Below are 72,089 nucleotides of genomic sequence, written 5' to 3' on the forward strand. Positions count from 1 at the left end.
GAACAAGTTTGTATAGGTATTTCAAAGATGCCCAGAACTGAGCTAAACTTGGTATGTGTCCAACTCCTAGAAATAACTTCATGCCCCATCTCCCTTACTTCCAGCTAGTAAGGATCACATAATTCCTAACAAAGTTTTGACACAGATTCCCAATTCGGGCATTCAGAACATATAGCACGTTGCTGTAAGCAAGCACATTCTCATTCAAAGATGCAAGTTACTATGTAGGAACAAGTTTGTATAGGTATTTCAAAGATGCCCAGAACTGAGCTAAACTTGGTATGTGTCCAACTCCTAGAAATAACTTCATGCCCCATCTCCCTTACTTCCAGCTAGTAAGGATCACATAATTCCTAACAAAGTTTTGACACAGATTCCCAATTCGGGTATTCAGAACATATAGCACGTTGCTGTAAGCAGGCACATTCTCATTCAAAGTTGCAAGTTACTATGTAGGAACAAGTTTGTATAGGTATTTCAAAGATGCCCAGAACTGAGCTAAACTTGGTATGTGTCCAACTCCTAGAAATAACTTCATGCCCCATCTCCCTTACTTCCAGCTAGCAAGGATCACATAATTCCTAACAAAGTTTTGACACAGATTCCCAATTCGGGCATTCAGAACATATAGCACGTTGCTGTAAGCAGGCACATTTTCATTCAAAGTTGCAAGTTACTATTTAGGAACAAGTTTGTATAGGTATTTCAAAGATGCCCAGAACTGAGCTAAACTTGGTATGTGTCCAACTCCTAGAAATAACTTCATGCCCCATCTCCCTTACTTCCAGCTAGTAAGGATCACATAATTCCTAACAAAGTTTTGACACAGATTCCCAATTCGGGCATTCAGAACATGTAGCACGTTGCTGTAAGCAAGCACATTCTCATTCAAAGTTGCAAGATACTATGTAGGAATAAGTTTATATTGGTATTTCAAAGATGCCCAGAACTGAGCTAAACTGGTATGTGTCCAACTCCTAGAAATAACTTCATGCCCCATCTCCATTACTTCCAGCTAGTAAGGATCACATAATTCCTAACAATGTTTTCACACAGATTCCCTATTCGGGCATTCAGAACATATAGCACGTTGCTGTAAGCAAGCACATTTTCATTCAAAGTTGCAAGTTACTATGTAGGAACAAGTTTGTATAGGTATTTCAAAGATGCCCAGAACTGAGCTAAACTTGGTATGTGTCCAACTCCTAGAAATAACTTCATGCCCCATCTCCCTTACTTCCAGCTAGTAAGGATCACATAATTCCTAACAAAGTTTTGACACAGATTCCCTATTCGGGCATTCAGAACATATAGCACGTTGCTGTAAGCAAGCAGATTCCCATTCAAAGATGCAAGTTACTATGTAGGAACAAGTTTGTATAGGTATTTCAAAGATGCCCAGAACTGAGCTAAACTTGGTATGTGTCCAACTCCTAGAAATAACTTCATGCCCCTTCTCCCTTACTTCCAGCTAGTAAGGATCACATAATTCCTAACAAAGTTTTGACACAGATTCCCAATTCGGGCATTCAGAACATATAGCACGTTGCTGTAAGCAAGCACATTCTCATTCAAAGTTGCAAGTTACTATGTAGGAACAAGTTTGTATAGGTATTTCAAAGATGCCCAGAACTGAGCTAAACTTGGTATGTGTCCAACTCCTAGAAATAACTTCATGCCCCATCTCCCTTACTTCCAGCTAGTAAGGATCACATAATTCCTAACAAAGTTTTGACACAGATTCCCAATTCGGGCATTCAGAACATATAGCACGTTGCTGTAAGCAAGCACATTCTCATTCAAAGTTGCAAGTTACTATGTAGGAACAAGTTTGTATAGGTATTTCAAAGATGCTGATAACTGAGCTAAACTTGGTATGTGTCCAACTCCTAGAAATAACTTCATGCCCCATCTCCCTTACTTCCAGCTAGTAAGGATCACATAATTCCTAACAAAGTTTTGACACAGATTCCCAATTCGGGCATTCAGAACATATAGCACGTTGCTGTAAGCAAGCACATTCTCATTCAAAGACGCAAGTTACTAGGTAGGAACAAGTTTGTATAGGTATTTCAAAGATGCCCAGAACTGAGCTAAACTTGGTATGTGTCCAACTCCTAGAAATAACTTCATGCCCCATCTCCCTTACTTCCAGCTAGTAAGGATCACATAATTCCTAACAAAGTTTTGACACAGATTGCCAATTCGGGCATTCAGAACATATAGCACGTTGCTGTAAGCAAGCACATTCTCATTCAAAGATGCAAGTTACTAGGTAGGAACAAGTTTGTATAGGTATTTCAAAGATGCCCAGAACTGAGCTAAACTTGCTATGTGTCCAACTCCTAGAAATAACTTCATGCCCCATCTCCCTTACTTCCAGCTAGTAAGGATCACATAATTCCTAACAAAGTTTTGACACAGATTGCCAATTCGGTCATTCAGAACATATAGCACGTTGCTGTAAGCAAGCACATTCTCATTCAAAGATGCAAGTTACTATGTAGGAACAAGTTTGTATAGGTATTTCAAAGATGCCCAGAACTGAGCTAAACTTGCTATGTGTCCAACTCCTAGAAATAACTTCATGCTCCATCTCCCTTACTTCCAGCTAGTAAGGATCACATAATTCCTAACAAAGTTTTGACACAGATTCCCAATTCGGGCATTCAGAACATATAGCACGTTGCTGTAAGCAAGCACATTCTCATTCAAAGATGCAAGTTACTATGTAGGAACAAGTTTGTATAGGTATTTCAAAGATGCCCAGAACTGAGCTAAACTTGGTATGTGTCCAACTCCTAGAAATAACTTCATGCCCCATCTCCCTTACTTCCAGCTAGTAAGGATCACATAATTCCTAACAAAGTTTTGACACAGATTCCCAATTCGGGCATTCAGAACATATAGCACGTTGCTGTAAGCAAGCACATTCTCATTCAAAGTTGCAAGTTACTATGTAGGAACAAGTTTGTATAGGTATTTCAAAGATGCCCAGAACTGAGCTAAACTTGGTATGTGTCCAACTCCTAGAAATAACTTCATGCCCCATCTCCCTTACTTCCAGCTAGCAAGGATCACATAATTCCTAACAAAGTTTTGACACAGATTCCCAATTCGGGCATTCAGAACATATAGCACGTTGCTGTAAGCAAGCACATTCTCATTCAATGTTGCAAGTTACTATGTAGGAACAAGTTTGTATAGGTATTTCAAAGATGCCCAGAACTGAGCTAAACTTGGTATGTGTCCAACTCCTAGAAATAACTTCATGCCCCATCTCCCTTACTTCCAGCTAGTAAGGATCACATAATTCCTAACAAAGTTTTGACACAGATTCCCAATTCGGGCATTCAGAACATATAGCACGTTGCTGTAAGCAAGCAGATTCTCATTCAAAGATGCAAGTTACTAGGTAGGAACAAGTTTGTATAGGTATTTCAAAGATGCCCAGAACTGAGCTAAACTTGGTATGTGTCCAACTCCTAGAAATAACTTCATGCCCCATCTCCCTTACTTCCAGCTAGTAAGGATCACATAATTCCTAACAAAGTTTTGACACAGATTCCCAATTCGGGCATTCAGAACATATAGCACGTTGCTGTAAGCAAGCACATTCTCATTCAAAGTTGCAAGTTACTATGTAGGAATAAGTTTGTATAGGTATTTCAAAGATGCCCAGAACTGAGCTAAAATTGGTATGTGTCCAACTCCTAGAAATAACTTCATGCCCCATCTCCCTTACTTCCAGCTAGTAAGGATCACATAAATCCTAACAAAGATTTGACACAGATTGCCAATTCGGGCATTCAGAACATATAGCACGTTGCTGTAAGCAAGCACATTCTCATTCAAAGTTGCAAGTTACTGTGTAGGAACAAGTTTGTATAGGTATTTCAAAGATGCCCAGAACTGAGCTAAACTTGCTATGTGTCCAACTCCTAGAAATAACTTCATGCCCCATCTCCCTTACTTCCAGCTAGTAAGGATCACATAAATCCTAACAAAGATTTGACACAGATTGCCAATTCGGGCATTCAGAACATATAGCACGTTGCTGTAAGCAAGCACATTCTCATTCAAAGTTGCAAGTTACTATGTAGGAACAAGTTTGTATAGGTATTTCAAAGATGCCCAGAACTGAGCTAAACTTGTTATGTGTCCAACTCCTAGAAATAACTTCATGCCCCATCTCCCTTACTTCCAGCTAGTAAGGATCACATAATTCCTAACAAAGTTTTGACACAGATTCCCAATTCGGGCATTCAGAACATATAGCACGTTGCTGTAAGCAAGCAGATTCCCATTCAAAGATGCAAGTTACTATGTAGGAACAAGTTTGTATAGGTATTTCAAAGATGCCCAGAACTGAGCTAAACTTGCTATGTGTCCAACTCCTAGAAATAACTTCATGCCCCATCTCCCTTACTTCCAGCTAGTAAGGATCACATTATTCCTAACAAAGTTTTGACACAGATTCCCTATTCGGGCATTCAGAACATATAGCACGTTGCTGCAAGCAAGCACATTCTCATTCAAAGATGCAAGTTACTATGTAGGAACAAGTTTGTATAGGTATTTCAAAGATGCCCAGAACTGAGCTAAACTTGGTATGTGTCCAACTCCTAGAAATAACTTCATGCCCCATCTCCCTTACTTCCAGCTAGTAAGGATCACATAATTCCTAACAAAGTTTTGACACAGATTCCCAATTCGGGCATTCAGAACATATAGCACGTTGCTGTAAGCAAGCACATTCTCATTCAAAGTGGCAAGTTACTATGTAGGAACAAGTTTGTATAGGTATTTCAAAGATGCCCAGAACTGAGCTAAACTTGCTATGTGTCCAACTCCTAGAAATAACTTCATGCCCCATCTCCCTTACTTCCAGCTAGTAAGGATCACATAATTCCTAACAAAGTTTTGACACAGATTCCCAATTCGGGCATTCAGAACATATAGCACGTTGCTGTAAGCAAGCAGATTCTCATTCAAAGATGCAAGTTACTAGGTAGGAACAAGTTTGTACAGGTATTTCAAAGATGCCCAGAACTGAGCTAAACTTGGTATGTGTCCAACTCCTAGAAATAACTTCATGCCCCATCTCCCTTACTTCCAGCTAGTAAGGATCACATAATTCCTAACAATGTTTTGACACAGATTCCCAATTCGGGCATTCAGAACATATAGCACGTTGCTGTAAGCAAGCACATTCTCATTCAAAGTTGCAAGTTACTATGTAGGAATAAGTTTGTATAGGTATTTCAAAGATGCCCAGAACTGAGCTAAACTTGGTATGTGTCCAACTCCTAGAAATAACTTCATGCCCCATCTCCCTTACTTCCAGCTAGTAAGGATCACATAAATCCTAACAAAGATTTGACACAGATTGCCAATTCGGGCATTCAGAACATATAGCACGTTGCTGTAAGCAAGCAGATTCCCATTCAAAGATGCAAGTTACTATGTAGGAACAAGTTTGTATAGGTATTTCAAAGATGCCCAGAACTGAGCTAAACTTGGTATGTGTCCAACTCCTAGAAATAACTTCATGCCCCATCTCCCTTACTTCCAGCTAGTAAGGATCACATAATTCCTAACAAAGTTTTGACACAGATTCCCAATTCGGGCATTCAGAACATATAGCACGTTGCTGTAAGCAAGCAGATTCCCATTCAAAGATGCAAGTTACTATGTAGGAACAAGTTTGTATAGGTATTTCAAAGATGCCCAGATCTGAGCTAAACTTGCTATGTGTCCAACTCCTAGAAATAACTTCATGCCCCATCTCCCTTACTTCCAGCTAGTAAGGATCACATAATTCCTAACAAAGTTTTGACACAGATTCCCAATTTGGGCATTCAGAACATATAGCACGTTGCTGTAAGCAAGCACATTCTCATTCAAAGATGCAAGTTACTATGTAGGAACAAGTTTGTATAGGTATTTCAAAGATGCCCAGAACTGAGCTAAACTTGCTATGTGTCCAACTCCTAGAAATAACTTCATGCTCCATCTCCCTTACTTCCAGCTAGTAAGGATCACATAATTCCTAACAAAGTTTTGACACAGATTCCCAATTCGGGCATTCAGAACATATAGCACGTTGCTGTAAGCAAGCACATTTTCATTCAAAGTTGCAAGTTACTATGTAGGAACAAGTTTGTATAGGTATTTCAAAGATGCCCAGAACTGAGCTAAACTTGGTATGTGTCCAACTCCTAGAAATAACTTCATGCCCCATCTCCCTTACTTCCAGCTAGCAAGTATCACATAATTCCTAACAAAGTTTTGACACAGATTCCCAATTCGGGCATTCAGAACATATAGCACGTTGCTGTAAGCAGGCACATTTTCATTCAAAGTTGCAAGTTACTATGTAGGAACAAGTTTGTATAGGTATTTCAAAGATGCCCAGAACTGAGCTAAACTTGGTATGTGTCCAACTCCTAGAAATAACTTCATGCCCCATCTCCCTTACTTCCAGCTAGTAAGGATCACATAATTCCTAACAAAGTTTTGACACAGATTCCCAATTCGGGCATTCAGAACATGTAGCACGTTGCTGTAAGCAAGCACATTCTCATTCAAAGTTGCAAGATACTATGTAGGAATAAGTTTATATTGGTATTTCAAAGATGCCCAGAACTGAGCTAAACTGGTATGTGTCCAACTCCTAGAAATAACTTCATGCCCCATCTCCCTTACTTCCAGCTAGTAAGGATCACATAATTCCTAACAATGTTTTCACACAGATTCCCTATTCGGGCATTCAGAACATATAGCACGTTGCTGTAAGCAAGCAGATTCCCATTCAAAGATGCAAGTTACTATGTAGGAACAAGTTTGTATAGGTATTTCAAAGATGCCCAGAACTGAGCTAAACTTGGTATGTGTCCAACTCCTAGAAATAACTTCATGCCCCTTCTCCCTTACTTCCAGCTAGTAAGGATCACATAATTCCTAACAAAGTTTTGACACAGATTCCCAATTCGGGCATTCAGAACATATAGCACGTTGCTGTAAGCAAGCACATTCTCATTCAAAGTTGCAAGTTACTATGTAGGAACAAGTTTGTATAGGTATTTCAAAGATGCCCAGAACTGAGCTAAACTTGGTATGTGTCCAACTCCTAGAAATAACTTCATGCCCCATCTCCCTTACTTCCAGCTAGTAAGGATCACATAATTCCTAACAAAGTTTTGACACAGATTCCCAATTCGGGCATTCAGAACATATAGCACGTTGCTGTAAGCAAGCACATTCTCATTCAAAGTTGCAAGTTACTATGTAGGAACAAGTTTGTATAGGTATTTCAAAGATGCTGATAACTGAGCTAAACTTGGTATGTGTCTAACTCCTAGAAATAACTTCATGCCCCATCTCCCTTACTTCCAGCTAGTAAGGATCACATAATTCCTAACAAAGTTTTGACACAGATTCCCAATTCGGGGATTCAGAACATATAGCACGTTGCTGTAAGCAAGCACATTCTCATTCAAAGACGCAAGTTACTAGGTAGGAACAAGTTTGTATAGGTATTTCAAAGATGCCCAGAACTGAGCTAAACTTGGTATGTGTCCAACTCCTAGAAATAACTTCATGCCCCATCTCCCTTACTTCCAGCTAGTAAGGATCACATAATTCCTAACAAAGTTTTGACACAGATTGCCAATTCGGGCATTCAGAACATATAGCACGTTGCTGTAAGCAAGCACATTCTCATTCAAAGATGCAAGTTACTAGGTAGGAACAAGTTTGTATAGGTATTTCAAAGATGCCCAGAACTGAGCTAAACTTGCTATGTGTCCAACTCCTAGAAATAACTTCATGCCCCATCTCCCTTACTTCCAGCTAGTAAGGATCACATAATTCCTAACAAAGTTTTGACACAGATTGCCAATTCGGGCATTCAGAACATATAGCACGTTGCTGTAAGCAAGCACATTCTCATTCAAAGATGCAAGTTACTATGTAGGAACAAGTTTGTATAGGTATTTCAAAGATGCCCAGAACTGAGCTAAACTTGCTATGTGTCCAACTCCTAGAAATAACTTCATGCTCCATCTCCCTTACTTCCAGCTAGTAAGGATCACATAATTCCTAACAAAGTTTTGACAGAGATTCCCAATTCGGGCATTCAGAACATATAGCACGTTGCTGTAAGCAAGCACATTCTCATTCAAAGATGCAAGTTACTATGTAGGAACAAGTTTGTATAGGTATTTCAAAGATGCCCAGAACTGAGCTAAACTTGGTATGTGTCCAACTCCTAGAAATAACTTCATGCCCCATCTCCCTTACTTCCAGCTAGTAAGGATCACATAATTCCTAACAAAGTTTTGACACAGATTCCCAATTCGGGCATTCAGAACATATAGCACGTTGCTGTAAGCAAGCAGATTCCCATTCAAAGATGCAAGTTACTATGTAGGAACAAGTTTGTATAGGTATTTCAAAGATGCCCAGAACTGAGCTAAACTTGCTATGTGTCCAACTCCTAGAAATAACTTCATGCCCCATCTCCCTTACTTCCAGCTAGTAAGGATCACATTATTCCTAACAAAGTTTTGACACAGATTCCCTATTCGGGCATTCAGAACATATAGCACGTTGCTGCAAGCAAGCACATTCTCATTCAAAGATGCAAGTTACTATGTAGGAACAAGTTTGTATAGGTATTTCAAAGATGCCCAGAACTGAGCTAAACTTGGTATGTGTCCAACTCCTAGAAATAACTTCATGCCCCATCTCCCTTACTTCCAGCTAGTAAGGATCACATAATTCCTAACAAAGTTTTGACACAGATTCCCAATTCGGGCATTCAGAACATATAGCACGTTGCTGTAAGCAAGCACATTCTCATTCAAAGTGGCAAGTTACTATGTAGGAACAAGTTTGTATAGGTATTTCAAAGATGCCCAGAACTGAGCTAAACTTGCTATGTGTCCAACTCCTAGAAATAACTTCATGCCCCATCTCCCTTACTTCCAGCTAGTAAGGATCACATAATTCCTAACAAAGTTTTGACACAGATTCCCAATTCGGGCATTCAGAACATATAGCACGTTGCTGTAAGCAAGCAGATTCTCATTCAAAGATGCAAGTTACTAGGTAGGAACAAGTTTGTACAGGTATTTCAAAGATGCCCAGAACTGAGCTAAACTTGGTATGTGTCCAACTCCTAGAAATAACTTCATGCCCCATCTCCCTTACTTCCAGCTAGTAAGGATCACATAATTCCTAACAATGTTTTGACACAGATTCCCAATTCGGGCATTCAGAACATATAGCACGTTGCTGTAAGCAAGCACATTCTCATTCAAAGTTGCAAGTTACTATGTAGGAATAAGTTTGTATAGGTATTTCAAAGATGCCCAGAACTGAGCTAAACTTGGTATGTGTCCAACTCCTAGAAATAACTTCATGCCCCATCTCCCTTACTTCCAGCTAGTAAGGATCACATAAATCCTAACAAAGATTTGACACAGATTGCCAATTCGGGCATTCAGAACATATAGCACGTTGCTGTAAGCAAGCAGATTCCCATTCAAAGATGCAAGTTACTATGTAGGAACAAGTTTGTATAGGTATTTCAAAGATGCCCAGAACTGAGCTAAACTTGGTATGTGTCCAACTCCTAGAAATAACTTCATGCCCCATCTCCCTTACTTCCAGCTAGTAAGGATCACATAATTCCTAACAAAGTTTTGACACAGATTCCCAATTCGGGCATTCAGAACATATAGCACGTTGCTGTAAGCAAGCAGATTCCCATTCAAAGATGCAAGTTACTATGTAGGAACAAGTTTGTATAGGTATTTCAAAGATGCCCAGATCTGAGCTAAACTTGCTATGTGTCCAACTCCTAGAAATAACTTCATGCCCCATCTCCCTTACTTCCAGCTAGTAAGGATCACATAATTCCTAACAAAGTTTTGACACAGATTCCCAATTTGGGCATTCAGAACATATAGCACGTTGCTGTAAGCAAGCACATTCTCATTCAAAGATGCAAGTTACTATGTAGGAACAAGTTTGTATAGGTATTTCAAAGATGCCCAGAACTGAGCTAAACTTGCTATGTGTCCAACTCCTAGAAATAACTTCATGCCCCATCTCCCTTACTTCCAGCTAGTAAGGATCACATAATTCCTAACAATGTTTTCACACAGATTCCCTATTCGGGCATTCAGAACATATAGCACGTTGCTGTAAGCAAGCAGATTCCCATTCAAAGATGCAAGTTACTATGTAGGAACAAGTTTGTATAGGTATTTCAAAGATGCCCAGAACTGAGCTAAACTTGGTATGTGTCCAACTCCTAGAAATAACTTCATGCCCCTTCTCCCTTACTTCCAGCTAGTAAGGATCACATAATTCCTAACAAAGTTTTGACACAGATTCCCAATTCGGGCATTCAGAACATATAGCACGTTGCTGTAAGCAAGCACATTCTCATTCAAAGTTGCAAGTTACTATGTAGGAACAAGTTTGTATAGGTATTTCAAAGATGCCCAGAACTGAGCTAAACTTGGTATGTGTCCAACTCCTAGAAATAACTTCATGCCCCATCTCCCTTACTTCCAGCTAGTAAGGATCACATAATTCCTAACAAAGTTTTGACACAGATTCCCAATTCGGGCATTCAGAACATATAGCACGTTGCTGTAAGCAAGCACATTCTCATTCAAAGTTGCAAGTTACTATGTAGGAACAAGTTTGTATAGGTATTTCAAAGATGCTGATAACTGAGCTAAACTTGGTATGTGTCCAACTCCTAGAAATAACTTCATGCCCCATCTCCCTTACTTCCAGCTAGTAAGGATCACATAATTCCTGACAAAGTTTTGACACAGATTCCCAATTCGGGCATTCAGAACATATAGCACGTTGCTGTAAGCAAGCACATTCTCATTCAAAGACGCAAGTTACTAGGTAGGAACAAGTTTGTATAGGTATTTCAAAGATGCCCAGAACTGAGCTAAACTTGGTATGTGTCCAACTCCTAGAAATAACTTCATGCCCAATCTCCCTTACTTCCAGCTAGTAAGGATCACATAATTCCTAACAAAGTTTTGACACAGATTGCCAATTCGGGCATTCAGAACATATAGCACGTTGCAGTAAGCAAGCACATTCTCATTCAAAGATGCAAGTTACTAGGTAGGAACAAGTTTGTATAGGTATTTCAAAGATGCCCAGAACTGAGCTAAACTTGCTATGTGTCCAACTCCTAGAAATAACTTCATGCCCCATCTCCCTTACTTCCAGCTAGTAAGGATCACATAATTCCTAACAAAGTTTTGACACAGATTGCCAATTCGGGCATTCAGAACATATAGCACGTTGCTGTAAGCAAGCACATTCTCATTCAAAGATGCAAGTTACTATGTAGGAACAAGTTTGTATAGGTATTTCAAAGATGCCCAGAACTGAGCTAAACTTGCTATGTGTCCAACTCCTAGAAATAACTTCATGCTCCATCTCCCTTACTTCCAGCTAGTAAGGATCACATAATTCCTAACAAAGTTTTGACACAGATTCCCAATTCGGGCATTCAGAACATATAGCACGTTGCTGTAAGCAAGCACATTCTCATTCAAAGATGCAAGTTACTATGTAGGAACAAGTTTGTATAGGTATTTCAAAGATGCCCAGAACTGAGCTAAACTTGGTATGTGTCCAACTCCTAGAAATAACTTCATGCCCCATCTCCCTTACTTCCAGCTAGTAAGGATCACATAATTCCTAACAAAGTTTTGACACAGATTCCCAATTCGGGCATTCAGAACATATAGCACGTTGCTGTAAGCAAGCAGATTCCCATTCAAAGATGCAAGTTACTATGTAGGAACAAGTTTGTATAGGTATTTCAAAGATGCCCAGAACTGAGCTAAACTTGCTATGTGTCCAACTCCTAGAAATAACTTCATGCCCCTTCTCCCTTACTTCCAGCTAGTAAGGATCACATAATTCCTAACAAAGTTTTGACACAGATTCCCAATTCGGGCATTCAGAACATATAGCACGTTGCTGTAAGCAAGCACATTCTCATTCAAAGTTGCAAGTTACTATGTAGGAACAAGTTTGTATAGGTATTTCAAAGATGCCCAGAACTGAGCTAAACTTGGTATGTGTCCAACTCCTAGAAATAACTTCATGCCCCATCTCCCTTACTTCCAGCTAGTAAGGATCACATAATTCCTAACAAAGTTTTGACACAGATTCCCAATTCGGGCATTCAGAACATATAGCACGTTGCTGTAAGCAAGCACATTCTCATTCAAAGTTGCAAGTTACTATGTAGGAACAAGTTTGTATAGGTATTTCAAAGATGCTGATAACTGAGCTAAACTTGGTATGTGTCTAACTCCTAGAAATAACTTCATGCCCCATCTCCCTTACTTCCAGCTAGTAAGGATCACATAATTCCTAACAAAGTTTTGACACAGATTCCCAATTCGGGGATTCAGAACATATAGCACGTTGCTGTAAGCAAGCACATTCTCATTCAAAGACGCAAGTTACTAGGTAGGAACAAGTTTGTATAGGTATTTCAAAGATGCCCAGAACTGAGCTAAACTTGGTATGTGTCCAACTCCTAGAAATAACTTCATGCCCCATCTCCCTTACTTCCAGCTAGTAAGGATCACATAATTCCTAACAAAGTTTTGACACAGATTGCCAATTCGGGCATTCAGAACATATAGCACGTTGCTGTAAGCAAGCACATTCTCATTCAAAGATGCAAGTTACTAGGTAGGAACAAGTTTGTATAGGTATTTCAAAGATGCCCAGCACTGAGCTAAACTTGCTATGTGTCCAACTCCTAGAAATAACTTCATGCCCCATCTCCCTTACTTCCAGCTAGTAAGGATCACATAATTCCTAACAAAGTTTTGACACAGATTGCCAATTCGGGCATTCAGAACATATAGCACGTTGCTGTAAGCAAGCACATTCTCATTCAAAGATGCAAGTTACTATGTAGGAACAAGTTTGTATAGGTATTTCAAAGATGCCCAGAACTGAGCTAAACTTGCTATGTGTCCAACTCCTAGAAATAACTTCATGCTCCATCTCCCTTACTTCCAGCTAGTAAGGATCACATAATTCCTAACAAAGTTTTGACAGAGATTCCCAATTCGGGCATTCAGAACATATAGCACGTTGCTGTAAGCAAGCACATTCTCATTCAAAGATGCAAGTTACTATGTAGGAACAAGTTTGTATAGGTATTTCAAAGATGCCCAGAACTGAGCTAAACTTGGTATGTGTCCAACTCCTAGAAATAACTTCATGCCCCATCTCCCTTACTTCCAGCTAGTAAGGATCACATAATTCCTAACAAAGTTTTGACACAGATTCCCAATTCGGGCATTCAGAACATATAGCACGTTGCTGTAAGCAAGCAGATTCCCATTCAAAGATGCAAGTTACTATGTAGGAACAAGTTTGTATAGGTATTTCAAAGATGCCCAGAACTGAGCTAAACTTGCTATGTGTCCAACTCCTAGAAATAACTTCATGCCCCATCTCCCTTACTTCCAGCTAGTAAGGATCACATTATTCCTAACAAAGTTTTGACACAGATTACCTATTCGGGCATTCAGAACATATAGCACGTTGCTGCAAGCAAGCACATTCTCATTCAAAGATGCAAGTTACTATGTAGGAACAAGTTTGTATAGGTATTTCAAAGATGCCCAGAACTGAGCTAAACTTGGTATGTGTCCAACTCCTAGAAATAACTTCATGCCCCATCTCCCTTACTTCCAGCTAGTAAGGATCACATAATTCCTAACAAAGTTTTGACACAGATTCCCAATTCGGGCATTCAGAACATATAGCACGTTGCTGTAAGCAAGCACATTCTCATTCAAAGTGGCAAGTTACTATGTAGGAACAAGTTTGTATAGGTATTTCAAAGATGCCCAGAACTGAGCTAAACTTGCTATGTGTCCAACTCCTAGAAATAACTTCATGCCCCATCTCCCTTACTTCCAGCTAGTAAGGATCACATAATTCCTAACAAAGTTTTGACACAGATTCCCAATTCGGGCATTCAGAACATATAGCACGTTGCTGTAAGCAAGCAGATTCTCATTCAAAGATGCAAGTTACTAGGTAGGAACAAGTTTGTACAGGTATTTCAAAGATGCCCAGAACTGAGCTAAACTTGGTATGTGTCCAACTCCTAGAAATAACTTCATGCCCCATCTCCCTTACTTCCAGCTAGTAAGGATCACATAATTCCTAACAATGTTTTGACACAGATTCCCAATTCGGGCATTCAGAACATATAGCACGTTGCTGTAAGCAAGCACATTCTCATTCAAAGTTGCAAGTTACTATGTAGGAATAAGTTTGTATAGGTATTTCAAAGATGCCCAGAACTGAGCTAAACTTGGTATGTGTCCAACTCCTAGAAATAACTTCATGCCCCATCTCCCTTACTTCCAGCTAGTAAGGATCACATAAATCCTAACAAAGATTTGACACAGATTGCCAATTCGGGCATTCAGAACATATAGCACGTTGCTGTAAGCAAGCAGATTCCCATTCAAAGATGCAAGTTACTATGTAGGAACAAGTTTGTATAGGTATTTCAAAGATGCCCAGAACTGAGCTAAACTTGGTATGTGTCCAACTCCTAGAAATAACTTCATGCCCCATCTCCCTTACTTCCAGCTAGTAAGGATCACATAATTCCTAACAAAGTTTTGACACAGATTCCCAATTCGGGCATTCAGAACATATAGCACGTTGCTGTAAGCAAGCAGATTCCCATTCAAAGATGCAAGTTACTATGTAGGAACAAGTTTGTATAGGTATTTCAAAGATGCCCAGATCTGAGCTAAACTTGCTATGTGTCCAACTCCTAGAAATAACTTCATGCCCCATCTCCCTTACTTCCAGCTAGTAAGGATCACATAATTCCTAACAAAGTTTTGACACAGATTCCCAATTTGGGCATTCAGAACATATAGCACGTTGCTGTAAGCAAGCACATTCTCATTCAAAGATGCAAGTTACTATGTAGGAACAAGTTTGTATAGGTATTTCAAAGATGCCCAGAACTGAGCTAAACTTGCTATGTGTCCAACTCCTAGAAATAACTTCATGCCCCATCTCCCTTACTTCCAGCTAGTAAGGATCACATAATTCCTAACAATGTTTTCACACAGATTCCCTATTCGGGCATTCAGAACATATAGCACGTTGCTGTAAGCAAGCAGATTCCCATTCAAAGATGCAAGTTACTATGTAGGAACAAGTTTGTATAGGTATTTCAAAGATGCCCAGAACTGAGCTAAACTTGGTATGTGTCCAACTCCTAGAAATAACTTCATGCCCCTTCTCCCTTACTTCCAGCTAGTAAGGATCACATAATTCCTAACAAAGTTTTGACACAGATTCCCAATTCGGGCATTCAGAACATATAGCACGTTGCTGTAAGCAAGCACATTCTCATTCAAAGTTGCAAGTTACTATGTAGGAACAAGTTTGTATAGGTATTTCAAAGATGCCCAGAACTGAGCTAAACTTGGTATGTGTCCAACTCCTAGAAATAACTTCATGCCCCATCTCCCTTACTTCCAGCTAGTAAGGATCACATAATTCCTAACAAAGTTTTGACACAGATTCCCAATTCGGGCATTCAGAACATATAGCACGTTGCTGTAAGCAAGCACATTCTCATTCAAAGTTGCAAGTTACTATGTAGGAACAAGTTTGTATAGGTATTTCAAAGATGCTGATAACTGAGCTAAACTTGGTATGTGTCCAACTCCTAGAAATAACTTCATGCCCCATCTCCCTTACTTCCAGCTAGTAAGGATCACATAATTCCTAACAAAGTTTTGACACAGATTCCCAATTCGGGCATTCAGAACATATAGCACGTTGCTGTAAGCAAGCACATTCTCATTCAAAGACGCAAGTTACTAGGTAGGAACAAGTTTGTATAGGTATTTCAAAGATGCCCAGAACTGAGCTAAACTTGGTATGTGTCCAACTCCTAGAAATAACTTCATGCCCCATCTCCCTTACTTCCAGCTAGTAAGGATCACATAATTCCTAACAAAGTTTTGACACAGATTGCCAATTCGGGCATTCAGAACATATAGCACGTTGCTGTAAGCAAGCACATTCTCATTCAAAGATGCAAGTTACTAGGTAGGAACAAGTTTGTATAGGTATTTCAAAGATGCCCAGAACTGAGCTAAACTTGCTATGTGTCCAACTCCTAGAAATAACTTCATGCCCCATCTCCCTTACTTCCAGCTAGTAAGGATCACATAATTCCTAACAAAGTTTTGACACAGATTGCCAATTCGGGCATTCAGAACATATAGCACGTTGCTGTAAGCAAGCACATTCTCATTCAAAGATGCAAGTTACTATGTAGGAACAAGTTTGTATAGGTATTTCAAAGATGCCCAGAACTGAGCTAAACTTGCTATGTGTCCAACTCCTAGAAATAACTTCATGCTCCATCTCCCTTACTTCCAGCTAGTAAGGATCACATAATTCCTAACAAAGTTTTGACACAGATTCCCAATTCGGGCATTCAGAACATATAGCACGTTGCTGTAAGCAAGCACATTCTCATTCAAAGATGCAAGTTACTATGTAGGAACAAGTTTGTATAGGTATTTCAAAGATGCCCAGAACTGAGCTAAACTTGGTATGTGTCCAACTCCTAGAAATAACTTCATGCCCCATCTCCCTTACTTCCAGCTAGTAAGGATCACATAATTCCTAACAAAGTTTTGACACAGATTCCCAATTCGGGCATTCAGAACATATAGCACGTTGCTGTAAGCAAGCACATTCTCATTCAAAGTTGCAAGTTACTATGTAGGAACAAGTTTGTATAGGTATTTCAAAGATGCCCAGAACTGAGCTAAACTTGGTATGTGTCCAACTCCTAGAAATAACTTCATGCCCCATCTCCCTTACTTCCAGCTAGCAAGGATCACATAATTCCTAACAAAGTTTTGACACAGATTCCCAATTCGGGCATTCAGAACATATAGCACTTTGCTGTAAGCAAGCACATTCTCATTCAATGTTGCAAGTTACTATGTAGGAACAAGTTTGTATAGGTATTTCAAAGATGCCCAGAACTGAGCTAAACTTGGTATGTGTCCAACTCCTAGAAATAACTTCATGCCCCATCTCCCTTACTTCCAGCTAGTAAGGATCACATAATTCCTAACAAAGTTTTGACACAGATTCCCTATTCGGGCATTCAGAACATATAGCACGTTGCTGCAAGCAAGCACATTCTCATTCAAAGATGCAAGTTACTATGTAGGAACAAGTTTGTATAGGTATTTCAAAGATGCCCAGAACTGAGCTAAACTTGGTATGTGTCCAACTCCTAGAAATAACTTCATGCCCCATCTCCCTTACTTCCAGCTAGTAAGGATCACATAATTCCTAACAAAGTTTTGACACAGATTCCCAATTCGGGCATTCAGAACATATAGCACGTTGCTGTAAGCAAGCACATTCTCATTCAAAGATGCAAGTTACTATGTAGGAATAAGTTTGTATAGGTATTTCAAAGATGCCCAGAACTGAGCTAAACTTGGTATGTGTCCAACTCCTAGAAATAACTTCATGCCCCATCTCCCTTACTTCCAGCTAGTAAGGATCACATAAATCCTAACAAAGATTTGACACAGATTGCCAATTCGGGCATTCAGAACATATAGCACGTTGCTGTAAGCAAGCACATTCTCATTCAAAGTTGCAAGTTACTGTGTAGGAACAAGTTTGTATAGGTATTTCAAAGATGCCCAGAACTGAGCTAAACTTGGTATGTGTCCAACTCCTAGAAATAACTTCATGCCCCATCTCCCTTACTTCCAGCTAGTAAGGATCACATAATTCCTAACAAAGTTTTGACACAGATTCCCAATTCGGCCATTCAGAACATATAGCACGTTGCTGTAAGCAAGCAGATTCTCATTCAAAGATGCAAGTTACTAGGTAGGAACAAGTTTGTATAGGTATTTCAAAGATGCCCAGAACTGAGCTAAACTTGGTATGTGTCCAACTCCTAGAAATAACTTCATGCCCCATCTCCCTTACTTCCAGCTAGTAAGGATCACATAATTCCTAACAATGTTTTGACACAGATTCCCAATTCGGGCATTCAGAACATATAGCACGTTGCTGTAAGCAAGCACATTTTCATTCAAAGTTGCAAGTTACTATGTAGGAATAAGTTTGTATAGGTATTTCAAAGATGCCCAGAACTGAGCTAAACTTGGTATGTGTCCAACTCCTAGAAATAACTTCATGCCCCATCTCCCTTACTTCCAGCTAGTAAGGATCACATAAATCCTAACAAAGATTTGACACAGATTGCCAATTCGGGCATTCAGAACATATAGCACGTTGCTGTAAGCAAGCACATTCTCATTCAAAGTTGCAAGTTACTATGTAGGAACAAGTTTGTATAGGTATTTCAAAGATGCCCAGAACTGAGCTAAACTTGTTATGTGTCCAACTCCTAGAAATAACTTCATGCCCCATCTCCCTTACTTCCAGCTAGTAAGGATCACATAATTCCTAACAAAGTTTTGACACAGATTCCCAATTCGGGCATTCAGAACATATAGCACGTTGCTGTAAGCAAGCAGATTCCCATTCAAAGATGCAAGTTACTATGTAGGAACAAGTTTGTATAGGTATTTCAAAGATGCCCAGAACTGAGCTAAACTTGCTATGTGTCCAACTCCTAGAAATAACTTCATGCCCCATCTCCCTTACTTCCAGCTAGTAAGGATCACATAATTCCTAACAAAGTTTTGACACAGATTCCCTATTCGGGCATTCAGAACATATAGCACGTTGCTGCAAGCAAGCACATTCTCATTCAAAGATGCAAGTTACTATGTAGGAACAAGTTTGTATAGGTATTTCAAAGATGCCCAGAACTGAGCTAAACTTGGTATGTGTCCAACTCCTAGAAATAACTTCATGCCCCATCTCCCTTACTTCCAGCTAGTAAGGATCACATAATTCCTAACAAAGTTTTGACACAGATTCCCAATTCGGGCATTCAGAACATATAGCACGTTGCTGTAAGCAAGCACATTCTCATTCAAAGTGGCAAGTTACTATGTAGGAACAAGTTTGTATAGGTATTTCAAAGATGCCCAGAACTGAGCTAAACTTGCTATGTGTCCAACTCCTAGAAATAACTTCATGCCCCATCTCCCTTACTTCCAGCTAGTAAGGATCACATAATTCCTAACAAAGTTTTGACACAGATTCCCAATTCGGGCATTCAGAACATATAGCAAGTTGCTGTAAGCAAGCAGATTCTCATTCAAAGATGCAAGTTACTAGGTAGGAACAAGTTTGTACAGGTATTTCAAAGATGCCCAGAACTGAGCTAAACTTGGTATGTGTCCAACTCCTAGAAATAACTTCATGCCCCATCTCCCTTACTTCCAGCTAGTAAGGATCACATAATTCCTAACAATGTTTTGACACAGATTCCCAATTCGGGCATTCAGAACATATAGCACGTTGCTGTAAGCAAGCACATTCTCATTCAAAGTTGCAAGTTACTATGTAGGAATAAGTTTGTATAGGTATTTCAAAGATGCCCAGAACTGAGCTAAACTTGGTATGTGTCCAACTCCTAGAAATAACTTCATGCCCCATCTCCCTTACTTCCAGCTAGTAAGGATCACATAAATCCTAACAAAGATTTGACACAGATTGCCAATTCGGGCATTCAGAACATATAGCACGTTGCTGTAAGCAAGCACATTCTCATTCAAAGTTGCAAGTTACTATGTAGGAACAAGTTTGTATAGGTATTTCAAAGATGCCCAGAACTGAGCTAAACTTGGTATGTGTCCAACTCCTAGAAATAACTTCATGCCCCATCTCCCTTACTTCCAGCTAGTAAGGATCACATAATTCCTAACAAAGTTTTGACACAGATTCCCAATTCGGGCATTCAGAACATATAGCACGTTGCTGTAAGCAAGCAGATTCCCATTCAAAGATGCAAGTTACTATGTAGGAACAAGTTTGTATAGGTATTTCAAAGATGCCCAGATCTGAGCTAAACTTGCTATGTGTCCAACTCCTAGAAATAACTTCATGCCCCATCTCCCTTACTTCCAGCTAGTAAGGATCACATAATTCCTAACAAAGTTTTGACACAGATTCCCAATTTGGGCATTCAGAACATATAGCACGTTGCTGTAAGCAAGCACATTCTCATTCAAAGATGCAAGTTACTATGTAGGAACAAGTTTGTATAGGTATTTCAAAGATGCCCAGAACTGAGCTAAACTTGCTATGTGTCCAATCCTAGAAATAACTTCATGCTCCATCTCCCTTACTTCCAGCTAGTAAGGATCACATAATTCCTAACAAAGTTTTGACACAGATTCCCAATTCGGGCATTCAGAACATATAGCACGTTGCTGTAAGCAAGCACATTTTCATTCAAAGTTGCAAGTTACTATGTAGGAACAAGTTTGTATAGGTATTTCAAAGATGCCCAGAACTGAGCTAAACTTGGTATGTGTCCAACTCCTAGAAATAACTTCATGTCCCATCTCCCTTACTTCCAGCTAGTAAGGATCACATAATTCCTAACAAAGTTTTGACACAGATTCCCAATTCGGGCATTCAGAACATATAGCACGTTGCTGTAAGCAAGCACATTTTCATTCAAAGTTGCAAGTTACTATGTAGGAACAAGTTTCTTTAGGTATTTCAAAGATGCCCAGAACTGAGCTAAACTTGGTATGTGTCCAACTCCTAGAAATAACTTCATGCCCCATCTCCCTTACTTCCAGCTAGCAAGGATCACATAATTCCTAACAAAGTTTTGACACAGATTCCCAATTCGGGCATTCAGAACATATAGCACGTTGCTGTAACCAGGCACATTTTCATTCAAAGTTGCAAGTTACTATGTAGGAACAAGTTTGTATAGGTATTTCAAAGATGCCCAGAACTGAACTAAACTTGGTATGTGTCCAACTCATAGAAATAACTTCATGCCCCATCTCCCTTACTTCCAGCTAGTAAGGATCACATAATTCCTAACAAAGTTTTGACACAGATTCCCAATTCGGGCATTCAGAACATGTAGCACGTTGCTGTAAGCAAGCACATTCTCATTCAAAGTTGCAAGATACTATGTAGGAATAAGTTTGTATTGGTATTTCAAAGATGCCCAGAACTGAGCTAAACTGGTATGTGTCCAACTCCTAGAAATAACTTCATGCCCCATCTCCCTTACTTCCAGCTAGTAAGGATCACATAATTCCTAAAAATGTTTTCACACAGATTCCCAATTCGGGCATTCAGAACATATAGCACGTTGCTGTAAGCAAGCACATTTTCATTCAAAGTTGCAAGTTACTATGTAGGAACAAGTTTGTATAGGTATTTCAAAGATGCCCAGAACTGAGCTAAACTTGGTATGTGTCCAACTCCTAGAAATAACTTCATGCCCCTTCTCCCTTACTTCCAGCTAGTAAGGATCACATAATTCCTAACAAAGTTTTGACACAGATTCCCTATTCGGGCATTCAGAACATATAGCACGTTGCTGTAAGCAAGCAGATTCCCATTCAAAGATGCAAGTTACTATGTAGGAACAAGTTTGTATAGGTATTTCAAAGATGCCCAGAACTGAGCTAAACTTGCTATGTGTCCAACTCCTAGAAATAACTTCATGCCCCATCTCCCTTACTTCCAGCTAGTAAGGATCAAATAATTCCTAACAAAGTTTTGACACAGATTCCCAATTCGGGCATTCAGAACATATAGCACGTTGCTGTAAGCAAGCAAATTCTCATTCAAAGATGCAAGTTACTATGTAGGAACAAGTTTGTATAGGTATTTCAAAGATGCCCAGAACTGAGCTAAACTTGGTATGTGTCCAACTCCTAGAAATAACTTCATGCCCCATCTCCCTTACTTCCAGCTAGTAAGGATCACATAATTCCTAACAAAGTTTTGACACAGATTCCCAATTCGGGCATTCAGAACATATAGCACGTTGCTGTAAGCAAGCACATTCTCATTCAAAGTTGCAAGTTACTATGTAGGAACAAGTTTGTATAGGTATTTCAAAGATGCCCAGAACTGAGCTAAACTTGGTATGTGTCCAACTCCTAGAAATAACTTCATGCCCCATCTCCCTTACTTCCAGCTAGTAAGGATCACATAATTCCTAACAAAGTTTTGACACAGATTCCCAATTCGGGCATTCAGAACATATAGCACGTTGCTGTAAGCAAGCAGATTCCCATTCAAAGATGCAAGTTACTATGTAGGAACAAGTTTGTATAGGTATTTCAAAGATGCCCAGATCTGAGCTAAACTTGCTATGTGTCCAACTCCTAGAAATAACTTCATGCCCCATCTCCCTTACTTCCAGCTAGTAAGGATCACATAATTCCTAACAAAGTTTTGACACAGATTCCCAATTTGGGCATTCAGAACATATAGCACGTTGCTGTAAGCAAGCACATTCTCATTCAAAGATGCAAGTTACTATGTAGGAACAAGTTTGTATAGGTATTTCAAAGATGCCCAGAACTGAGCTAAACTTGCTATGTGTCCAACTCCTAGAAATAACTTCATGCTCCATCTCCCTTACTTCCAGCTAGTAAGGATCACATAATTCCTAACAAAGTTTTGACACAGATTCCCAATTCGGGCATTCAGAACATATAGCACGTTGCTGTAAGCAAGCACATTTTCATTCAAAGTTGCAAGTTACTATGTAGGAACAAGTTTGTATAGGTATTTCAAAGATGCCCAGAACTGAGCTAAACTTGGTATGTGTCCAACTCCTAGAAATAACTTCATGTCCCATCTCCCTTACTTCCAGCTAGTAAGGATCACATAATTCCTAACAAAGTTTTGACACAGATTCCCAATTCGGGCATTCAGAACATATAGCACGTTGCTGTAAGCAAGCACATTTTCATTCAAAGTTGCAAGTTACTATGTAGGAACAAGTTTCTTTAGGTATTTCAAAGATGCCCAGAACTGAGCTAAACTTGGTATGTGTCCAACTCCTAGAAATAACTTCATGCCCCATCTCCCTTACTTCCAGCTAGCAAGGATCACATAATTCCTAACAAAGTTTTGACACAGATTCCCAATTCGGGCATTCAGAACATATAGCACGTTGCTGTAACCAGGCACATTTTCATTCAAAGTTGCAAGTTACTATGTAGGAACAAGTTTGTATAGGTATTTCAAAGATGCCCAGAACTGAACTAAACTTGGTATGTGTCCAACTCATAGAAATAACTTCATGCCCCATCTCCCTTACTTCCAGCTAGTAAGGATCACATAATTCCTAACAAAGTTTTGACACAGATTCCCAATTCGGGCATTCAGAACATGTAGCACGTTGCTGTAAGCAAGCACATTCTCATTCAAAGTTGCAAGATACTATGTAGGAATAAGTTTGTATTGGTATTTCAAAGATGCCCAGAACTGAGCTAAACTGGTATGTGTCCAACTCCTAGAAATAACTTCATGCCCCATCTCCCTTACTTCCAGCTAGTAAGGATCACATAATTCCTAAAAATGTTTTCACACAGATTCCCAATTCGGGCATTCAGAACATATAGCACGTTGCTGTAAGCAAGCACATTTTCATTCAAAGTTGCAAGTTACTATGTAGGAACAAGTTTGTATAGGTATTTCAAAGATGCCCAGAACTGAGCTAAACTTGGTATGTGTCCAACTCCTAGAAATAACTTCATGCCCCTTCTCCCTTACTTCCAGCTAGTAAGGATCACATAATTCCTAACAAAGTTTTGACACAGATTCCCTATTCGGGCATTCAGAACATATAGCACGTTGCTGTAAGCAAGCAGATTCCCATTCAAAGATGCAAGTTACTATGTAGGAACAAGTTTGTATAGGTATTTCAAAGATGCCCAGAACTGAGCTAAACTTGCTATGTGTCCAACTCCTAGAAATAACTTCATGCCCCATCTCCCTTACTTCCAGCTAGTAAGGATCAAATAATTCCTAACAAAGTTTTGACACAGATTCCCAATTCGGGCATTCAGAACATATAGCACGTTGCTGTAAGCAAGCACATTCTCATTCAAAGATGCAAGTTACTATGTAGGAACAAGTTTGTATAGGTATTTCAAAGATGCCCAGAACTGAGCTAAACTTGGTATGTGTCCAACTCCTAGAAATAACTTCATGCCCCATCTCCCTTACTTCCAGCTAGTAAGGATCACATAATTCCTAACAAAGTTTTGACACAGATTCCCAATTCGGGCATTCAGAACATATAGCACGTTGCTGTAAGCAAGCACATTCTCATTCAAAGATGCAAGTTACTAGGTAGGAACAAGTTTGTATAGGTATTTCAAAGATGCCCAGAACTGAGCTAAACTTGGTATGTGTCCAACACCTAGAAATAACTTCATGCCCCATCTCCCTTACTTCCAGCTAGTAAGGATCACATAATTCCTAACAAAGTTTTGACACAGATTGCCAATTCGGGCATTCAGAACATATAGCACGTTGCTGTAAGCAAGCACATTCTCATTCAAAGATGCAAGTTACTATGTAGGAACAAGTTTGTATAGGTATTTCAAAGATGCCCAGAACTGAGCTAAACTTGCTATGTGTCCAACTCCTAGAAAAAACTTCATGCCCCATCTCCCTTACTTCCAGCTAGTAAGGATCACATAATTCCTAACAAAGTTTTGACACAGATTCCCAATTCGGGCATTCAGAACATATAGCACGTTGCTGTAAGCAAGCACATTCTCATTCAAAGATGCAAGTTACTATGTAGGAACAAGTTTGTATAGGTATTTCAAAGATGCCCAGAACTGAGCTAAACTTGCTATGTGTCCAACTCCTAGAAAAAACTTCATGCCCCATCTCCCTTACTTCCAGCTAGTAAGGATCACATAATTCCTAACAAAGTTTTGACACAGATTCCCAATTCGGGCATTCAGAACATATAGCACGTTGCTGTAAGCAAGCAGATTCTCATTCAAAGTTGCAAGTTACTATGTAGGAACAAGTTTGTATAGGTATTTCAAAGATGCCCAGAACTGAGCTAAACTTGGTATGTGTCCAACTCCTAGAAATAACTTCATGCCTCATCTCCCTTACTTCCAGCTAGTAAGGATCACATAATTCCTAACAAAGTTTTGACACAGATTGCCAATTCGGGCATTCAGAACATATAGCACGTTGCTGTAAGCAAGCAGATTCTCATTCAAAGATGCAAGTTACTATGTAGGAACAAGTTTCTATAGGTATTTCAAAGATGCCCAGAACTGAGCTAAACTTGCTATGTGTCCAACTCCTAGAAATAACTTCATGCCCCATCTCCCTTACTTCCAGCTAGTAAGGATCACATAATTCCTAACAAAGTTTTGACACAGATTCCCAATTCGGGCATTCAGAACATAGAGCACGTTGCTGTAAGCAAGCACATTCTCATTCAAAGATGCAAGTTACTATGTAGGAACAAGTTTGTATAGGTATTTCAAAGATGCCCAGAACTGAGCTAAACTTGGTATGTGTCCAACTCCTAGAAATATCTTCATGCCCCATCTCCCTTACTTCCAGCTAGTAAGGATGACATAATTCCTAACAAAGTTTTGACACAGATTCCCAATTCGGGCATTCAGAACATATAGCACGTTGCTGTAAGCAAGCAGATTCTCATTCAAAGATGCAAGTTACTATGTAGGAACAAGTTTGTATAGGTATTTCAAAGATGCCCAGAACTGAGCTAAACTTGCTATGTGTCCAACTCCTAGAAATAACTTCATGCCCCATCTCCCTTACTTCCAGCTAGTAAGGATCACATAATTCCTAACAATGTTTTGACACAGATTCCCAATTCGGGCATTCAGAACATATAGCACGTTGCTGTAAGCAAGCAGATTCTCATTCAAAGATGCAAGTTACTATGTAGGAACAAGTTTCTATAGGTATTTCAAAGATGCCCAGAACTGAGCTAAACTTGCTATGTGTCCAACTCCTAGAAATAACTTCATGCCCCATCTCCCTTACTTCCAGCTAGTAAGGATCACATAATTCCTAACAAAGTTTTGACACAGATTCCCAATTCGGGCATTCAGAACATAGAGCACGTTGCTGTAAGCAAGCACATTCTCATTCAAAGATGCAAGTTACTATGTAGGAACAAGTTTGTATAGGTATTTCAAAGATGCCCAGAACTGAGCTAAACTTGGTATGTGTCCAACTCCTAGAAATATCTTCATGCCCCATCTCCCTTACTTCCAGCTAGTAAGGATGACATAATTCCTAACAAAGTTTTGACACAGATTCCCAATTCGGGCATTCAGAACATATAGCACGTTGCTGTAAGCAAGCAGATTCTCATTCAAAGATGCAAGTTACTATGTAGGAACAAGTTTGTATAGGTATTTCAAAGATGCCCAGAACTGAGCTAAACTTGCTATGTGTCCAACTCCTAGAAATAACTTCATGCCCCATCTCCCTTACTTCCAGCTAGTAAGGATCACATAATTCCTAACAATGTTTTGACACAGATTCCCAATTCGTGCATTCAGAACATATAGCACGTTGCTGTAAGCAAGCACATTCTCATTCAAAGATGCAAGTTACTATGTAGGAACAAGTTTGTATAGGTATTTCAAAGATGCCCAGAACTGAGCTAAACTTGGTATGTGTCCAACTCCTAGAAATAACTTCATGCTCCATCTCCCTTACTTCCAGCTAGTAAGGATCACATAATTCCTAACAAAGTTTTGACACAGATTCCCAATTCGGGCATTCAGAACATGTAGCACGTTGCTGTAAGCAAGCACATTCTCATTCAAAGTTGCAAGATACTATGTAGGAATAAGTTTGTATTGGTATTTCAAAGATGCCCAGAACTGAGCTAAACTGGTATGTGTCCAACTCCTAGAAATAACTTCATGCCCCATCTCCCTTACTTCCAGCTAGTAAGGATCACATAATTCCTAACAATGTTTTCACACAGATTCCCAATTCGGGCGTTCAGAACATATAGCACGTTGCTGTAAGCAAGCACATTTTCATTCAAAGTTGCAAGTTACTATGTAGGAACAAGTTTGTATAGGTATTTCAAAGATGCCCAGAACTGAGCTAAACTTGGTATGTGTCCAACTCCTAGAAATAACTTCATGCCCCATCTCCCTTACTTCCAGCTAGTAAGGATCACATAATTCCTAACAAAGTTTTGACACAGATTCCCAATTCGGGCATTCAGAACATATAGCACGTTGCTGTAAGCAAGCACATTTTCATTCAAAGTTGTAAGTTGCTATGTAGGAACAAGTTTGTATAGGTATTTCAAAGATGCCCAGAACTGAGCTAAACTTGGTATGTGTCCAACTCCTAGAAATAACTTCATGCCCCATCTCCCTTACTTCCAGCTAGTAACGATGACATAATTCCTAACAAAGTTTTGACACAGATTCCCAATTCCGGCATTCAGAACATATAGCACGTTGCTGTAAGCAAGCAGATTCTCATTCAAAGATGCAAGTTACTATGTAGGAACAAGTTTGTATAGGTATTTCAAAGATGCCCAGAACTGAGCTAAACTTGGTATGTGTCCAACTCCTAGAAATAACTTCATGCCCCATCTCCCTTACTTCCAGCTAGTAAGGATAACATAATTCCTAACAAAGTTTTGACACACATTCCCAATTCGGGCATTCAGAACATATAGCACGTTGCTGTAAGCAAGCACATTCTCATTCAAAGTTGCAAGTTACTATGTAGGAACAAGTTTGTATAGGTATTTCAAAGATGCCCAGAACTGAGCTAAACTTGGTATGTGTCCAACTCCTAGAAATAACTTCATGCCCCATCTCCCTTACTTCCAGCTAGTAAGGATCACATAATTCCTAACAGTTTTGACACAGATTCCCAATTCGGGCATTCAGAACATATAGCACGTTGCTGTAAGCAAGCAGATTCTCATTCAAAGATGCAAGTGACTATGTAGGAACAAGTTTGTATAGGTATTTCAAAGAGGCCCAGAACTGAGCTAAACTTGGTATGTGTCCAACTCCTAGAAATAACTTCATGCCCCATCTCCCTTACTTCCAGCTAGTAAGGATCACATAATTCCTAACAAAGTTTTGACACAGATTGCCAATTCGGGCATTCAGAACATATAGCACGTTGCTGTAAGCAAGCACATTCTCATTCAAAGATGCAAGTTACTATGTAGGAACAAGTTTGTATAGGTATTTCAAAGATGCCCAGAACTGAGCTAAACTTGCTATGTGTCCAACTCCTAGATATAACTTCATGCCCCATCTCCCTTACTTCCAGCTAGTAAGGATCACATAATTCCTAACAAAGTTTTGACACAGATTCCCAATTCGGGCATTCAGAACATATAGCACGTTGCTGTAAGCAAGCACATTCTCATTCAAAGTTGCAAGTTACTAGGTAGGAACAAGTTTGTATAGGTATTTCAAAGATGCCCAGAACTGAGCTAAACTTGGTATGTGTTCAACTCCTAGAAATAACTTCATGCCCCATCTCCCTTATTTCCAGCTACTAAGGATCACATAATTCCTAACAAAGTTTTGACACAGATTCCCAATTCGGGCATTCAGAACATATAGCACGTTGCTGTAAGCAAGCACATTCTCATTCAAAGATGCAAGTTACTATGTAGGAACAAGTTTGTATAGGTATTTCAAAGATGCCCAGAACTGAGCTAAACTTGGTATGTGTCCAACTCCTAGAAATAACTTCATGCCCCATCTCCCTTACTTCCAGCTAGTAAGGATCACATAATTCCTAACAAAGTTTTGACACAGATTCCCAATTCGGGCATTCAGAACATAGAGCACGTTGCTGTAAGCAAGCACATTCTCATTCAAAGATGCAAGTTACTATGTAGGAACAAGTTTGTATAGGTATTTCAAAGATGCCCAGAACTGAGCTAAACTTGGTATGTGTCCAACTCCTAGAAATAACTTCATGCCCCATCTCCCTTACTTCCAGCTAGTAAGGATCACATAATTCTTAACAAAGTTTTGACACAGATTCCCTATTCGGGCATTCAGAACATATAGCACGTTGCTGCAAGCAAGCACATTCTCATTCAAAGTTGCAACTTACTATGTAGGAACAAGTTTGTATAGGTATTTCAAAGATGCCCAGAACTGACCTAAACTTGGTATGTGTCCAACTCCTAGAAATAACTTCATGCCCCATCTCCCTTACTTCCAGCTAGTAAGGATCACATAATTCCTAACAAAGTTTTGACACAGATTCCCAATTCGGGCATTCAGAACATATAGCACGTTGCTGTAAGCAAGCAGATTCTCATTCAAAGATGCAAGTTACTATGTAGGAACAAGTTTGTATAGGTATTTCAAAGATGCCCAGAACTGAGCTAAACTTGCTATGTGTCCAACTCCTAGAAATAACTTCATGCCCCATCTCCCTTACTTCCAGCTAGTAAGGATCACATAATTCCTAACAAAGTTTTGACACAGATTCCCAATTCGGGCATTCAGAACATAGAGCACGTTGCTGTAAGCAAGCACATTCTCATTCAAAGATGCAAGTTACTATGTAGGAACAATTTTGTATAGGTATTTCAAAGATGCCCAGAACTGAGCTAAACTTGGTATGTGTCCAACTCCTAGAAATAACTTCATGCCCCATCTCCCTTACTTCCAGCTAGTAAGGATCACATAATTCCTAACAAAGTTTTGACACAGATTCCCAATTCGGGCATTCAGAACATATAGCACGTTGCTGTAAGCAAGCACATTCTCATTCAAAGTTGCAAGTTACTATGTAGGAACAAGTTTGTATAGGTATTTCAAAGATTCCCAGAACTGAGCTAAACTTGGTATGTGTCCAACTCCTAGAAATAACTTCATGCCCCATCTCCCTTACTTCCAGCTAGTAAGGATCACATAATTCCTAACAAAGTTTTGACACAGATTCCCAATTCGGGCATTCAGAACATATAGCACGTTGCTGTAAGCAAGCACATTCTCATTCAAAGATGAAAGTTACTATGTAGGAACAAGTTTGTATAGGTATTTCAAAGATGCCCAGAACTGAGCTAAACTTGCTATGTGTCCAACTCCTAGAAATAACTTCATGCCCCATCTCCCTTACTTCCAGCTAGTAAGGATCACATAATTCCTAACAAAGTTTTGACACAGATTCCCAATTCGGGCATTCAGAACATAGAGCACGTTGCTGTAAGCAAGCACATTCTCATTCAAAGATGCAAGTTACTATGTAGGAACAAGTTTGTATAGGTATTTCAAAGATGCCCAGAACTGAGCTAAACTTGGTATGTGTCCAACTCCTAGAAATATCTTCATGCCCCATCTCCCTTACTTCCAGCTAGTAACGATGACATAATTCCTAACAAAGTTTTGACACAGATTCCCAATTCCGGCATTCAGAACATATAGCACGTTGCTGTAAGCAAGCAGATTCTCATTCAAAGATGCAAGTTACTATGTAGGAACAAGTTTGTATAGGTATTTCAAAGATGCCCAGAACTGAGCTAAACATGCTATGTGTCCAACTCCTAGAAATAACTTCATGCCCCATCTCCCTTACTTCCAGCTAGTAAGGATCACATAATTCCTAACAAAGTTTTGACACAGATTCCCAATTCGGGCATTCAGAACATATAGCACGTTGCTGTAAGCAAGCAGATTCTCATTCAAAGATGCAAGTTACTATGTAGAAACAAGTTTGTATAGGTATTTCAAAGATGCCCAGAACTGAGCTAAACTTGGTATGTGTCCAACTCCTAGAAATAACTTCATGCCCCATCTCCTTTACTTCCAGCTAGTAAGGATCACATAATTCCTAACAAAGTTTTGACACGTATTCCCAATTCGGGCATTCAGAACATATAGCACGTTGCTGTAAGCAAGCAGATTCCCATTCAAAGATGCAAGTTACTATGTAGGAACAAGTTTGTATAGGTATTTCAAAGATGCCCAGAACTGAGCTAAACTTGCTATGTGTCCAACTCCTAGAAATAACTTCATGCCCCATCTCCCTTACTTCCAGCTTGTAAGGATCACATAATTCCTAACAAAGTTTTGACACACATTCCCAATTCGGGCATTCAGAACATATAGCACGTGGCTGTAAGCAAGCACATTTTCATTCAAAGTTGTAAGTTACTATGTAGGAACAAGTTTATATAGGTATTTCAAAGATGCCCAGAACTGAGCTAAACTTGGTATGTGTCCAACTCCTAGAAATAACTTCATGCCCCATCTCCCTTACTTCCAGCTAGTAAGGATCACATAATTCCTAACAAAGTTTTGACACAGATTCCCAATTCGGGCATTCAGAACATATAGCACGTTGCTGTAAGCAATCACATTTTCATTCAAAGTTGCAAGTTACTATGTAGGAACAAGTTTGTATAGGTATTTCAAAGATGCCCAGAACTGAGCTAAACTTGCTATGTGTCCAACTCCTAGAAATAACATCATGCCCCATCTCCCTTACTTCCAGCTAGTAAGGATCACATCATTCCTAACAGTTTTGGCACAGATTCCCAATTCGGGCATTCAGAACATATAGCACGTTGCTGTAAGCAAGCAGATTCTCATTCAAAGATGCAAGTTACTATGTAGGAACAAGTTTGTATAGGTATTTCAAAGATGCCCAGAACTGAGCTAAACTTGGTATGTGTCCAACTCCTAGAAATAACTTCATGCCCCATCTCCCTTACTTCCAGCTAGTAAGGATCACATAATTTCTAACAAAGTTTTGCCACAGATTCCCTATTCGGGCATTCAGAACATATAGCACGTTGCTGCAAGCAAGCACATTCTCATTCAAAGATGCAAGTTACTAGGTAGGAACAAGTTTTTATAGGTATTTCAAAGATGCCCAGAACGGAGCTAAACTTGGTATGTGTCCAACTCCAAGAAATAACTTCATGCTCCATCTCCCTTACTTCCAGCTAGTAAGGATCACATAATTCCTAACAAAGTTTTGACACAGATTCCCTATTCGGGCATTCAGAACATATAGCACGTTGCTGCAAGCAAGCACATTCTCATTCAAAGTTGCAAGTTACTATGTAGGAACAAGTTTGTATAGGTATTTCAAAAATGCCCAGAACTGAGCTAAACTTGGTATGTGTCCAACTCCTAGAAATAACTTCATGCCCCATCTCCCTTACTTCCAGCTAGTAAGGATCACATAATTCCTAACAAAGTTTTGACACAGATTGCCAATTCGGGCATTCAGAACATATAGCACGTTGCTGTAAGCAAGCACATTCTCATTCAAAGATGCAAGTTACTATTTAGGAACAAGTTTGTATAGGTATTTCAAAGATGCCCAGAACTGAGCTAAACTTGGTATGTGTCCAACTCCTAGAAATAACTTCATGCCCCATCTCCCTTACTTCCAGCTAGTAAGGATCACATTATTCCTAACAAAGTTTTGACACAGATTCCCAATTCGGGCATTCAGAACATATAGCACGTTGCTGTAAGCAAGCACATTCTCATTCAAAGTTGCAAGTTACTATGTAGGAACAAGTTTGTATAGGTATTTCAAAGATGCCCAGAACTGAGCTAAACTTGGTATGTGTCCAACTCCTAGAAATAACTTCATGCCCCATCTCCCTTACTTCCAGCTAGTAAGGATCACATAATTCCTAACAAAGTTTTGACACAGATTCCCAATTCGGGCATTCAGAACATATAGCACGTTGCTGTAAGCAAGCAGATTCCCATTCAAAGATGCAAGTTACTATGTAGGAACAAGTTTGTATAGGTATTTCAAAGATGCCCAGAACTGAGCTAAACTTGGTATGTGTCCAACTCCTAGAAATAACTTCATGCCCCATCTCCCTTACTTCCAGCTAGTAAGGATCACATAATTCCTAACAAAGTTTTGACACAGATTCCCAATTCGGGCATTCAGAACATATAGCACGTTGCTGTAAGCAAGCACATTCTCACTCAAAGATGCAAGTTACTATGTAGGAACAAGTTTGTATAGGTATTTCAAAGATGCCCAGAACTGAGCTAAACTTGCTATGTGTCCAACTCCTAGAAATAACTTCATGCTCCATCTCCCTTACTTCCAGCTAGTAAGGATCACATAAATCCTAACAAAGTTTTGACACAGATTCCCAATTCGTGCATTCAGAACATATAGCACGTTGCTGTAAGCAAGCACATTTTCATTCAAAGTTGCAAGTTACTATGTAGGAACAAGTTTGTATAGGTATTTCAAAGATGCCCAGAACTGAGCTAAACTTGGTATGTGTCCAACTCCTAGAAATAACTTCATGCCCCATCTCCCTTACTTCCAGCTAGTAAGGATCACATAATTCCTAACAAAGTTTTGACACAGATTCCCAATTCGGGCATTCAGAACATATAGCACGTTGCTGTAAGCAAGCAGATTTTCATTCAAAGTTGCAAGTTACTATGTAGGAACAAGTTTGTATAGGTATTTCAAAGATGCCCAGAACTGAGCTAAACTTGGTATGTGTCCAACTCCTAGAAATAACTTCATGCCCCATCTCCCTTACTTCCAGCTAGCAAGGATCACATAATTCCTAACAAAGTTTTCACACAGATTCCCAATTCGGGCATTCAGAACATATAGCACGTTGCTGTAAGCAAGCACATTCTCATTCAATGTTGCAAGTTACTATGTAGGAACAAGTTTGTATAGGTATTTCAAAGATGCCCAGAACTGAGCTAAACTTGGTATGTGTCCAACTCCTAGAAATAACTTCATGCCCCATCTCCCTTACTTCCAGCTAGTAAGGATCACATAATTCCTAACAAAGTTTTGACACAGATTCCCAATTCGGGCATTCAGAACATATAGCACGTTGCTGTAAGCAAGCACATTCTCATTCAAAGTTGCAAGTTACTATGTAGGAACAAGTTTGTATAGGTATTTCAAAGATTCCCAGAACTGAGCTAAACTTGGTATGTGTCCAACTCCTAGAAATAACTTCATGCCCCATCTCCCTTACTTCCAGCTAGTAAGGATCACATAATTCCTAACAAAGTTTTGACACAGATTCCCAATTCGGGCATTCAGAACATATAGCACGTTGCTGTAAGCAAGCACATTCTCATTCAAAGATGAAAGTTACTATGTAGGAACAAGTTTGTATAGGTATTTCAAAGATGCCCAGAACTGAGCTAAACTTGCTATGTGTCCAACTCCTAGAAATAACTTCATGCCCCATCTCCCTTACTTCCAGCTAGTAAGGATCACATAATTCCTAACAAAGTTTTGACACAGATTCCCAATTCGGGCATTCAGAACATAGAGCACGTTGCTGTAAGCAAGCACATTCTCATTCAAAGATGCAAGTTACTATGTAGGAACAAGTTTGTATAGGTATTTCAAAGATGCCCAGAACTGAGCTAAACTTGGTATGTGTCCAACTCCTAGAAATATCTTCATGCCCCATCTCCCTTACTTCCAGCTAGTAACGATGACATAATTCCTAACAAAGTTTTGACACAGATTCCCAATTCCGGCATTCAGAACATATAGCACGTTGCTGTAAGCAAGCAGATTCTCATTCAAAGATGCAAGTTACTATGTAGGAACAAGTTTGTATAGGTATTTCAAAGATGCCCAGAACTGAGCTAAACATGCTATGTGTCCAACTCCTAGAAATAACTTCATGCCCCATCTCCCTTACTTCCAGCTAGTAAGGATCACATAATTCCTAACAAAGTTTTGACACAGATTCCCAATTCGGGCATTCAGAACATATAGCACGTTGCTGTAAGCAAGCAGATTCTCATTCAAAGATGCAAGTTACTATGTAGAAACAAGTTTGTATAGGTATTTCAAAGATGCCCAGAACTGAGCTAAACTTGGTATGTGTCCAACTCCTAGAAATAACTTCATGCCCCATCTCCCTTACTTCCAGCTAGTAAGGATCACATAATTCCTAACAAAGTTTTGACACGTATTCCCAATTCGGGCATTCAGAACATATAGCACGTTGCTGTAAGCAAGCAGATTCCCATTCAAAGATGCAAGTTACTATGTAGGAACAAGTTTGTATAGGTATTTCAAAGATGCCCAGAACTGAGCTAAACTTGCTATGTGTCCAACTCCTAGAAATAACTTCATGCCCCATCTCCCTTACTTCCAGCTAGTAAGGATGACATAATTCCTAACAAAGTTTTGACACAGATTCCCAATTCGGGCATTCAGAACATATAGCACGTTGCTGTAAGCAAGCACATTCTCATTCAAAGATGCAAGTTACTATGTAGCAACAAGTTTGTATAGGTATTTCAAAGATGCCCAGAACTGAGCTAAACTTGGTATGTGTCCAACTCCTAGAAATAACTTCATGCTCCATCTCCCTTACTTCCAGCTAGTAAGGATGACATAATTCCTAACAAAGTTTTGACACACATTCCCAATTCGGGCATTCAGAACATATAGCACGTTGCTGTAAGCAAGCACATTTTCATTCAAAGTTGCAAGTTACTATGTAGGAACAAGTTTGTATAGGTATTTCAAAGATGCCCAGAACTCAGCTAAACTTGGTATGTGTCCAACTCCTAGAAATAACTTCATGCCCCATCTCCCTTACTTCCAGCTTGTAAGGATCACATAATTCCTAACAAAGTTTTGACACAGATTCCCAATTCGGGCATTCAGAACATATAGCACGTGGCTGTAAGCAAGCACATTTTCATTCAAAGTTGTAAGTTACTATGTAGGAACAAGTTTATATAGGTATTTCAAAGATGCCCAGAACTGAGCTAAACTTGCTATGTGTCCAACTCCTAGAAATAACTTCATGCCCCATCTCCCTTACTTCCAGCTAGTAAGGATCACATAATTCCTAACAAAGTTTTGACACAGATTCCCAATTCGGGCATTCAGAACATATAGCACGTTGCTGTAAGCAATCACATTTTCATTCAAAGTTGCAAGTTACTATGTAGGAACAAGTTTGTATAGGTATTTCAAAGATGCCCAGAACTGAGCTAAACTTGCTATGTGTCCAACTCCTAGAAATAACATCATGCCCCATCTCCCTTACTTCCAGCTAGTAAGGATCACATCATTCCTAACAGTTTTGGCACAGATTCCCAATTCGGGCATTCAGAACATATAGCACGTTGCTGTAAGCAAGCACATTCTCATTCAAAGATGCAAGTTACTATGTAGGAACAAGTTTGTATAGGTATTTCAAAGATGCCCAGAACTGAGCTAAACTTGGTATGTGTCCAACTCCTAGAAATAACTTCATGCCCCATCTCCCTTACTTCCAGCTAGTAAGGATCACATAATTTCTAACAAAGTTTTGCCACAGATTCCCTATTCGGGCATTCAGAACATATAGCACGTTGCTGCAAGCAAGCACATTCTCATTCAAAGATGCAAGTTACTAGGTAGGAACAAGTTTTTATAGGTATTTCAAAGATGCCCAGAACGGAGCTAAACTTGGTATGTGTCCAACTCCAAGAAATAACTTCATGCTCCATCTCCCTTACTTCCAGCTAGTAAGGATCACATAATTCCTAACAAAGTTTTGACACAGATTCCCTATTCGGGCATTCAGAACATATAGCACGTTGCTGCAAGCAAGCACATTCTCATTCAAAGTTGCAAGTTACTATGTAGGAACAAGTTTGTATAGGTATTTCAAAAATGCCCAGAACTGAGCTAAACTTGGTATGTGTCCAACTCCTAGAAATAACTTCATGCCCCATCTCCCTTACTTCCAGCTAGTAAGGATCACATAATTCCTAACAAAGTTTTGACACAGATTCCCTATTCGGGCATTCAGAACATATAGCACGTTGCTGTAAGCAAGCACATTCTCATTCAAAGATGCAAGTTACTATTTAGGAACAAGTTTGTATAGGTATTTCAAAGATGCCCAGAACTGAGCTAAACTTGGTATGTGTCCAACTCCTAGAAATAACTTCATGCCCCATCTCCCTTACTTCCAGCTAGTAAGGATCACATTATTCCTAACAAAGTTTTGACACAGATTCCCAATTCGGGCATTCAGAACATATAGCACGTTGCTGTAAGCAAGCACATTCTCATTCAAAGTTGCAAGTTACTATGTAGGAACAAGTTTGTATAGGTATTTCAAAGATGCCCAGAACTGAGCTAAACTTGGTATGTGTCCAACTCCTAGAAATAACTTCATGCCCCATCTCCCTTACTTCCAGCTAGTAAGGATCACATAATTCCTAACAAAGTTTTGACACAGATTCCCAATTCGGGCATTCAGAACATATAGCACGTTGCTGTAAGCAAGCAGATTCCCATTCAAAGATGCAAGTTACTATGTAGGAACAAGTTTGTATAGGTATTTCAAAGATGCCCAGAACTGAGCTAAACTTGGTATGTGTCCAACTCCTAGAAATAACTTCATGCCCCATCTCCCTTACTTCCAGCTAGTAAGGATCACATAATTCCTAACAAAGTTTTGACACAGATTCCCAATTCGGGCATTCAGAACATATAGCACGTTGCTGTAAGCAAGCACATTCTCACTCAAAGATGCAAGTTACTATGTAGGAACAAGTTTGTATAGGTATTTCAAAGATGCCCAGAACTGAGCTAAACTTGCTATGTGTCCAACTCCTAGAAATAACTTCATGCTCCATCTCCCTTACTTCCAGCTAGTAAGGATCACATAAATCCTAACAAAGTTTTGACACAGATTCCCAATTCGGGCATTCAGAACATATAGCACGTTGCTGTAGGCAAGCACATTTTCATTCAAAGTTGCAAGTTACTATGTAGGAACAAGTTTGTATAGGTATTTCAAAGATGCCCAGAACTGAGCTAAACTTGGTATGTGTCCAACTCCTAGAAATAACTTCATGCCCCATCTCCCTTACTTCCAGCTAGTAAGGATCACATAATTCCTAACAAAGTTTTGACACAGATTCCCAATTCGGGCATTCAGAACATATAGCACGTTGCTGTAAGCAAGCACATTTTCATTCAAAGTTGCAAGTTACTATGTAGGAACAAGTTTGTATAGGTATTTCAAAGATGCCCAGAACTGAGCTAAACTTGGTATGTGTCCAACTCCTAGAAATAACTTCATGCCCCATCTCCCTTACTTCCAGCTAGCAAGGATCACATAATTCCTAACAAAGTTTTCACACAGATTCCCAATTCGGGCATTCAGAACATATAGCACGTTGCTGTAAGCAAGCACATTCTCATTCAATGTTGCAAGTTACTATGTAGGAACAAGTTTGTATAGGTATTTCAAAGATGCCCAGAACTGAGCTAAACTTGGTATGTGTCCAACTCCTAGAAATAACTTCATGCCCCATCTCCCTTACTTCCAGCTAGTAAGGATCACATAATTCCTAACAAAGTTTTGACACAGATTCCCAATTCGGGCATTCAGAACATGTAGCACGTTGCTGTAAGCAAGCAGATTCTCATTCAAAGATGCAAGTTACTAGGTAGGAACAAGTTTGTATAGGTATTTCAAAGATGCCCAGAACTGAGCTAAACTTGGTATGTGTCCAACTCCTAGAAATAACATCATGCCCCATCTCCCTTACTTCCAGCTAGTAAGGATCACATAATTCCTAACAATGTTTTGACACAGATTCCCAATTCGGGCATTCAGAACATATAGCACGTTGCTGTAAGCAAGCACATTCTCATTCAAAGTTGCAAGTTACTATGTAGGAATAAGTTTGTATAGGTATTTCAAAGATGCCCAGAACTGAGCTAAACTTGGTATGTGTCCAACTCCTAGAAATAACTTCATGCCCCATCTCCCTTACTTCCAGCTAGTAAGGATCACATAAATCCTAACAAAGATTTGACACAGATTGCCAATTCGGGCATTCAGAACATATAGCACGTTGCTGTAAGCAAGCACATTCTCATTCAAAGTTGCAAGTTACTGTGTAGGAACAAGTTTGTATAGGTATTTCAAAGATGCCCAGAACTGAGCTAAACTTGGTATGTGTCCAACTCCTAGAAATAACTTCATGCCCCATCTCCCTTACTTCCAGCTAGTAAGGATCACATAATTCCTAACAAAGTTTTGACACAGATTCCCAATTCGGGCATTCAGAACATATAGCACGTTGCTGTAAGCAAGCAGATTCTCATTCAAAGATGCAAGTTACTAGGTAGGAACAAGTTTGTATAGGTATTTCAAAGATGCCCAGAACTGAGCTAAACTTGGTATGTGTCCAACTCCTAGAAATAACTTCATGCCCCATCTCCCTTACTTCCAGCTAGTAAGGATCACATAATTCCTAACAATGTTTTGACACAGATTCCCAATTCGGGCATTCAGAACATATAGCACGTTGCTGTAAGCAAGCACATTTTCATTCAAAGTTGCAAGTTACTATGTAGGAATAAGTTTGTATAGGTATTTCAAAGATGCCCAGAACTGAGCTAAACTTGGTATGTGTCCAACTCCTAGAAATAACTTCATGCCCCATCTCCCTTACTTCCAGCTAGTAAGGATCACATAAATCCTAACAAAGATTTGACACAGATTGCCAATTCGGGCATTCAGAACATATAGCACGTTGCTGTAAGCAAGCACATTCTCATTCAAAGTTGCAAGTTACTATGTAGGAACAAGTTTGTATAGGTATTTCAAAGATGCCCAGAACTGAGCTAAACTTGGTATGTGTCCAACTCCTAGAAATAACTTCATGCCCCATCTCCCTTACTTCCAGCTAGTAAGGATCACATAATTCCTAACAAAGTTTTGACACAGATTCCCAATTCGGGCATTCAGAACATATAGCACGTTGCTGTAAGCAAGCAGATTCCCATTCAAAGATGCAAGTTACTATGTAGGAACAAGTTTGTATAGGTATTTCAAAGATGCCCAGAACTGAGCTAAACTTGCTATGTGTCCAACTCCTAGAAATAACTTCATGCCCCATCTCCCTTACTTCCAGCTAGTAAGGATCACATAATTCCTAACAAAGTTTTGACACAGATTCCCTATTCGGGCATTCAGAACATATAGCACGTTGCTGCAAGCAAGCACATTCTCATTCAAAGATGCAAGTTACTATGTAGGAACAAGTTTGTATAGGTATTTCAAAGATGCCCAGAACTGAGCTAAACTTGGTATGTGTCCAACTCCTAGAAATAACTTCATGCCCCATCTCCCTTACTTCCAGCTAGTAAGGATCACATAATTCCTAACAAAGTTTTGACACAGATTCCCAATTCGGGCATTCAGAACATATAGCACGTTGCTGTAAGCAAGCACATTCTCATTCAAAGTGGCAAGTTACTATGTAGGAACAAGTTTGTATAGGTATTTCAAAGATGCCCAGAACTGAGCTAAACTTGGTATGTGTCCAACTCCTAGAAATAACTTCATGCCCCATCTCCCTTACTTCCAGCTAGTAAGGATCACATAATTCCTAACAAAGTTTTGACACAGATTCCCAATTCGGGCATTCAGAACATATAGCACGTTGCTGTAAGCAAGCAGATTCTCATTCAAAGATGCAAGTTACTAGGTAGGAACAAGTTTGTACAGGTATTTCAAAGATGCCCAGAACTGAGCTAAACTTGGTATGTGTCCAACTCCTAGAAATAACTTCATGCCCCATCTCCCTTACTTCCAGCTAGTAAGGATCACATAATTCCTAACAATGTTTTGACACAGATTCCCAATTCGGGCATTCAGAACATATAGCACGTTGCTGTAAGCAAGCACATTCTCATTCAAAGTTGCAAGTTACTATGTAGGAATAAGTTTGTATAGGTATTTCAAAGATGCCCAGAACTGAGCTAAACTTGGTATGTGTCCAACTCCTAGAAATAACTTCATGCCCCATCTCCCTTACTTCCAGCTAGTAAGGATCACATAAATCCTAACAAAGATTTGACACAGATTGCCAATTCGGGCATTCAGAACATATAGCACGTTGCTGTAAGCAAGCACATTCTCATTCAAAGTTGCAAGTTACTATGTAGGAACAAGTTTGTATAGGTATTTCAAAGATGCCCAGAACTGAGCTAAACTTGGTATGTGTCCAACTCCTAGAAATAACTTCATGCCCCATCTCCCTTACTTCCAGCTAGTAAGGATCACATAATTCCTAACAAAGTTTTGACACAGATTCCCAATTCGGGCATTCAGAACATATAGCACGTTGCTGTAAGCAAGCAGATTCCCATTCAAAGATGCAAGTTACTATGTAGGAACAAGTTTGTATAGGTATTTCAAAGATGCCCAGATCTGAGCTAAACTTGCTATGTGTCCAACTCCTAGAAATAACTTCATGCCCCATCTCCCTTACTTCCAGCTAGTAAGGATCACATAATTCCTAACAAAGTTTTGACACAGATTCCCAATTTGGGCATTCAGAACATATAGCACGTTGCTGTAAGCAAGCACATTCTCATTCAAAGATGCAAGTTACTATGTAGGAACAAGTTTGTATAGGTATTTCAAAGATGCCCAGAACTGAGCTAAACTTGCTATGTGTCCAACTCCTAGAAATAACTTCATGCTCCATCTCCCTTACTTCCAGCTAGTAAGGATCACATAATTCCTAACAAAGTTTTGACACAGATTCCCAATTCGGGCATTCAGAACATATAGCACGTTGCTGTAAGCAAGCACATTTTCATTCAAAGTTGCAAGTTACTATGTAGGAACAAGTTTGTATAGGTATTTCAAAGATGCCCAGAACTGAGCTAAACTTGGTATGTGTCCAACTCCTAGAAATAACTTCATGTCCCATCTCCCTTACTTCCAGCTAGTAAGGATCACATAATTCCTAACAAAGTTTTGACACAGATTCCCAATTCGGGCATTCAGAACATATAGCACGTTGCTGTAAGCAAGCACATTTTCATTCAAAGTTGCAAGTTACTATGTAGGAACAAGTTTCTTTAGGTATTTCAAAGATGCCCAGAACTGAGCTAAACTTGGTATGTGTCCAACTCCTAGAAATAACTTCATGCCCCATCTCCCTTACTTCCAGCTAGCAAGGATCACATAATTCCTAACAAAGTTTTGACACAGATTCCCAATTCGGGCATTCAGAACATATAGCACGTTGCTGTAACCAGGCACATTTTCATTCAAAGTTGCAAGTTACTATGTAGGAACATGTTTGTATAGGTATTTCAAAGATGCCCAGAACGGAGCTAAACTTGGTATGTGTCCAACTCCAAGAAATAACTTCATGCTCCATCTCCCTTACTTCCAGCTAGTAAGGATCACATAATTCCTAACAAAGTTTTGACACAGATTCCCAATTCGGGCATTCAGAACATGTAGCACGTTGCTGTAAGCAAGCACATTCTCATTCAAAGTTGCAAGATACTATGTAGGAATAAGTTTGTATTGGTATTTCAAAGATGCCCAGAACTGAGCTAAACTGGTATGTGTCCAACTCCTAGAAATAACTTCATGCCCCATCTCCCTTACTTCCAGCTAGTAAGGATCACATAATTCCTAACAATGTTTTCACACAGATTCCCAATTCGGGCATTCAGAACATATAGCACGTTGCTGTAAGCAAGCACATTTTCATTCAAAGTTGCAAGTTACTATGTAGGAACAAGTTTGTATAGGTATTTCAAAGATGCCCAGAACTGAGCTAAACTTGGTATGTGTCCAACTCCTAGAAATAACTTCATGCCCCTTCTCCCTTACTTCCAGCTAGTAAGGATCACATAATTCCTAACAAAGTTTTGACACAGATTCCCTATTCGGGCATTCAGAACATATAGCACGTTGCTGTAAGCAAGCAGATTCCCATTCAAAGATGCAAGTTACTATGTAGGAACAAGTTTGTATAGGTATTTCAAAGATGCCCAGAACTGAGCTAAACTTGCTATGTGTCCAACTCCTAGAAATAACTTCATGCCCCATCTCCCTTACTTCCAGCTAGTAAGGATCAAATAATTCCTAACAAAGTTTTGACACAGATTCCCAATTCGGGCATTCAGAACATATAGCACGTTGCTGTAAGCAAGCACATTCTCATTCAAAGATGCAAGTTACTATGTAGGAACAAGTTTGTATAGGTATTTCAAAGATGCCCAGAACTGAGCTAAACTTGGTATGTGTCCAACTCCTAGAAATAACTTCATGCCCCATCTCCCTTACTTCCAGCTAGTAAGGATCACATAATTCCTAACAAAGTTTTGACACAGATTCCCAATTCGGGCATTCAGAACATATAGCACGTTGCTGTAAGCAAGCACATTCTCATTCAAAGTTGCAAGTTACTATGTAGGAACAAGTTTGTATAGGTATTTCAAAGATGCTCATAACTGAGCTAAACTTGGTATGTGTCCAACTCCTAGAAATAACTTCATGCCCCATCTCCCTTACTTCCAGCTAGTAAGGATCACATAATTCCTAACAAAGTTTTGACACAGATTCCCAATTCGGGCATTCAGAACATATAGCACGTTGCTGTAAGCAAGCACATTCTCATTCAAAGATGCAAGTTACTAGGTAGGAAAAAGTTTGTATAGGTATTTCAAAGATGCCCAGAACTGAGCTAAACTTGGTATGTGTCCAACACCTAGAAATAACTTCATGCCCCATCTCCCTTACTTCCAGCTAGTAAGGATCACATAATTCCTAAAAAAGTTTTGACACAGATTGCCAATTCGGGCATTCAGAACATATAGCACGTTGCTGTAAGCAAGCACATTCTCATTCAAAGATGCAAGTTACTATGTAGGAACAAGTTTGTATAGGTATTTCAAAGATGCCCAGAACTGAGCTAAACTTGCTATGTGTCCAACTCCTAGAAAAAACTTCATGCCCCATCTCCCTTACTTCCAGCTAGTAAGGATCACATAATTCCTAACAAAGTTTTGACACAGATTCCCAATTCGGGCATTCAGAACATATAGCACGTTGCTGTAAGCAAGCACATTCTCATTCAAAGTTGCAAGTTACTATGTAGGAACAAGTTTGTATAGGTATTTCAAAGATGCCCAGAACTGAGCTAAACTTGGTATGTGTCCAACTCCTAGAAATAACTTCATGCCCCATCTCCCTTACTTCCAGCTAGTAAGGATCACATAATTCCTAACAGTTTTGACACAGATTCCCAATTCGGGCATTCAGAACATATAGCACGTTGCTGTAAGCAAGCACATTCTCATTCAAAGATGCAAGTTACTATGTAGGAACAAGTTTGTATAGGTATTTCAAAGATGCCCAGAACTGAGCTAAACTTGGTATGTGTCCAACTCCTAGAAATAACTTCATGCCCCATCTCCCTTACTTCCAGCTAGTAAGGATCACATAATTCCTAACAAAGTTTTGACACAGATTCCCAATTCGGGCATTCAGAACATATAGCACGTTGCTGTAAGCAAGCAGATTCTCATTCAAAGTTGCAAGTTACTATGTAGGAACAAGTTTGTATAGGTATTTCAAAGATGCCCAGAACTGAGCTAAACTTGGTATGTGTCCAACTCCTAGAAATAACTTCATGCCTCATCTCCCTTACTTCCAGCTAGTAAGGATCACATAATTCCTAACAAAGTTTTGACACAGATTGCCAATTCGGGCATTCAGAACATATAGCACGTTGCTGTAAGCAAGCAGATTCTCATTCAAAGATGCAAGTTACTATGTAGGAACAAGTTTCTATAGGTATTTCAAAGATGCCCAGAACTGAGCTAAACTTGCTATGTGTCCAACTCCTAGAAATAACTTCATGCCCCATCTCCCTTACTTCCAGCTAGTAAGGATCACATAATTCCTAACAAAGTTTTGACACAGATTCCCAATTCGGGCATTCAGAACATAGAGCACGTTGCTGTAAGCAAGCACATTCTCATTCAAAGATGCAAGTTACTATGTAGGAACAAGTTTGTATAGGTATTTCAAAGATGCCCAGAACTGAGCTAAATTGCTATGTGTCCAACTCCTAGAAATAACTTCATGCCCCATCTCCCTTACTTCCAGCTAGTAAGGATCACATAATTCCTAACAGTTTTGACACAGATTCCCAATTCGGGCATTCAGAACATATAGCATGTTGCTGTAAGCAAGCACATTCTCATTCAAAGATGCAAGTTACTATGTAGGAACAAGTTTCTTTAGGTATTTCAAAGATGCCCAGAACTGAGCTAAACTTGGTATGTGTCCAACTCCTAGAAATAACTTCATGCCCCATCTCCCTTACTTCCAGCTAGCAAGGATCACATAATTCCTAACAAAGTTTTGACACAGATTCCCAATTCGGGCATTCAGAACATATAGCACGTTGCTGTAACCAGGCACATTTTCATTCAAAGTTGCAAGTTACTATGTAGGAACATGTTTGTATAGGTATTTCAAAGATGCCCAGAACGGAGCTAAACTTGGTATGTGTCCAACTCCAAGAAATAACTTCATGCTCCATCTCCCTTACTTCCAGCTAGTAAGGATCACATAATTCCTAACAAAGTTTTGACACAGATTCCCAATTCGGTCATTCAGAACATGTAGCACGTTGCTGTAAGCAAGCACATTCTCATTCAAAGTTGCAAGATACTATGTAGGAATAAGTATGTATTGGTATTTCAAAGATGCCCAGAACTGAGCTAAACTGGTATGTGTCCAACTCCTAGAAATAACTTCATGCCCCATCTCCCTTACTTCCAGCTAGTAAGGATCACATAATTCCTAACAATGTTTTCACACAGATTCCCAATTCGGGCATTCAGAACATATAGCACGTTGCTGTAAGCAAGCACATTTTCATTCAAAGTTGCAAGTTACTATGTAGGAACAAGTTTGTATAGGTATTTCAAAGATGCCCAGAACTGAGCTAAACTTGGTATGTGTCCAACTCCTAGAAATAACTTCATGCCCCTTCTCCCTTACTTCCAGCTAGTAAGGATCACATAATTCCTAACAAAGTTTTGACACAGATTCCCTATTCGGGCATTCAGAACATATAGCACGTTGCTGTAAGCAAGCAGATTCCCATTCAAAGATGCAAGTTACTATGTAGGAACAAGTTTGTATAGGTATTTCAAAGATGCCCAGAACTGAGCTAAACTTGCTATGTGTCCAACTCCTAGAAATAACTTCATGCCCCATCTCCCTTACTTCCAGCTAGTAAGGATCAAATAATTCCTAACAAAGTTTTGACACAGATTCCCAATTCGGGCATTCAGAACATATAGCACGTTGCTGTAAGCAAGCACATTCTCATTCAAAGATGCAAGTTACTATGTAGGAACAAGTTTGTATAGGTATTTCAAAGATGCCCAGAACTGAGCTAAACTTGGTATGTGTCCAACTCCTAGAAATAACTTCATGCCCCATCTCCCTTACTTCCAGCTAGTAAGGATCACATAATTCCTAACAAAGTTTTGACACAGATTCCCAATTCGGGCATTCAGAACATATAGCACGTTGCTGTAAGCAAGCACATTCTCATTCAAAGTTGCAAGTTACTATGTAGGAACAAGTTTGTATAGGTATTTCAAAGATGCTCATAACTGAGCTAAACTTGGTATGTGTCCAACTCCTAGAAATAACTTCATGCCCCATCTCCCTTACTTCCAGCTAGTAAGGATCACATAATTCCTAACAAAGTTTTGACACAGATTCCCAATTCGGGCATTCAGAACATATAGCACGTTGCTGTAAGCAAGCACATTCTCATTCAAAGATGCAAGTTACTAGGTAGGAAAAAGTTTGTATAGGTATTTCAAAGATGCCCAGAACTGAGCTAAACTTGGTATGTGTCCAACACCTAGAAATAACTTCATGCCCCATCTCCCTTACTTCCAGCTAGTAAGGATCACATAATTCCTAAAAAAGTTTTGACACAGATTGCCAATTCGGGCATTCAGAACATATAGCACGTTGCTGTAAGCAAGCACATTCTCATTCAAAGATGCAAGTTACTATGTAGGAACAAGTTTGTATAGGTATTTCAAAGATGCCCAGAACTGAGCTAAACTTGCTATGTGTCCAACTCCTAGAAAAAACTTCATGCCCCATCTCCCTTACTTCCAGCTAGTAAGGATCACATAATTCCTAACAAAGTTTTGACACAGATTCCCAATTCGGGCATTCAGAACATATAGCACGTTGCTGTAAGCAAGCACATTCTCATTCAAAGTTGCAAGTTACTATGTAGGAACAAGTTTGTATAGGTATTTCAAAGATGCCCAGAACTGAGCTAAACTTGGTATGTGTCCAACTCCTAGAAATAACTTCATGCCCCATCTCCCTTACTTCCAGCTAGTAAGGATCACATAATTCCTAACAGTTTTGACACAGATTCCCAATTCGGGCATTCAGAACATATAGCACGTTGCTGTAAGCAAGCACATTCTCATTCAAAGATGCAAGTTACTATGTAGGAACAAGTTTGTATAGGTATTTCAAAGATGCCCAGAACTGAGCTAAACTTGGTATGTGTCCAACTCCTAGAAATAACTTCATGCCCCATCTCCCTTACTTCCAGCTAGTAAGGATCACATAATTCCTAACAAAGTTTTGACACAGATTCCCAATTCGGGCATTCAGAACATATAGCACGTTGCTGTAAGCAAGCAGATTCTCATTCAAAGTTGCAAGTTACTATGTAGGAACAAGTTTGTATAGGTATTTCAAAGATGCCCAGAACTGAGCTAAACTTGGTATGTGTCCAACTCCTAGAAATAACTTCATGCCTCATCTCCCTTACTTCCAGCTAGTAAGGATCACATAATTCCTAACAAAGTTTTGACACAGATTGCCAATTCGGGCATTCAGAACATATAGCACGTTGCTGTAAGCAAGCAGATTCTCATTCAAAGATGCAAGTTACTATGTAGGAACAAGTTTCTATAGGTATTTCAAAGATGCCCAGAACTGAGCTAAACTTGCTATGTGTCCAACTCCTAGAAATAACTTCATGCCCCATCTCCCTTACTTCCAGCTAGTAAGGATCACATAATTCCTAACAAAGTTTTGACACAGATTCCCAATTCGGGCATTCAGAACATAGAGCACGTTGCTGTAAGCAAGCACATTCTCATTCAAAGATGCAAGTTACTATGTAGGAACAAGTTTGTATAGGTATTTCAAAGATGCCCAGAACTGAGCTAAACTTGGTATGTGTCCAACTCCTAGAAATAACTTCATGCCCCATCTCCCTTACTTCCAGCTAGTAAGGATCACATAATTCCTAACAAAGTTTTGACACAGATTCCCAATTCGGGCATTCAGAACATAGAGCACGTTGCTGTAAGCAAGCACATTCTCATTCAAAGTTGCAAGTTACTATGTAGGAACAAGTTTGTATAGGTATTTCAAAGATGCTCATAACTGAGCTAAACTTGGTATGTGTCCAACTCCTAGAAATAACTTCATGCCCCATCTCCCTTACTTCCAGCTAGTAAGGATCACATAATTCCTAACAAAGTTTTGACACGGATTCCCAATTCGGGCATTCAGAACATATAGCACGTTGCTGTAAGCAAGCACATTCTCATTCAAAGATGCAAGTTACTAGGTAGGAACAAGTTTGTATAGGTATTTCAAAGATGCCCAGAACTGAGCTAAACTTGGTATGTGTCCAACACCTAGAAATAACTTCATGCCCCATCTCCCTTACTTCCAGCTAGTAAGGATCACATAATTCCTAAAAAAGTTTTGACACAGATTGCCAATTCGGGCATTCAGAACATATAGCACGTTGCTGTAAGCAAGCACATTCTCATTCAAAGATGCAAGTTACTATGTAGGAACAAGTTTGTATAGGTATTTCAAAGATGCCCAGAACTGAGCTAAACTTGCTATGTGTCCAACTCCTAGAAAAAACTTCATGCCCCATCTCCCTTACTTCCAGCTAGTAAGGATCACATAATTCCTAACAAAGTTTTGACACAGATTCCCAATTCGGGCATTCAGAACATATAGCACGTTGCTGTAAGCAAGCACATTCTCATTCAAAGTTGCAAGTTACTATGTAGGAACAAGTTTGTATAGGTATTTCAAAGATGCCCAGAACTGAGCTAAACTTGCTATGTGTCCAACTCCTAGAAATAACTTCATGCCCCATCTCCCTTACTTCCAGCTAGTAAGGATCACATAATTCCTAACAGTTTTGACACAGATTCCCAATTCGGGCATTCAGAACATATAGCATGTTGCTGTAAGCAAGCACATTCTCATTCAAAGATGCAAGTTACTATGTAGGAACAAGTTTGTATAGGTATTTCAAAGATGCCCAGAACTGAGCTAAACTTGGTATGTGTCCAACTCCTAGAAATAACTTCATGCCCCATCTCCCTTACTTCCAGCTAGTAAGGATCACATAATTCCTAACAAAGTTTTGACACAGATTCCAAATTCGGGCATTCAGAACATATAGCACGTTGCTGTAAGCAAGCAGATTCTCATTCAAAGTTGCAAGTTACTATGTAGGAACAAGTTTGTATAGGTATTTCAAAGATGCCCAGAACTGAGCTAAACTTGGTATGTGTCCAACTCCTAGAAATAACTTCATGCCTCATCTCCCTTACTTCCAGCTAGTAAGGATCACATAATTCCTAACAAAGTTTTGACACAGATTGCCAATTCGGGCATTCAGAACATATAGCACGTTGCTGTAAGCAAGCAGATTCTCATTCAAAGATGCAAGTTACTATGTAGGAACAAGTTTCTATAGGTATTTCAAAGATGCCCAGAACTGAGCTAAACTTGCTATGTGTCCAACTCCTAGAAATAACTTCATGCCCCATCTCCCTTACTTCCAGCTAGTAAGGATCACATAATTCCTAACAAAGTTTTGACACAGATTCCCAATTCGGGCATTCAGAACATAGAGCACGTTGCTGTAAGCAAGCACATTCTCATTCAAAGATGCAAGTTACTATGTAGGAACAAGTTTGTATAGGTATTTCAAAGATGCCCAGAACTGAGCTAAACTTGGTATGTGTCCAACTCCTAGAAATATCTTCATGCCCCATCTCCCTTACTTCCAGCTAGTAAGGATGACATAATTCCTAACAAAGTTTTGACACAGATTCCCAATTCGGGCATTCAGAACATATAGCACGTTGCTGTAAGCAAGCAGATTCTCATTCAAAGATGCAAGTTACTATGTAGGAACAAGTTTGTATAGGTATTTCAAAGATGCCCAGAACTGAGCTAAACTTGCTATGTGTCCAACTCCTAGAAATAACTTCATGCCCCATCTCCCTTACTTCCAGCTAGTAAGGATCACATAATTCCTAACAATGTTTTGACACAGATTCCCAATTCGGGCATTCAGAACATATAGCACGTTGCTGTAAGCAAGCACATTCTCATTCAAAGATGCAAGTTACTATGTAGGAACAAGTTTGTATAGGTATTTCAAAGATGCCCAGAACTGAGCTAAACTTGGTATGTGTCCAACTCCTAGAAATAACTTCATGCCCCATCTCCCTTACTTCCAGCTAGTAAGGATCACATAATTCCTAACAAAGTTTTGACACAGATTCCCAATTCGGGCATTCAGAACATATAGCACGTTGCTGTAAGCAAGCACATTTTCATTCAAAGTTGCAAGTTACTATGTAGGAACAAGTTTGTATAGGTATTTCAAAGATGCCCAGAACTGAGCTAAACTTGGTATGTGTCCAACTCCTAGAAATAACTTCATGCCCCATCTCCCTTACTTCCAGCTAGTAAGGATCACATAATTCCTAACAAAGTTTTGACACAGATTCCCAATTCGGGCATTCAGAACATATAGCACGTTGCTGTAAGCAAGCACATTTTCATTCAAAGTTGTAAGTTGCTATGTAGGAACAAGTTTGTATAGGTATTTCAAAGATGCCCAGAACTGAGCTAAACTTGGTATGTGTCCAACTCCTAGAAATAACTTCATGCCCCATCTCCCTTACTTCCAGCTAGTAAGGATCACATAATTCCTAACAAAGTTTTGACACAGATTCCCAATTCGGGCATTCAGAACATATAGCACGTTGCTGTAAGCAAGCACATTTTCATTCAAAGTTGCAAGTTGCTATGTAGGAACAAGTTTGTATAGGTATTTCAAAGATGCCCAGAACTGAGCTAAACTTGGTATGTGTCCAACTCCTAGAAATAACATCATGCCCCATCTCCCTTACTTCCAGCTAGTAAGGATCACATAATTCCTAACAGTTTTGACACAGATTCCCAATTCGGGCATTCAGAACATATAGCACGTTGCTGTAAGCAAGCAGATTCTCATTCAAAGATGCAAGTTACTATGTAGGAACAAGTTTGTATAGGTATTTCAAAGATGCCCAGAACTGAGCTAAACTTGGTATGTGTCCAACTCCTAGAAATAACTTCATGCCCCATCTCCCTTACTTCCAGCTAGTAAGGATCACATAATTCCTAACACAGTTTTGACACAGATTCCCTATTCGGGCATTCAGAACATATAGCACGTTGCTGTAAGCAAGCACATTCTCATTCAAAGATGCAAGTTACTATGTAGGAACAAGTTTGTATAGGTATTTGAAAGATGCCCAGAACTGAGCTAAACTTGCTATGTGTCCAACTCCTAGAAATAACTTCATGCCCCATCTCCCTTACTTCCAGCTAGTAAGGATCACATAATTCCTAACAAAGTTTTGACACAGATTCCCAATTCGGGCATTCAGAACATATAGCACGTTGCTGTAAGCAAGCACATTTTCATTCAAAGTTGCAAGTTACTATGTAGGAACAAGTTTGTATAGGTATTTCAAAGATGCCCAGAACTGAGCTAAACTTGGTATGTGTCCAACTCCTAGAAATAACTTCATGCCCCATCTCCCTTACTTCCAGCTAGTAAGGATCACATAATTCCTAACAAAGTTTTGACACAGATTCCCAATTCGGGCATTCAGAACATATAGCACGTTGCTGTAAGCAAGCACATTTTCATTCAAAGTTGCAAGTTACTATGTAGGAACAAGTTTGTATAGGTATTTCAAAGATGCCCAGAACTGAGCTAAACTTAATATGTGTCCAACTCCTAGAAATAACTTCATGCCCCATCTCCCTTACTTCCAGCTAGTTAGGATCACATAATTCCTAACAAAGTTTTGACACAGATTCCCAATTCGGGCATTCAGAACATATAGCACGTTGCTGTAAGCAAGCACATTCTCATTCAAAGATGCAAGTTACTATGTAGGAACAAGTTTGTATAGGTATTTCAAAGATGCCCAGAACTGAGCTAAACTTGGTATGTGTCCAACTCCTAGAAATAACTTCATGCCCCATCTCCCTTACTTCCAGCTAGCAAGGATCACATAATTCCTAACAAAGTTTTGACACAGATTCCCAATTCGGGCATTCAGAACATATAGCACGTTGCTGTAAGCAAGCACATTTTCATTCAAAGTTGCAAGTTACTATGTAGGAACAAGTTTGTATAGGTATTTCAAAGATGCCCAGAACTGAGCTAAACTTGGTATGTGTCCAACTCCTAGAAATAACTTCATGCCCCATCTCCCTTACTTCCAGCTAGCAAGGATCACATAATTCCTAACAAAGTTTTGACACAGATTCCCAATTCGGGCATTCAGAACATATAGCACGTTGCTGTAAGCAGGCGCATTTTCATTCAAAGTTGCAAGTTACTATGTAGGAACAAGTTTGTATAGGTATTTCAAAGATGCCCAGAACTGAGCTAAACTTGGTATGTGTCCAACCCTAGAAATAACTTCATGCCCCATCTCCCTTACTTCCAGCTAGTAAGGATCACATAATTCCTAACAAAGTTTTGACACAGATTGCCAATTCGGGCATTCAGAACATATAGCACGTTGCTGTAAGCAAGCACATTCTTATTCAAAGATGCAAGTTACTATGTAGGAACAAGTTTGTATAGGTATTTCAAAGATGCCCAGAACTGAGCTAAACTTGGTATGTGTCCAACTCCTAGATATAACTTCATGCCCCATCTCACTTACTTCCAGCTAGTAAGGATCACATAATTCCTAACAAAGTTTTGACACAGATTCCAAATTCGGGCATTCAGAACATATAGCACGTTGCTGCAAGCAAGCACATTCTCATTCAAAGATGCAAGTTACTACGTAGGAACAAGTTTGTATAGGTATTTCAAAGATGCCGAGAACTGAGCTAAACGTTGTATGTGTCCAACTCCTAGAAATAACTTCATGCCCCATCTCCCTTACTTCCAGCTAGTAAGGATCACATAATTCCTAACAAAGTTTTGACACAGATTCCCTATTCGGGCATTCAGAACATATAGCACGTTGCTGCAAGCAAGCACATTCTCATTCAAAGATGCAAGTTACTATGTAGGAACAAGTTTGTATAGGTAATTCAAAGATGCCCAGAACTGAGCTAAACTTGGTATGTCTCCAACTCCACGAAATAACTTCATGCCCCATCTCCCTTACTTCCAGCTAGTAAGGATCACATAATTCCTAACAAAGTTTTGACACAGATTCCCTATTCGGGCATTCAGAACATATAGCACGTTGCTGTAAGCAAGCACATTCTCATTCAACGTTGCAAGTTACTAGATAGGAACAAGTTTGTATAGGTATTTCAAAGATGCCCAGAACTGAGCTAAACTTGGTATTTGTCCAACTCCTAGAAATAACTTCATGCCCCAACTCCCTTACTTCCAGCTAGTAAGGATCACATAATTCCTAACAAAGTTTTGACACAGATTGCCAATTCGGGCATTCAGAACATATAGCACGTTGCTGTAAGCAAGCACATTCTCATTCAAAGATGCAAGTTACTATGTAGGAACAAGTTTGTATAGGTATTTCAAAGATGCCCAAAACAGAGCTAAACTTGGTATGTGTCCAACTCCTAGAAATAACTTCATGCCCCATCTCCCTTACTTCCAGCTAGTAAGGATCACATAATTCCTAACAAAGTTTTGACACAGATTGCCAATTCGGGCATTCAGAACATATAGCACGTTGCAGTAAGCAAGCAGATTCCCATTCAAAGATGCAAGTTACTATGTAGGAACAAGTTTGTATAGGTATTTCAAAGATGCCCAGAACTGAGCTAAACTTGCTATGTGTCCAACTCCTAGAAATAACTTCATGCCCCATCTCCCTTACTTCCAGCTAGTAAGGATCACATAATTCCTAACAAAGTTTTGACACAGATTCCCAATTCGGGCATTCAGAACATATAGCACGTTGCTGTAAGCAAGCAGATTCTCATTCAAAGATGCAAGTTACTATGTAGCAACAAGTTTGTATAGGTATTTCAAAGATGCCCAGAACTGAGCTAAACTTGGTATGTGTCCAACTCCTAGAAATAACTTCATGCTCCATCTCCCTTACTTCCAGCTAGTAAGGATGACATAATTCCTAACAAAGTTTTGACACACATTCCCAATTCGGGCATTCAGAACATATAGCACGTTGCTGTAAGCAAGCACATTCTCATTCAAAGATGCAAGTTACTATGTAGGAACAAGTTTGTATAGGTATTTCAAAGATGCCCAGAACTGAGCTAAACTTGGTATGTGTCCAACTCCTAGAAATAACTTCATGCCCCATCTCCCTTACTTCCAGCTAGTAAGGATCACATAATTCCTATCAAAGTTTTGACACGTATTCCCAATTCGGGCATTCAGAACATATAGCACGTTGCTGTAAGCAAGCAGATTCCCATTCAAAGATGCAAGTTACTATGTAGGAACAAGTTTGTATAGGTATTTCAAAGATGCCCAGAACTGAGCTAAACTTGCTATGTGTCCAACTCCTAGAAATAACTTCATGCCCCATCTCCCTTACTTCCAGCTAGTAAGGATCACATAATTCCTAACAAAGTTTTGACACAGATTCCCAATTCGGGCATTCAGAACATATAGCACGTTGCTGTAAGCAAGCACATTCTCATTCAAAGATGCAAGTTACTATGTAGGAACAAGTTTGTATAGGTATTTCAAAGATGCCCAGAACTGAGCTAAACTTGGTATGTGTCCAACTCCTAGAAATAACTTCATGCTCCATCGCCCTTACTTCCAGCTAGTAAGGATGACATAATTCCTAACAAAGTTTTGACACACATTCCCAATTCGGGCATTCAGAACATATAGCACGTTGCTGTAAGCAAGCACATTTTCATTCAAAGTTGCAAGTTACTATGTAGGAACAAGTTTGTATAGGTATTTCAAAGATGCCCAGAACTCAGCTAAACTTGGTATGTGTCCAACTCCTAGAAATAACTTCATGCCCCATCTCCCTTACTTCCAGCTAGTAAGGATCACATAATTCCTAACAAAGTTTTGACACACATTCCCAATTCGGGCATTCAGAACATATAGCACGTGGCTGTAAGCAAGCACATTTTCATTCAAAGTTGTAAGTTACTATTAGGAACAAGTTTGTATAGGTATTTCAAAGATGCCCAGAACTGAGCTAAACTTGGTATGTGTCCAACTCCTAGAAATAACTTCATGCCCCATCTCCCTTACTTCCAGCTAGTAAGGATCACATAATTCCTAACAAAGTTTTGACACAGATTCCCAATTCGGGCATTCAGAACATATAGCACGTTGCTGTAAGCAATCACATTTTCATTCAAAGTTGCAAGTTACTATGTAGGAACAAGTTTGTATAGGTATTTCACAGATGCCCAGAACTGAGCTAAACTTGCTATGTGTCCAACTCCTAGAAATAACATCATGCCCCATCTCCCTTACTTCCAGCTAGTAAGGATCACATAATTCCTAACAGTTTTGGCACAGATTCCCAATTCGGGCATTCAGAACATATAGCACGTTGCTGTAAGCAAGCACATTCTCATTCAAAGATGCAAGTTACTATGTAGGAACAAGTTTGTATAGGTATTTCAAAGATGCCCAGAACTGAACTAAACTTGGTATGTGTCCAACTCCTAGAAATAACTTAATGCCCCATCTCCCTTACTTCCAGCTAGTAAGGATCACATAATTTCTAACAAAGTTTTGACACAGATTCCCTATTCGGGCATTCAGAACATATAGCACGTTGCTGCAAGCAAGCACATTCTCATTCAAAGATGCAAGTTACTAGGTAGGAACAAGTTTTTATAGGTATTTCAAAGATGCCCAGAACGGAGCTAAACTTGGTATGTGTCCAACTCCAAGAAATAACTTCATGCTCCATCTCCCTTACTTCCAGCTAGTAAGGATCACATAATTCCTAACAAAGTTTTGACACAGATTCCCTATTCGGGCATTCAGAACATATAGCACGTTGCTGCAAGCAAGCACATTCTCATTCAAAGTTGCAAGTTACTATGTAGGAACAAGTTTGTATAGGTATTCCAAAAATGCCCAGAACTGAGCTAAACTTGGTATGTGTCCAACTCCTAGAAATAACTTCATGCCCCATCTCCCTTACTTCCAGCTAGTAAGGATCACATAATTCCTAACAAAGATTTGACACAGATTGCCAATTCGTTCATTCAGAACTTATAGCACGTTGCTGTAAGCAAGCACATTCTCATTCAAAGATGCAAGTTACTATGTAGGAACAAGTTTGTATAGGTATTTCAAAGATGCCCAGAACTGAGCTAAACTTGGTATGTGTCCAACTCCTAGAAATAACTTCATGCCCCATCTCCCTTACTTCCAGCTAGTAAGGATCACATAATTCCTAACAAAGTTTTGACACAGATTGCCAATTCGGGCATTCAGAACATATAGCACGTTGCTGTAAGCAAGCACAATCTCATTCAATGATGCAAGTTACTATGTAGGAACAAGTTTGTATAGGTATTTCAAAGATGCCCAGAACTGAGCTAAACTTGGTATGTGTCCAACTCCTAGAAATAACTTCATGCCCCATCTCCCTTACTTCCAGCTAGTAAGGATCACATAATTCCTAACAAAGTTTTGACACAGATTCCCAATTCGGGCATTCAGAACATATAGCACGTTGCTGTAAGCAAGCAGATTCCCATTCAAAGATGCAAGTTACTATGTAGGAACAAGTTTGTATAGGTATTTCAAAGATGCCCAGAACTGAGCTAAACTTGGTATGTGTCCAACTCCTAGAAATAACTTCATGCCCCATCTCCCTTACTTCCAGCTAGTAAGGATCACATAATTCCTAACAAAGTTTTGACACAGATTCCCAATTCGGGCATTCAGAACATATAGCACGTTGCTGTAAGCAAGCACATTCTCACTCAAAGATGCAAGTTACTATGTAGGAACAAGTTTGTATAGGTATTTCAAAGATGCCCAGAACTGAGCTAAACTTGCTATGTGTCCAACTCCTAGAAATAACTTCATGCTCCATCTCCCTTACTTCCAGCTAGTAAGGATCACATAATTCCTAACAAAGTTTTGACACAGATTCCCAATTCGGGCATTCAGAACATACAGCACGTTGCTGTAAGCAAGCACATTTTCATTCAAAGTTGCAAGTTACTATGTAGGAACAAGTTTGTATAGGTATTTCAAAGATGCCCAGAACTGAGCTAAACTTGGTATGTGTCCAACTCCTAGAAATAACTTCATGCCCCATCTCCCTTACTTCCAGCTAGTAAGGATCACATAATTCCTAACAAAGTTTTGACACAGATTCCCAATTCGGGCATTCAGAACATATAGCACGTTGCTGTAAGCAAGCACATTTTCATTCAAAGTTGCAAGTTACTATGTAGGAACAAGTTTGTATAGGTATTTCAAAGATGCCCAGAACTGAGCTAAACTTGGTATGTGTCCAACTCCTAGAAATAACTTCATGCCCCATCTCCCTTACTTCCAGCTAGTAAGGATCACATAATTCCTAACAAAGTTTTGACACAGATTCCCAATTCGGGCATTCAGAACATATAGCACGTTGCTGTAAGCAAGCACATTCTCATTCAAAGATGCAAGTTACTAGGTAGGAACAAGTTTGTATAGGTATTTCAAAGATGCCCAGAACTGAGCTAAACTTGGTATGTGTCCAACTCCTAGAAATAACATCATGCCCTATCTCCCTTACTTCCAGCTAGTAAGGATCACATAATTCCTAACAGTTTTGACACAGATTCCCAATTCGGGCATTCAGAACATATAGCACGTTGCTGTAAGCAAGCAGATTCTCATTCAAAGATGCAAGTGACTATGTAGGAACAAGTTTGTATAGGTATTTCAAAGATGCCCAGAACTGAGCTAAACTTGGTATATGTCCAACTCCTAGAAATAACTTCATGCCCCATCTCCCTTACTTCCAGCTAGTAAGGATCACATAATTCCTAACAAAGTTTTGACACAGATTGCCAATTCGGGCATTCAGAACATATAGCACGTTGCTGTAAGCAAGCACATTCTCATTCAAAGATGCAAGTTACTATGTAGGAACAAGTTTGTATAGGTATTTCAAAGATGCCCAGAACTGAGCTAAACTTGCTATGTGTCCAACTCCTAGAAATAACTTCATGCCCCATCTCCCTTACTTCCAGCTAGTAAGGATCACATAATTCCTAACAAAGTTTTGACACAGATTCCCTATTCGGGCATTCAGAACATATAGCACGTTGCTGTAAGCAAGCACATTCTCACTCAAAGTTGCAAGTTACTAGGTAGGAACAAGTTTGTATAGGTATTTCAAAGATGCCCAGAACTGAGCTAAACTTGGTATGTGTTCAACTCCTAGAAATAACTTCATGCCCCATCTCCCTTACTTCCAGCTAGTAAGGATCACATAATTCCTAACAAAGTTTTGACACAGATTGCCAATTCGGGCATTCAGAACATATAGCACGTTGCTGTAAGCAAGCACATTCTCATTCAAAGATGCAAGTTACTATGTAGGAACAAGTTTGTATAGGTATTTCAAAGATGCCCAGAACTGAGCTAAACTTGGTATGTGTCCAACTCCTAGAAATAACTTCATGCCCCATCTCCCTTACTTCCAGCTAGTAAGGATCACATAATTCCTAACAAAGTTTTGACACACATTGCCAATTCGGGCATTCAGAACATATAGCACGTTGCTGTAAGCAAGCACATTCTCATTCAAAGATGCAAGTTACTATGTAGGAACAAGTTTGTATAGGTATTTCAAAGATGCCCAGAACTGAGCTAAACTTGGTATGTGTCCAACTCCTAGAAATAACTTCATGCCCCATCTCCCTTACTTCCAGCTAGTAAGGATCACATAATTCTTAAAAAAGTTTTGACACAGATTCCCTATTCGGGCATTCAGAACATATAGCACGTTGCTGCAAGCAAGCACATTCTCATTCAAAGTTGCAACTTACTATGTAGGAACAAGTTTGTATAGGTATTTCAAAGATGCCCAGAACTGAGCTAAACTTGGTATGTGTCCAACTCCTAGAAATAACTTCATGCCCCATCTCCCTTACTTCCAGCTAGTAAGGATCACATAATTCCTAACAAAGTTTTGACACAGATTCCCAATTCGGGCATTCAGAACATATAGCACGTTGCTGTAAGCAAGCAGATTCTCATTCAAAGATGCAAGTTACTAAGTAGGAACAAGTTTGTATAGGTATTTCAAAGATGCCCAGAACTGAGCTAAACTTGGTATGTGTCCAACTCCTAGAAATAACTTCATGCCCCATCTCCCTTACTTCCAGCTAGTAAGGATCACATAATTCCTAACAAAGTTTTGACACAGATTCCCAATTCGGGCATTCAGAACATATAGCACGTTGCTGTAAGCAAGCAGATTCCCATTCAAAGATGCAAGTTACTATGTAGGAACAAGTTTGTATAGGTATTTCAAAGATGCCCAGAACTGAGCTAAACTTGCTATGTGTCCAACTCCTAGAAATAACTTCATGCCCCATCTCCCTTACTTCCAGCTAGTAAGGATCACATAATTCCTAACAGTTTTGACACAGATTCCCAATTCGGGCATTCAGAACATATAGCACGTTGCTGTAAGCAAGCAGATTCTCATTCAAAGATGCAAGTGACTATGTAGGAACAAGTTTGTATAGGTATTTCAAAGATGCCCAGAACTGAGCTAAACTTGGTATGTGTCCAACTCCTAGAAATAACTTCATGCCCCATCTCCCTTACTTCCAGCTAGTAAGGATCACATAATTCCTAACAAAGTTTTGACACAGATTGCCAATTCGGGCATTCAGAACATATAGCACGTTGCTGTAAGCAAGCACATTCTCATTCAAAGATGCAAGTTACTATGTAGGAACAAGTTTGTATAGGTATTTCAAAGATGCCCAGAACTGAGCTAAACTTGCTATGTGTCCAACTCCTAGAAATAACTTCATGCCCCATCTCCCTTACTTCCAGCTAGTAAGGATCACATAATTCCTAACAAAGTTTTGACACAGATTCCCAATTCGGGCATTCAGAACATATAGCACGTTGCTGTAAGCAAGCACATTCTCATTCAAAGTTGCAAGTTACTAGGTAGGAACAAGTTTGTATAGGTATTTCAAAGATGCCCAGAACTGAGCTAAACTTGGTATGTGTTCAACTCCTAGAAATCACTTCATGCCCCATCTCCCTTACTTCCAGCTAGTAAGGATCACATAATTCCTAACAAAGTTTTGACACAGATTCCCAATTCGGGCATTCAGAACATATAGCACGTTGCTGTAAGCAAGCACATTCTCATTCAAAGATGCAAGTTACTATGTAGGAACAAGTTTGTATAGGTATTTCAAAGATGCCCAGAACTGAGCTAAACTTGGTATGTGTCCAACTCCTAGAAATAACTTCATGCCCCATCTCCCTTACTTCCAGCTAGTAAGGATCACATAATTCCTAACAAAGTTTTGACACAGATTCCCAATTCGGGCATTCAGAACATATAGCACGTTGCTGTAAGCAAGCAGATTCTCATTCAAAGATGCAAGTTACTATGTAGGAACAAGTTTGTATAGGTATTTCAAAGATGCCCAGAACTGAGCTAAACTTGCTATGTGTCCAACTCCTAGAAATAACTTCATGCCCCATCTCCCTTACTTCCAGCTAGTAAGGATCACATAATTCCTAACAAAGTTTTGACACAGATTCCCAATTCGGGCATTCAGAACATAGAGCACGTTGCTGTAAGCAAGCACATTCTCATTCAAAGATGCAAGTTACTATGTAGGAACAAGTTTGTATAGGTATTTCAAAGATGCCCAGAACTGAGCTAAACTTGGTATGTGTCCAACTCCTAGAAATATCTTCATGCCCCATCTCCCTTACTTCCAGCTAGTAACGATGACATAATTCCTAACAAAGTTTTGACACAGATTCCCAATTCCGGCATTCAGAACATATAGCACGTTGCTGTAAGCAAGCAGATTCTCATTCAAAGATGCAAGTTACTATGTAGGAACAAGTTTGTATAGGTATTTCAAAGATGCCCAGAACTGAGCTAAACTTGCTATGTGTCCAACTCCTAGAAATAACTTCATGCCCCATCTCCCTTACTTCCAGCTAGTAAGGATCACATAATTCCTAACAAAGTTTTGACACAGATTCCCAATTCGGGCCTTCAGAACATATAGCACGTTGCTGTAAGCAAGCAGATTCTCATTCAAAGATGCAAGTTACTATGTAGAAACAAGTTTGTATAGGTATTTCAAAGATGCCCAGAACTGAGCTAAACTTGGTATGTGTCCAACTCCTAGAAATAACTTCATGCCCCATCTCCCTTACTTCCAGCTAGTAAGGATCACATAATTCCTAACAAAGTTTTGACACACATTCCCAATTCGGGCATTCAGAACATATAGCACGTTGCTGTAAGCAAGCACATTCTCATTCAAAGTTGCAAGTTACTATGTAGGAACAAGTTTGTATAGGTATTTCAAAGATGCCCAGAACTGAGCTAAACTTGGTATGTGTCCAACTCCTAGAAATAACTTCATGCCCCATCTCCCTTACTTCCAGCTAGTAAGGATCACATAATTCCTAACAAAGTTTTGACACAGATTCCCAATTCGGGCATTCAGAACATATAGCACGTTGCTGTAAGCAAGCAGATTCCCATTCAAAGATGCAAGTTACTATGTAGGAACAAGTTTGTATAGGTATTTCAAAGATGCCCAGAACTGAGCTAAACTTGCTATGTGTCCAACTCCTAGAAATAACTTCATGCCCCATCTCCCTTACTTCCAGCTAGTAAGGATCACATAATTCCTAACAGTTTTGACACAGATTCCCAATTCGGGCATTCAGAACATATAGCACGTTGCTGTAAGCAAGCACATTCTCATTCAAAGATGCAAGTTACTATGTAGGAACAAGTTTGTATAGGTATTTCAAAGATGCCCAGAACTGAGCTAAACTTGGTATGTGTCCAACTCCTAGAAATAACTTCATGCCCCATCTCCCTTACTTCCAGCTAGTAAGGATCACATAATTCCTAACAAAGTTTTGACACAGATTCCCAATTCGGGCATTCAGAACATATAGCACGTTGCTGTAAGCAAGCACATTCTCATTCAAAGATGCAAGTTACTATGTAGGAACAAGTTTGTATAGGTATTTCAAAGATGCCCAGAACTGTGCTAAACTTGGTATGTGTCCAACTCCTAGAAATAACTTCATGCCCCATCTCCCTTACTTCCAGCTAGTAAGGATCACATAATTCCTAACAAAGTTTTGACACACATTCCCAATTCGGGCATTCAGAACATATAGCACGTTGCTGTAAGCAATCACATTTTCATTCAAAGTTGCAAGTTACTATGTAGGAACAAGTTTGTATAGGTATTTCAAAGATGCCCAGAACTGAGCTAAACTTGCTATGTGTCCAACTCCTAGAAATAACATCATGCCCCATCTCCCTTACTTCCAGCTAGTAAGGATCACATAATTCCTAACAGTTTTGGCACAGATTCCCAATTCGGGCATTCAGAAAATATAGCACGTTGCTGTAAGCAAGCACATTCTCATTCAAAGATGCAAGTTACTATGTAGGAACAAGTTTGTATAGGTATTTCAAAGATGCCCAGAACTGAGCTAAACTTGCTATGTGTCCAACTCCTAGAAATAACTTCATGCCCCATCTCCCTTACTTCCAGCTAGTAAGGATCACATAATTTCTAACAAAGTTTTGACACAGATTCCCTATTCGGGCATTCAGAACATATAGCACGTTGCTGCAAGCAAGCACATTCTCATTCAAAGATGCAAGTTACTAGGTAGGAACAAGTTTTTATAGGTATTTCAAAGATGCCCAGAACGGAGCTAAACTTGCTATGTGTCCAACTCCAAGAAATAACTTCATGCTCCATCTCCCTTACTTCCAGCTAGTAAGGATCACATAATTCCTAACAAAGTTTTGACACAGATTCCCTATTCGGGCATTCAGAACATATAGCACGTTGCTGCAAGCAAGCACATTCTCATTCAAAGTTGCAAGTTACTATGTAGGAACAAGTTTGTATAGGTATTTCAAAAATGCCCAGAACTGAGCTAAACTTGGTATGTGTCCAACTCCTAGAAATAACTTCATGCCCCATCTCCCTTACTTCCAGCTAGTAAGGATCACATAATTCCTAACAAAGATTTGACACAGATTGCCAATTCGGGCATTCAGAACTTATAGCACGTTGCTGTAAGCAAGCACATTCTCATTCAAAGATGCAAGTTACTATGTAGGAACAAGTTTGTATAGGTATTTCAAAGATGCCCAGAACTGAGCTAAACTTGGTATGTGTCCAACTCCTAGAAATAACTTCATGCCCCATCTCCCTTACTTCCAGCTAGTAAGGATCACATAATTCCTAACAAAGTTTTGACACAGATTGCCAATTCGGGCATTCAGAACATATAGCACGTTGCTGTAAGCAAGCACATTCTCATTCAAAGATGCAAGTTACTATGTAGGAACAAGTTTGTATAGGTATTTCAAAGATGCCCAGAACTGAGCTAAACTTGGTATGTGTCCAACTCCTAGAAATAACTTCATGCCCCATCTCCCTTACTTCCAGCTAGTAAGGATCACATAATTCCTAACAGTTTTGACACAGATTCCCAATTCGGGCATTCAGAACATATAGCACGTTGCTGTAAGCAAGCAGATTCTCATTCAAAGATGCAAGCGACTATGTAGGAACAAGTTTGTATAGGTATTTCAAAGAGGCCCAGAACTGAGCTAAACTTGGTATGTGTCCAACTCCTAGAAATAACTTCATGCCCCATCTCCCTTACTTCCAGCTAGTAAGGATCACATAATTAATAACAAAGTTTTGACACAGATTGCCAATTCGGGCATTCAGAACATATAGCACGTTGCTGTAAGCAAGCACATTCTCATTCAAAGATGCAAGTTACTATGTAGGAACAAGTTTGTATAGGTATTTCAAAGATGCCCAGAACTGAGCTAAACTTGCTATGTGTCCAACTCCTAGAAATAACTTCATGCCCCATCTCCCTTACTTCCAGCTAGTAAGGATCACATAATTCCTAACAAAGTTTTGACACAGATTCCCTATTCGGGCATTCAGAACATATAGCACGTTGCTGTAAGCAAGCACATTCTCATTCAAAGTTGCAAGTTACTAGGTAGGAACAAGTTTGTATAGGTATTTCAAAGATGCCCAGAACTGAGCTAAACTTGGTATGTGTTCAACTCCTAGAAATAACTTCATGCCCCATCTCCCTTACTTCCAGCTAGTAAGGATCACATAATTCCTAACAAAGTTTTGACACAGATTCCCAATTCGGGCATTCAGAACATATAGAACGTTGCTGTAAGCAAGCACATTCTCATTCAAAGATGCAAGTTACTATGTAGGAACAAGTTTGTATAGGTATTTCAAAGATGCCCAGAACTGAGCTAAACTTGGTATGTGTCCAACTCCTAGAAATAACTTCATGCCCCATCTCCCTTACTTCCAGCTAGTAAGGATCACATAATTCCTAGCAAAGTTTTGACACACATTGCCAATTCGGGCATTCAGAACATATAGCACGTTGCTGTAAGCAAGCACATTCTCATTCAAAGATGCAAGTTACTATGTAGGAACAAGTTTGTATAGGTATTTCAAAGATGCCCAGAACTGAGCTAAACTTGGTATGTGTCCAACTCCTAGAAATAACTTCATGCCCCATCTCCCTTACTTCCAGCTAGTAAGGATCACATAATTCTTAACAAAGTTTTGACACAGATACCCTATTCGGGCATTCAGAACATATAGCACGTTGCTGCAAGCAAGCACATTCTCATTCAAAGTTGCAACTTACTATGTAGGAACAAGTTTGTATAGGTATTTCAAAGATGCCCAGAACTGAGCTAAACTTGGTATGTGTCCAACTCCTAGAAATAACTTCATGCCCCATCTCCCTTACTTCCAGCTAGTAAGGATCACATAATTCCTAACAAAGTTTTGACACAGATTCCCAATTCGGGCATTCAGAACATATAGCACGTTGCTGTAAGCAATCACATTTTCATTCAAAGTTGCAAGTTACTATGTAGGAACAAGTTTGTATAGGTATTTCAAAGATGCCCAGAACTGAGCTAAACTTGCTATGTGTCCAACTCCTAGAAATAACATCATGCCCCATCTCCCTTACTTCCAGCTAGTAAGGATCACATAATTCCTAAAAGTTTTGGCACAGATTCCCAATTCGGGCATTCAGAACATATAGCACGTTGCTGTAAGCAAGCACATTCTCATTCAAAGATGCAAGTTACTATGTAGGAACAAGTTTGTATAGGTATTTCAAAGATGCCCAGAACTGAGCTAAACTTGGTATGTGTCCAACTCCTAGAAATAACTTCATGCCCCATCTCCCTTACTTCCAGCTAGTAAGGATCACATAATTTCTAACAAAGTTTTGACACAGATTCCCTATTCGGGCATTCAGAACATATAGCACGTTGCTGCAAGCAAGCACATTCTCATTCAAAGATGCAAGTTACTAGGTAGGAACAAGTTTTTATAGGTATTTCAAAGATGCCCAGAACGGAGCTAAACTTGGTATGTGTCCAACTCCAAGAAATAACTTCATGCTCCATCTCCCTTACTTCCAGCTAGTAAGGATCACATAATTCCTAACAAAGTTTTGACACAGATTCCCTATTCGGGCATTCAGAACATATAGCACGTTGCTGCAAGCAAGCACATTCTCATTCAAAGATGCAAGTTACTATGTAGGAACAAGTTTGTATAGGTATTTCAAAAATGCCCAGAACTGAGCTAAACTTGGTATGTGTCCAACTCCTAGAAATAACTTCATGCCCCATCTCCCTTACTTCCAGCTAGTAACGATCACATAATTCCTAACAAAGTTTTGACACAGATTGCCAATTCGGGCATTCAGAACATATAGCACGTTGCTGTAAGCAAGCACATTCTCATTCAAAGATGCAAGTTACTATTTAGGAACAAGTTTGTATAGGTATTTCAAAGATGCCCAGAACTGAGCTAAACTTGGTATGTGTCCAACTCCTAGAAATAACTTCATGCCCCATCTCCCTTACTTCCAGCTAGTAAGGATCACATTATTCCTAACAAAGTTTTGACACAGATTCCCAATTCGGGCATTCAGAACATATAGCACGTTGCTGTAAGCAAGCAGATTCCCATTCAAAGATGCAAGTTACTATGTAGGAACAAGTTTGTATAGGTATTTCAAAGATGCCCAGAACTGAGCTAAACTTGGTATGTGTCCAACTCCTAGAAATAACTTCATGCCCCATCTCCCTTACTTCCAGCTAGTAAGGATCACATAATTCCTAACAAAGTTTTGACACAGATTCCCAATTCGGGCATTCAGAACATATAGCACGTTGCTGTAAGCAAGCACATTCTCACTCAAAGATGCAAGTTACTATGTAGGAACAAGTTTGTATAGGTATTTCAAAGATGCCCAGAACTGAGCTAAACTTGCTATGTGTCCAACTCCTAGAAATAACTTCATGCTCCATCTCCCTTTCTTCCAGCTAGTAAGGATCACATAAATCCTAACAAAGTTTTGACACAGATTCCCAATTCGGGCATTCAGAACATATAGCACGTTGCTGTAAGCAAGCACATTTTCATTCAAAGTTGCAAGTTACTATGTAGGAACAAGTTTGTATAGGTATTTCAAAGATGCCCAGAACTGAGCTAAACTTGGTATGTGTCCAACTCCTAGTAATAACTTCATGCCCCATCTCCCTTACTTCCAGCTAGTAAGGATCACATAATTCCGAACAAAGTTTTGACACAGATTCCCAATTCGGGCATTCAGAACATATAGCACGTTGCTGTAAGCAAGCACATTTTCATTCAAAGTTGCAAGTTACTATGTAGGAACAAGTTTGTATAGGTATTTCAAAGATGCCCAGAACTGAGCTAAACTTGGTATGTGTCCAACTCCTAGAAATAACTTCATGCCCCATCTCCCTTACTTCCAGCTAGTAAGGATCACATAATTCCTAACAAAGTTTTGACACAGATTCCCAATTCGGGCATTCAGAACATATAGCACGTTGCTGTAAGCAAGCACATTTTCATTCAAAGTTGCAAGTTACTAGGTAGGAACAAGTTTGTATAGGTATTTCAAAGATGCCCAGAACTGAGCTAAACTTGGTATGTGTCCAACTCCTAGAAATAACATCATGCCCCATCTCCCTTACTTCCAGCTAGTAAGGATCACATAATTCCTAACAGTTTTGACACAGATTCCCAATTCGGGCATTCAGAACATATAGCACGTTGCTGTAAGCAAGCAGATTCTCATTCAAAGATGCAAGTGACTATGTAGGAACAAGTTTGTATAGGTATTTCAAAGATGCCCAGAACTGAGCTAAACTTGGTATGTGTCCAACTCCTAGAAATAACTTCATGCCCCATCTCCCTTACTTCCAGCTAGTAAGGATCTCATAATTCCTAACAAAGTTTTGACACACATTCCCAATTCGAGCATTCAGAACATATAGCACGTGGCTGTAAGCAAGCACATTTTCATTCAAAGCTGTAAGTTACTATGTAGGAACAAGTTTATATAGGTATTTCAAAGATGCCCAGAACTGAGCTAAACTTGGTATGTGTCCAACTCCTAGAAATAACTTCATGCCCCATCTCCCTTACTTCCAGCTAGTAAGGATCACATAATTCCTAACAAAGATTTGACACAGATTGCCAATTCGGGCATTCAGAACTTATAGCACATTGCTGTAAGCAAGCACATTCTCATTCAAAGATGCAAGTTACTATGTAGGAACAAGTTTGTATAGGTATTTCAAAGATGCCCAGAACTGAGCTAAACTTGGTATGTGTCCAACTCCTAGAAATAACTTCATGCCCCATCTCCCTTACTTCCAGCTAGTAAGGATCTCATAATTCCTAACAAAGTTTTGACACAGATTGCCAATTCGGGCATTCAGAACATATAGCACGTTGCTGTAAGCAAGCACATTCTCATTCAAAGATGCAAGTTACTATGTAGGAACAAGTTTGTATAGGTATTTCAAAGATGCCCAGAACTGAGCTAAACTTGGTATGTGTCCAACTCCTAGAAATAACTTCATGCCCCATCTCCCTTACTTCCAGCTAGTAAGGATCACATTATTCCTAACAAAGTTTTGACACAGATTCCCAATTCGGGCATTCAGAACATATAGCACGTTGCTGTAAGCAAGCACATTCTCATTCAAAGTTGCAAGTTACTATGTAGGAACAAGTTTGTATAGGTATTTCAAAGATGCCCAGAACTGAGCTAAACTTGGTATGTGTCCAACTCCTAGAAATAACTTCATGCCCCATCTCCCTTACTTCCAGCTAGTAAGGATCACATAATTCCTAACAAAGTTTTGACACAGATTCCCAATTCGGGCATTCAGAACATATAGCACGTTGCTGTAAGCAAGCAGATTCCCATTCAAAGATGCAAGTTACTATGTAGGAACAAGTTTGTATAGGTATTTCAAAGATGCCCAGAACTGAGCTAAACTTGGTATGTGTCCAACTCCTAGAAATAACTTCATGCCCCATCTCCCTTACTTCCAGCTAGTAAGGATCACATAATTCCTAACAAAGTTTTGACACAGATTCCCAATTCGGGCATTCAGAACATATAGCACGTTGCTGTAAGCAAGCACATTCTCACTCAAAGATGCAAGTTACTATGTAGGAACAAGTTTGTATAGGTATTTCAAAGAAGCCCAGAACTGAGCTAAACTTGCTATGTGTCCAACTCCTAGAAATAACTTCATGCTCCATCTCCCTTACTTCCAGCTAGTAAGGATCACATAAATCCTAACAAAGTTTTGACACAGATTCCCAATTCGGGCATTCAGAACATATAGCACGTTGCTGTAAGCAAGCACATTTTCATTCAAAGTTGCAAGTTACTATGTAGGAACAAGTTTGTATAGGTATTTCAAAGATGCCCAGAACTGAGCTAAACTTGGTATGTGTCCAACTCCTAGAAATAACTTCATGCCCCATCTCCCTTACTTCCAGCTAGTAAGGATCACATAATTCCTAACAAAGTTTTGACACAGATTCCCAATTCGGGCATTCAGAACATATAGCACGTTGCTGTAAGCAAGCACATTTTCATTCAAAGTTGCAAGTTACTATGTAGGAACAAGTTTGTATAGGTATTTCAAAGATGCCCAGAACTGAGCTAAACTTGGTATGTGTCCAACTCCTAGAAATAACTTCATGCCCCATCTCCCTTACTTCCAGCTAGTAAGGATCACATAATTCCTAACAAAGTTTTGACACAGATTCCCAATTCGGGCATTCAGAACATATAGCACGTTGCTGTAAGCAAGCACATTTTCATTCAAAGTTGCAAGTTACTAGGTAGGAACAAGTTTGTATAGGTATTTCAAAGATGCCCAGAACTGAGCTAAACTTGGTATGTGTCCAACTCCTAGAAATAACATCATGCCCCATCTCCCTTACTTCCAGCTAGTAAGGATCACATAATTCCTAACAGTTTTGACACAGATTCCCAATTCGGGCATTCAGAACATATAACACGTTGCTGTAAGCAAGCAGATTCTCATTCAAAGATGCAAGTGACTATGTAGGAACAAGTTTGTATAGGTATTTCAAAGATGCCCAGAACTGAGCTAAACTTGGTATGTGTCCAACTCCTAGAAATAACTTCATGCCCCATCTCCCTTACTTCCAGCTAGTAAGGATCACATAATTCCTAACAAAGTTTTGACACAGATTCCCAATTCGGGCATTCAGAACATATAGCACGTTGCTGTAAGCAAGCACATTCTCATTCAAAGTTGCAAGTTACTAGGTAGGAACAAGTTTGTATAGGTATTTCAAAGATGCCCAGAACTGAGCTAAACTTGTATGTGTTCAACTCCTAGAAATAACTTCATGCCCCATCTCCCTTACTTCCAGCTAGTAAGGATCACATAATTCCTAACAAAGTTTTGACACAGATTCCCAATTCGGGCATTCAGAACATATAGCACGTTGCTGTAAGCAAGCACATTCTCATTCAAAGATGCAAGTTACTATGTAGGAACAAGTTTGTATAGGTATTTCAAAGATGCCCAGAACTGAGCTAAACTTGGTATGTGTCCAACTCCTAGAAATAACTTCATGCCCCATCTCCCTTACTTCCAGCTAGTAAGGATCACATAATTCCTAACAAAGTTTTGACACACATTGCCAATTCGGGCATTCAGAACATATAGCACGTTGCTGTAAGCAAGCACATTCTCATTCAAAGATGCAAGTTACTATGTAGGAACAAGTTTGTATAGGTATTTCAAAGATGCCCAGAACTGAGCTAAACTTGGTATGTGTCCAACTCCTAGAAATAACTTCATGCCCCATCTCCCTTACTTCCAGCTAGTAAGGATCACATAATTCCTAACAAAGTTTTGACACAGATTCCCAATTCGGGCATTCAGAACATATAGCACGTTGCTGTAAGCAAGCAGATTCTCATTCAAAGTTGCAAGTTACTATGTAGGAACAAGTTTGTATAGGTAATTCAAAGATGCCCAGAACTGAGCTAAACTTGGTATGTGTCCAACTCCTAGAAATAACTTCATGCCCCATCTCCCTTACTTCCAGCTAGTAAGGATCACATAATTCCTAACAAAGTTTTGACACAGATTCCCAATTCGGGCATTCAGAACATATAGCACGTTGCTGTAAGCAAGCAGATTCTCATTCAAAGATGCAAGTTACTATGTAGGAACAAGTTTGTATATGTATTTCAAAGATGCCCAGAACTGAGCTAAACTTGCTATGTGTCCAACTCCTGAAATAACTTCATGCCCCATATCCCTTACTTCCAGCTAGTAAGTATCACATAATTCCTAACAAAGTTTTGACACAGATTCCCAATTCGGGCATTCAGAACATAGAGCACGTTGCTGTAAGCAAGCACATTCTCATTCAAAGATGCAAGTTACTATGTAGGAACAAGTTTGTATAGGTATTTCAAAGATGCCCAGAACTGAGCTAAACTTGGTATGTGTCCAACTCCTAGAAATATCTTCATGCCCCATCTCCCTTACTTCCAGCTAGTAACGATGACATAATTCCTAACAAAGTTTTGACACAGATTCCCAAATCCGGCATTCAGAACATATAGCACGTTGCTGTAAGCAAGCAGATTCTCATTCAAAGATGCAAGTTACTATGTAGGAACAAGTTTGTATAGGTATTTCAAAGATGCCCAGAACTGAGCTAAACTTGCTATGTGTCCAACTCCTAGAAATAACTTCATGCCCCATCTCCCTTACTTCCAGCTAGTAAGGATCACATAATTCCTAACAAAGTTTTGACACAGATTCCCAATTCGGGCATTCAGAACATAGAGCACGTTGCTGTAAGCAAGCACATTCTCATTCAAAGATGCAAGTTACTATGTAGGAACAAGTTTGTATAGGTATTTCAAAGATGCCCAGAACTGAGCTAAACTTGGTATGTGTCCAACTCCTAGAAATATCTTCATGCCCCATCTCCCTTACTTCCAGCTAGTAAGGATGACATAATTCCTAACAAAGTTTTGACACAGATTCCCTATTCGGGCATTCAGAACATATAGCACGTTGCTGTAAGCAAGCACATTCTCATTCAAAGATGCAAGTTACTATGTAGAAACAAGTTTGTATAGGTATTTCAAAGATGCCCAGAACTGAGCTAAACTTGGTATGTGTCCAACTCCTAGAAATAACTTCATGCCCCA

This window comes from Diceros bicornis, chromosome 11, assembly GCF_020826845.1.
Source record: "Diceros bicornis minor isolate mBicDic1 chromosome 11, mDicBic1.mat.cur, whole genome shotgun sequence".
NCBI lineage: Eukaryota > Metazoa > Chordata > Mammalia > Perissodactyla > Rhinocerotidae > Diceros > Diceros bicornis.